General features: G+C 54.8%; 4 protein-coding genes and 1 pseudogene across 6 annotated transcripts; 3 read left to right on the top strand and 2 right to left on the bottom strand.

The window, feature by feature from the left end:
* The first annotated feature begins 14,100 nt into the window (after positions 1-14,100).
* Positions 14,101-15,368, top strand: LOC125078268 (interferon-induced transmembrane protein 1-like; annotated as a pseudogene).
* Positions 15,369-16,983: 1,615 nt separating this feature from the next.
* Positions 16,984-18,219, top strand: LOC125078265 (interferon-induced transmembrane protein 1-like). Its single transcript, XM_047690592.1, has 2 exons — positions 16,984-17,313; positions 17,934-18,219. Exons 1-2 carry the CDS (start codon positions 17,065-17,067, stop codon positions 18,123-18,125), a joined length of 441 nt encoding a protein of 146 aa, XP_047546548.1. The 5' UTR covers positions 16,984-17,064; the 3' UTR covers positions 18,126-18,219.
* A 2,861-nt stretch (positions 18,220-21,080) lies between these two features.
* On the top strand, positions 21,081-22,707 carry IFITM5 (interferon induced transmembrane protein 5). The gene is made up of 2 exons (XM_047690593.1): positions 21,081-21,446; positions 21,991-22,707. The coding sequence occupies exons 1-2, from the start codon at positions 21,255-21,257 to the stop codon at positions 22,201-22,203; spliced, it is 405 nt and encodes a 134-aa protein (XP_047546549.1). The 5' UTR covers positions 21,081-21,254; the 3' UTR covers positions 22,204-22,707.
* A 1,925-nt stretch (positions 22,708-24,632) lies between these two features.
* PGGHG (protein-glucosylgalactosylhydroxylysine glucosidase) lies at positions 24,633-31,338 on the bottom strand. Of its 3 annotated transcripts, XM_047690588.1 has the most exons (15): positions 30,678-31,338; positions 30,091-30,374; positions 29,562-29,772; positions 29,051-29,486; positions 28,067-28,186; positions 27,747-27,878; positions 27,450-27,561; positions 27,137-27,209; positions 26,911-27,047; positions 26,643-26,776; positions 26,420-26,515; positions 26,125-26,222; positions 25,836-26,047; positions 25,685-25,727; positions 24,633-25,378 (listed from the first exon to the last, which is right to left on the bottom strand). In XM_047690588.1, exons 2-15 carry the CDS (start codon positions 30,347-30,349, stop codon positions 25,312-25,314), a joined length of 2,130 nt encoding a protein of 709 aa, XP_047546544.1. In that variant the 5' UTR covers positions 30,350-30,374; positions 30,678-31,338; the 3' UTR covers positions 24,633-25,311. The 3 variants fall into 3 exon arrangements, 2 of the variants coding, with proteins under 2 accessions (XP_047546544.1, XP_047546545.1); XR_007120838.1 differs by having other exon boundaries at positions 24,633-25,727; positions 25,836-25,965; positions 27,450-27,579; XM_047690589.1 differs by having other exon boundaries at positions 24,633-25,727.
* Positions 31,339-33,320: 1,982 nt separating this feature from the next.
* Positions 33,321-49,779, bottom strand: NLRP6 (NLR family pyrin domain containing 6). The gene is made up of 8 exons (XM_047693635.1): positions 49,771-49,779; positions 38,989-39,346; positions 38,718-38,756; positions 36,666-38,421; positions 35,758-35,850; positions 34,467-34,637; positions 34,205-34,372; positions 33,321-33,745 (listed from the first exon to the last, which is right to left on the bottom strand). Exons 1-8 carry the CDS (start codon positions 49,777-49,779, stop codon positions 33,607-33,609), a joined length of 2,733 nt encoding a protein of 910 aa, XP_047549591.1. The 3' UTR covers positions 33,321-33,606.
* Positions 49,780-65,802: the final 16,023 nt, after the last annotated feature.

The raw sequence follows: 65,802 nt of genomic DNA on the forward strand, positions 1-65,802 counted from the left end.
ATGACCTGAGCGGAAGGCAGAGGCTTAACCCACTGAGCCACCCAGGTGCCCCTAAATAAAATCTTTTTTAAAATTCAGTAATATTATCACACATCTGAACAAAACACTAAGAAAATTGACCTACTGGGCTCCACGAGCGCTGCACTCCACGTGTTTGCGTAGGCTGCGGCGTACAAACGAACGATCTGTTGAAATTGTGGAATTGTTCGAGTTCGACAGTTGCCAAGTGTTCAGCAAATATAAAACAACTTCAAATGTTTAAATAATTGATAGTGTGTTCTATGATCAGAGCAGAATTCATCTAGAAACCACTAATGAAAGATAAAATAGTTAAATAGAGAGTACTCAGTACTCAGCCGTCAAATGAGATCGCAGAAAATGAATTAAGAAAACGTGAATTCACGGAGACGAAGTATGAGCAGCGGACGCACATGCAGAAACGAAAGGCACGGAGAAGAGAAGGTGCAGCTGGCCGGTAGCAAGGGGTGAAGTCTTCAAGGCGCTTAGCTGTCGGGAAATACTCCCACCGCTGACAGACACTGGTATTAACAAACCGGGGCTGCGTCCTGGGCTCTGGGAGAAGCATCTGGAGTTCAGGAACAGGGCGCGGACCCTGCGACGGACTGGGGCACGGATCGTCTGGTCAGAGAAAGTAAGAAAGGGGCTGAAGAGAAGCAAGAGCCAAAGAAAGTCCAATAATAACATGCCAGACTGACTTGAATTCACTGACCGCTAGAGTTGATTTAAAATAGAAGCCTTTATTCTTCCAGGGAGACACATATTTTTGAGATAAGAACAGACTGAATTTCGTAAAATGGAAATTGTACGCCAGGGAACATTAACTGCAAATTTATTGGGACACTTTTAGTAACAATACTGGACAACGTAGACATTAAGGGGAAAAACACTACCAACGGGATATTTCATGATATTCAACCCAAGACATATCATATTCAAAGTGCAAAGATATGGAGAAAAGCCAGATTTAAAAACCAAAACCTAAACCAATACACCCTATCTATAGAAAATAAAAGAATTGCACCAAACATCGGCTCTGAAAGCATGCTAGCAAGAAGTGGAGTGAAATATTTACAATGTTGAAAGAAGAAAAAACCCATTTACCTGGAATTCCCCATATACTGAAATTACTCCTTTAAAGTGAGATGAAACGTATTTTCTCAAGCAAAAACAAGGACTTTGTCAGCAGACCTACCTTGTAAGAAATGTTAGAAGAAAATTTTCGGGCGGAAATAAACGATTCAGGGGCGCCTGGGTGCCTCCGTTGGTTAAGCATCTGGAGGCCCGCGACCTTGCGCTCAGGGTGCTGGGATCGAGCTGCTCGGGCTCCTTGCTCAGTGGGGACCCTGCTTCCCCCTCTGCCCCTCCCTCCGCTTGCGGTCTCTCTCTGACAAATAAATACATACAATCTTAAAAAAATAAATAAGGCTAGTGGGTTAGAAGCTGTCATCTAGGAAGTGCATCAGAGAAGAACTAAAGGCAAACGGGTTAAGGTCGCGGCTGCGTCCGCCTAGAGCGCTCGGGGCAGACAGGCCCGGGGCTACCCGAAAGCTCAAGAGGAAAAGCTGGCGGATGAGACGTCCGTAGGGGACTTTGAAAATGTCCAACAGTTTTAAATTGCGCAGAAAGCTTGAACCAACGTTTCTCCGGGAAGATGCACGGAGAGCCCAGGAGCGCGTCGCGGGTCGCTGGGGAAACGCGACCCAAACCGCCGGGGGGGGGGGGGGGGGTCCACGACCTCCCCCGCAGCAAGACCGCGCGCGGCGAGCGCCGGCGAGGCGCGGGGAAGGGAGAGCCTCGGCGCGCGGGGGCGCAGAGTCACCCCGAGGGGCCGCCGCCGTGGGGCCCAGCGCGGCCGGGAGCCCGAGGGCGGGGACCCTGTCGCCCCGGAGCGCACACGCACTGGTGACGGCGGCGCGATTCCCGCCCGCGGAGACGCCCGCCGCCGGGGACAGATGGCGGGGACACAGGGTGCGTCTCCGCGCCGGCCCGGTGCTCGGCGGCAGCGGGACCCCGGCCCGGCCCGACACAGGCCGCGGCTTGCACGGACCCCAGCTGCGCCCCGACCCCGCGGGACAGGCGCACACAGACGGCGGCTACTGCGTGCTCTCGCTCCCCGGAGGTCCCCGGAGCGCGCAGCTGTCCCGTGGGGTCGGGGTATCAGAGGACCCGAGGACAGGGGAGTGGGCGCGGGTTACTCAGCGGGTAGGTGTTTCCCGGAGCTGATGACAGTTTTGAAACTAGAGGGAGTGGCGGTGGCACAACATGGTGAAGGCACTGAACCGTCATCGCCCTTACGTGAACGTCGTCTCAGTTTAAAAACGAAAAAAAATGGACAAAATCCGACATATTCCCGGGATTCCGGAAGCCAAGCGCGCCCGTGGGGCGGTGCTCACGCCCGGAAAGCCCTGGCAGGCCCCAGCACGGCCCAAGACAGAGGATCTCTGCTGTCAGAAGTTTGAGAAATCTCTGTCCAAACATTAGCGCTCCACAGATTTCATCAGGGACGTCTGTGGCCGCAGAGGGCCAAGCAAATAGACTGACCAGAATTACTTCAGAGAAGAGAACCAAGAGCGCGGCCACAGCAGAAGTGGGGAGAACAGTCCCTGCTGGGGAGAGGGTGAATTCAGTTTCCCAAGTTGCTACCTTGTATTATTTTAGAAGTGCAATTTTTGTGAAAAATAAAAAAATAATAAAAGTCTAATTTTCTTTTCCTTATTTATTTAGAAAATTTTATTTTATTTATTTGAAGATTTTATTTATTTATTTGACAGACAGAGATCACAAGCAGGCAGAGGCAGGCAGAGAGACAGAGGGAAGCAGGCTCCCCGCTGAGCAGAGAGCCCGATGCAAGCTGGATCCCAGGACCTTGAGATCATGACCTGAGCTGAAGGCAGAGGCTTAACCCACTGAGCCACCCAGGTGCCCCCAAAGTCCAATTTTCAACAAAGCATCATGATAAACAAATAAACAAGAAAGTACGGCTCATACACAGGAAAAAAAGGGGTCAATAGAAACTGTCTTGGAGGGACCCCAGATATTGTAATGCTAGAGAAAGACTTTAAATCAGCTCTTGAAATCTGTTCAAAGACCTGAAAGGAACCACAAAAACAAAGTAAAGTATGAGAAGGAACTCCCACCAAGTACGAAATATCGGTAAAGAGATACAAGTCCTCTAAGTGGACCAAGTAGAACTTACAGAGTGAAACAGCACCCCCCCCGCCAAAGATCTCACAGAAGAGGTCAGCAGCATCTAGAGGCAGCAGCAGAACAGTCAGTGAGCTAGAAGGTAGGTCAATGGAGGTTATCCAGTCTGAGAAGCAGAATAAAAAAGAAGAAAAATTAAGTCAGCCTCGAAGGCCTGTGGGTTCGTAAAGGGTACGAGCGCATGTGTGCGTCATGGACATCCCGAGCGGAGACAAGTGACAGAGGAGGGGCAGAAATTCGACGTGAAGAATAAGGGCTGAAAACTTGCCAGATGTGGTGAAAGCATGTCCCATGAGTTCAACAGCAGCACAGAAGGTTAATGCAGAGACCCAGCCTGGACACAAGATAACTGAGCCCCTGGAAGTGAAATCAAAGAGCCAATTTTGAAAGCCCCAAGAGAGAAGCAAGTCCTCCTGTAGAAGGACTCCCCAGGAAGATCAGGAGGGGTGTCCCATCAGAACCATGGAGACCAGGAGGCAGGGCCATGACATGTCATGGTCAGTCCAGAATTCTATATCCAGCAGAAGTAGCCACACAAGTGAAGGGGAATTCAGACATTCCCAGATAAACAAACCCAGGAATGATTCTAGGCTAGCAGAACGGGCCTACAAAAATACTGAATGGAGGGGCGCCTGGGTGGCTCAGTCGGTGAAGCATCTGCCTTCAGCTCAGGTCATGATCTCAGGGTCCTGGGATAGAGCCCCATGTCAGGCTCCCTGCTCAACAGGGAGCCTGCTTCTCCCTCTCCCTCTGCCCCTCCTCCCCATTTGCACTCCCTCTCTCTTGCAATAAATAAATAAATAAATAAACTTAAAAAAAATTAAAAATGCTTAAAGGAGTTCTTTAGGCTAAAATTAAAGAACAGTGGACAGTGGCTCAGATTCACAGGAAGAAGTGTAAGATCCACACAAGTAACTATACTGGATAAAAATCGTATAAATGTATTTTTGTTTGTACCTTTTCTTTTTATTTAAAAGGTGCCTGCATTAAGAAACATTATAAATCTGGTATTTATATTGAATATTATTATATACAATGAATAAAGATTTATGTGTGATGAAAATGTCATGAAAGATGAAGGAGTGAATGGAACTAAACATCAGTCAATGTTTTGGCTTTTATTGAAATTAACTTGGGTTATTTAAAGCCGGTTTATGATAAGGCAAAATGCTAGTCTTAAGCCCCACAGCAACCACTTTTTGCAAGAAAGTAACTTGCAAAAAAATATAGTAAAATAGGGGTGCCGGAGGGGCTCAGTTGATAAGCATCCACCTTCTGTTCAGGTCATGATCTAGGGCCCTGGGACTGAGCCCCACATCGGGCTCCCTGCTCAGTGGGAAGCCTGCTTCTCCCTCTCCCACTCCCCCTGTTTGTGTTCTGTCTCTCGCTGTGTCTTTCTCTCCGTCAAATAAATAAAATCTTAAAAAATATATAAATATAGTAAAATAAATGAAAAGGAAATTAAAATACAAATGATCTATTTCATATAGGCAATTATTGAGGAATAGAGAAAACAGAAAATAAGACCTAAGACATTTAGGAAAAATGGCAAATCAAAGTCATTTTACCTTAATAAATATATTAAATGTAAATAGGTAAAACAGTCAATCGAAAGACAGAAAAAAAGAGAAACGTGATCCGAAGAAAGGCAGTCTGCAGGAAGCCTTCTGGTTGGACAACACACACAGGTTGGGAAGATATCTGCTCTGGAAGCAGCCATGGGAAGAGGCCTGCCCTGGGGACACTAAGGGTCAGACTGCACAGACTTGAAGGTAGTTGTCACTGGGTATAAAGGAGGGTATTTTTTTAGAAATTTTACTTAGTATTTATTGGGAGAGAGTGCGGGGTGGGGTGGGGAGGGGCTGAGGGAGAGACTCACCAAGACTCCATGCCGATCTCCGAGACCAACATGGGACTCAGTCCTGAGACCACAACCTGAGCCGAAATCAAGAGTTGGACGCCTAACCGACTGAGCCACCCGGGTGCCCCCGTGGAGGGTGCTTTATAATTAAGGAAGGACCAGTTCATGAGCAGGACACAAAAGCTGTAACCCACATGCGAGTTAGTTCATGCCACAGGGGCCAGGTCGCCACGGTGCTTGGTGGTGCTCAAGGAGGCTGCTGCTTGTTGTCCCCTGACCGGGAGTCCCTGAAAGGATGAGGATGGAGGGAGCAAGCCGTGGTCAGTACTAGAGGCCGTGGTCAGCGCATGGCCCATCGTCCCATTTTATAGACTTAGGGGCAAAGAACTGAATTCTGCCAATCTCTTGTCTCACAGATCTCTCATGTGTCTCTACACATACTACAACCACGGCACAGGCTCCCAGAGACACTCCTCATCCCCTCCAGGGTTCCAGAGATCCCTGACCTCGAAAAGGCACCTGCTTCACTTCTCAGATACCCAGGCCGGGCTCCCCAGTGAGGCGCTCAGTGGGACCTTCACTGCCCCGACCAGCCTCAGCCCGCAGGCCGCACAGAGTGCCATGATGGGTCCCTCAAAGAGGCTCATGTGAAGTGAAATGAAAGAAGGCACAGTTCAGGGCACCTGGGTGGCTCAGTGGGTTAAGCCGCTGCCTTCGGCTCAGGTCACGATCTCAGGGTCCTGGGATCGAGTCCCGCATCGGGTTCTCTGCTCGGCAGAGATCCTGCTTCCCTCTCTCTCTCTCTCTGCCTGCCTCTCCATCTACTTGTGATCTCTCTCTGTCAAATAAATAAATAAAATCTTTAAAAAAAAAAAAGAAGGCACAGTTCAGGCACAGTCGCATATCGGGTGTGAGCTGTGATCAAAAGTCTGATTCCACTTTTTTTTTAAAAAAAGATTTTATTTATTTGACAGACAGAGATCACAAGTAGGCAGAGAGGCAGGCAGAGAGAGAGGAGGAAGCAGGCTTCCTGCTGAGCAGAGAGTCCGATGCGGGACTTGATCCCAGGACCCTGAGATCATGACCTGAGCCGAAGGCGGAGGCTTTAACCCACTGAGCTACCCAGGTGCCCCTGATTCCATTTTTTGATGTTTGTTGATAGCTTCAAGCCTCACCCTTGGCCTCCCTTTCTGCTCTACATCAAGCTGACAAGAATGCCTGGCTGCTGTCTCCTTTGGCGCCGGAGGGGAGTCCAAACCACGCGTGGCAAATCACGTCCCGGCCCCAGTTCCTAAGCCACCTTAAAAGCCTCGAGCAGCCTCCTTGCTCTGCCCCCTCAAGCCATTCATGAATCTGCTGGGATCACCTCGCTCTCCCCATAACGCATCTTCATCATCGTGTGAGAAATACGCCTTACCTCAGCCTCTTGGCGGACGTGAGGCCTCGTCACAGTCAACACTGGGATCAGAAGTTTTGGGGAGGGTGGGGGGACATTCTCGTCCTGTGGGGTGGTCTCACAGCAAGTACAACCCAACTGAACTAACATAGGAATGCACATTCTTATGGGCACATGCTACACTGTCCAGATGGGACACATGTGAGGCCATAAAACAAGTCTCAATAAATGAAAACAGCTCGAAATCATACAAAATGTTTTATCTGACCTCAATGAAATACAGTTAGAATTCTGTAACAGAAGTAAAGCAGTTGGGCCACCTGGGTGGCTCAGTGGGTTAAGCCTCTGCCTTCGGCTCAGGTCATGATCTCAGAGTCCTGGGATGGAGCCCCGCATCGGGCTCTCTGCTTGGAGGGGAAGCCGGCTTCCCCCTCTGTCTCTGCCTGCTTCTCTGCCTACTTATGATCTCTGTCTGTCAAATAATAAATAAAGTCTCTAAAAAAAATCTTTTAAAAAATAAAAAAAAGGGGACACCTGGTGGCTCAGTCGGTTAAGCCACTACCTTCGGCTCAGGTCATGATCTCAGGGTCCTGGGATTGAGTCCCACATCGGGCTCTTTGCTCAGCGGGGAGCCTGCTTCTCTCTCTGCCTCTGACTGCTTGTGCACACTCTCTCTCTCTGACAAATGAATAAATAAATAAAAACTTAAAAAAAAAAGAAGTAAAGCAGGGAAATTCCCTGCATAAGCAGAAAAACAAAGAATAAATCACAAGATAGACAAAAAGAGCTTTGAGATGAGTGAAAATAAACCCAAACGTATGAGCATTTTGGGAAGCAGGGCAAACAGCTCTCGGAGGGAACTCCTTCAGGCAGAGACTCCTACACAAAGAGAAGAAAGAGGACCAGTGCAAGGCCTTTCCCTGTGGGAACCAGAGAAAACAAGGACCAAACTAAAATGAAGGCCAGAGGAAGGAAATGATAACGTTTAGGTGTAACAAAAATTGACGCACCAAAAGTGGGTTCGTTGACAACACCAGCAGAATGGACACCCCTTCAGCTAGATGGATTAAGAAGAAAAAAGACTCCGGTTTCTAAAGTCAGACATGAAAGTGGGGACACTACAACTGACTTCCAGAAATAGCAGGACTATGGGAGTGCCATGGACTGTGGCACACCAACGGGTCGGAAAAGCTGGATGAAAGAGTGCGGCACACACACCATCTCCAGACTGGCTCAAGGGGACACAGAGGACACAAATACAGGAAAAGACAAATGACCCAGTTCAGAATGGCCAAGGGTTGGGTTAGACACTTCTCCAGGGAAAACATTCAAGGGCGGGAGAGCACAGAAGAAGAGGCTGGGCCTCCTAAGTCACGGGCCAACGCCAGCAAACACGACGATGAGATGCCCCTCTCCCCGAGACTGGGTGCCTGAGTTTCTTTGTCTTTGACTTTCGACAGTCCATGACGCCTCTATGTGCACATCTCTTGGACAGTCTGTGACGCTTCTATGTGCACATCTCTTTGGGGTCATTCCTTGAATTTACGGAACTTCTTGGACACGTGGATTAGTGGGGATTTTTTTCATTGATTTTGGTAAGCTTCTGGCCATTCTTTCTTCACATGCTCGTTCTATGCTTTCTCTCGCCTCCGCTCTGGGGCCCCTCTCACCGTGTGGGACCGTGGCTGGCATCCCACAGGCCTCTGAGGCCCGACACATCTGTCCTCCGCACGATGATGCCAGTTAGCGACCTCCGCGATCGCTCACTGACTCCTTCTGACGGTTGGGCGTGTTCTCCACCCCGCAGCGAATTCTCGGTCCATTTGCGCACTGCCCAACCTCAGAATCTCTACTGGATTCTTCTGAAAATGTTTTCGCTCTTTCTTCATAGTCTCCATTTAGCGAAACACTATTCTCGTTTCCTTTTAACTTGTTCGACGTGTCTTTGGGGTTTCCCGATCATATTTTAAATCTTCATCTAGCGTGTTTGTCCCCTCAAAGACAGCTCTGCTGAACGCGTCCCTCTGTGTGTGGACTGTGTGTTTGTGACTCTTGGTCTGGAATTTTACTGGAAAACCAGACATTTTCAATCCCATGACCTGGCCGTGCTAGAAGCCAGGCCTCTGCCTGCCGGGCTTTGTCGCTGTTTGTTTAGGGAGGTTCGCGCGGGGTCTGGGAGGTGCGGTTCTGGGAGGCCTGGGTTCTGTGCTGGGCGTAGACACTGAGTTTCCATTCAGTTACTTTTGTGGTGAGCTCCTGTGTGCCCAGAGATTAAGGCTGGAACCAGCAAATCACCCAGCCTTTGCCAGGGGGTTTTGGGGGCGGGAGACACACCTTCATGACTCTGGTAATTTGCATGCCTGCTCTGGTTTTCACTTCTGCTCACGCAGGGCTTCAAGGTCACCTTGACAGGAGAGATTGTCAAAATATAGATCTAGTCAGAAATACTTTGTTGGTATATGTATGTACACTAAAAAAATGTATAATCCTTAGGGAAGAGGATATTCTGAGAGAGACACTAAGCTGCTATGCAAAAATATTAAATAAATGAATGGCAGTGACTCACGGATGAATGAGTGTAAGGAAAACCCAAGGCCCCAAGAGGAAATACCTCCGACAGCTCCCTCCACACCTGCCCCATGCTCCCGGGGTCCCTAGTGCCGGCTGCGACCCAGGCCCTAACCCTGCAAAGGAGGTCACTGCCTGGGGTCTCTCTGCCTTTCCCTCCCACCTGTCCCTCCCCCAGCTCTGGCATTTGCAGGAATAGCGGGGTCTTGGTCCGTCCCTGAGCTGTGGCTCGGGAAAGCAGCACAGCCTGGACTCCAGAATCACATAATTCACTCACCCACAGCAGCCCCTTCCCCGGGGGCTGACAGACCCCACACCAGCAGGAACCCCTGAGGGAGTCCTGACACAGGAAGGGGGCTGAGGAGGTTCCGTGAGGCTTTCTCCAACCCGGGCCAGTTTCCACCTGTCTCACTTGGGACAGACGAGAAATTAACCGACAGTGAGAGATACCAGTCTCCTCGTGCAAGTCAGCCCTTCTGGAAATATCCGAGACACTCACAGAGAGCCGTGTCCAGCACACAGAAAAAGCTCTTGATTTCCTGGGTGAGGCCCATGACTCCCAGAAATTCTTGCTGGGTTCTGAAATTTAACCCGAAGATGAAGGCAGCGGCTAGAAAGCAGGGAAGGGTCGGGGTAGCCCCTGCCTCGGTCTCAGAATCTGAGGAGAGGAAGCAAGACCCTCTCCAGCGTGGCCCTGCCTGTGCTGAGCCCAGGAGTCTGGAGCTCCGGGTCAGGAAGCTGTCAGCCCACAGGAAAATGCCTCTGAGAAGCTCTGGAGGCAGCCTTCCAGCAGGGAGGCATGAGCCGACCCGGTCCCCAGGCAAACCTGTGGTAATTGCATCGAATGACCCTGCAGAGGCTCTGGAAATGGCCCCAAAGCCAAATAGCCAGTGAAGAGACCTCTACCGGGAATGGCTACGGACACGTAGAAAGAAGGGTCAGAGCTTGCGCCCCAGGAGCCAAGATCACACTCTGCCCCCACCTCGCCCCACCAGGTCCTCAGGGTTGAGTCCTCTCCCGACCGTAGGGCCGGACACAGGGCTCTCTCCCCCAGTGTCAGCCGGAGGGCTCTACCCCGCAGGAGCAGGACCTCATCACTTCTCGTCCTGCCTGGCCGCCTCCGGCTGAGCCCCCGGTGAGCAAAGTCCGAGACTGGGGCTCCCTGCTGCGCAGCTCCCAGTCGTGGAACAGAGGCTCTGCCTGGGGCTCGAAGCACTGGGCATGTAGGGACCTGGATTGTCCTTGCTTTGGGTCATGAGCTGGAGGCTCTCCAAGCCAAGGGAGGCAAGTGGCTTTCCCTCCACTGAGTGCTCAGCCCCTGGAGGGCCGGGGAGGTGCCTCAGAGAGAAGTTCCACCAGCAGCTCCAGAGACCCGGCTCAGAGGTTTTGCTGGGCAAGAGAAGCAGGCCACAAAGCAGATAGTTCCAATCTCTTCCCCCAAAACTAGCTTCCTCTGCAATAGAACGTGACATTCAAGCCCAAGGTCAGTGTCAGAGACAGTGCCTCTGTGGTGGAGGGAGGCGGGAGGACAGGCAGGGACCCATGAAGCTTCAGTCTCAGCTGTAGGTCAGCCCCTTTGCAGGAGCAGACCGTGGAATAAGCGGTCTGAGTCCTCATGTCAGGAAAAACAGAAAACGCTCCTTCAGCACAGCCGGCACTGCACTGGAGCGCGTGCAGAGCACTCCGCACAGGGCGGCCTGGCTGAACTGCTTGAGGGCCAGCGAGCGGTCAGGGGAGTCAGCGGGGTGCGGTCAGGCGGCCCTGCCAACACATGGGTACGGCAGAGTGACTGGGCCGAGGCCGCCACTGTGCCTCCCCGAGCGGGGGCCAGGGGAGAATGAAAGAACCAGACCAGGCGCTCAGTACTGAACCAGCCAACAGCAGCCCCCAGCCTGGAAAGGGGGAGCCAGGACCCGGCATTGCTACAGCATATGGTCTAAACTGTCCAGGTTTCAGCAGAAACGGAAGAGCAGGCCGAGAAACTATGGCCCATTCTTCGGAGAGAAAGCAGCCCACAGGAACTGCACGTCAGAGTCAGATGTGGCCTCTCACAGGAAAAGACGCAGAACAGCCTATGAACACGGTCAGAGAGCTAGAGGAAAGCCAGCTCAAGGACGCGAAGGAGACTGGGAGGCAAAGTTACACAAAGCAGAGGACATCAATAAAGAGATAGACATGGTTCTTTTTGAAAAATTATTTTTATTAACATATAATGTATTCTTTACCCCAGGGGTGCAGGTTTGTGAATCGTCAGTCTTACACACTTCACAGCACTCCCCAGAGCACATTCCCTCCCCAGTGTCCATCCCCCAGCCTCCCTCTCCACACCTCTCCCCCCAGCAACCCTCAGTTTGTTTTGTGAGATTAAGAGTTTCTTACGGTTTGTCTCCCTCCCTATCCCATCTTGTTTCATTTTTTCCTTCCCTACCCACCACGACCCCCCACCCTGCCTCTCAGATTCCTCATATCAGGGAGATCATATGATAGTTGTCTTTCTCCGATTGACTTATTTTGCTCAGCATGATACCCTCTAGTTCCATCCACGTTGTTGCAAATGGCAAGATTTCATTTCTGTTGATGGCTGCATAGTATTCCATTGTGTATATATACCACATCTTCTTTATCCATTCGTCTGTAGATGGGCATCTAGGTTCTTTCCGTAGTTTGGCTATTGTGGATATTGCTGCCATAAACATTCGGGTGCACGTGCCCCTTTGGATCACTACGTTTGTATCTTTAGGGTAAATACCCAGTAGTGCGATTGCTGGGTCATAGGGTAGCTCTATTTTCAACTTTTTGAGGAATCTCCATGCTGTTTTCCAGAGTGGCTGCACCAGCTTGCATTCCCACCAACAGTGTAGGAAGGTTCCCTTTCTCCGCATCCTCGCCAGCATCTGTCATTTCCTGACTTGTTAATTTTAGCCATTCTGACTGGTGTGAGGTGGTATCTCATTGTGGTTTTGATTTGTATTTCCTGATGCTGAGTGATATGGAGCACTTTTGCATGTGTCTGTTGGCCATCTGGATGTCTTCTTTGCAGAAATGTCTGTTCATGTCCTCTGCCCATTTCTTGATTGGATTATTTGTTCTTTGGGTGTTGAGTTTGTTAAGTTCTTTATAGATTTTGGACACTAGCCCTTTATCTGATATGTCGATTGCAAATATCTTCTCCCATTCTGTCAGTTGTCTTTTGGTTTTGACCAAAAGACAACTTTGCTGTGCAAAAGCTTTTGATCTTGATGAAGTCCCAATAGATTCATTTTTGTATAGCTCCCTTGCCCTTGGCGATGTTTCTGGGAAGAAGTTGTTGTGGCTGAGGTTGAAGAGGTTGCTGCCTGTGTTCTCCTCAAGGATTTTTATGGATTCCTTTCTCACACTTAGGTCTTGCATCCAATTTGAGTCTATTTTTGTGTGCGGTGTAAGGAAATGGTCCAGTTTCATTCTTCTGCATGTGGCTGTCCAATTTTCCCAACACCATTTGTTGAAGAGGCTGTCTTTGTTCCATTGGACGTTCTTTCCTGCTTTCTTGAAAATTCGGCGACCATAGAGTTGAGGGTCCATTTCTGGGCTCTCTATTCCATTCCAATGGTCTATGTGTCTGTTTTTGTGCCAGTACCATACTGGAGATAGACATTATTCTTATAAAGAGGGAAAATCAATTGAAGGAAAGGATAGTCACTGAAATCTAACAGTTCAACACAAAAGGTCTGGTCTCCAGCCCTACACCTAAGGAGCCTGGAGATTGTCACTCCCAGCTTGGCAACAGGAGAGCAGGTGCAGAAATTGAAAATCAAGAACTCGTCTTGGCTCCCTCTGAGAAGGCACAGGGTGAACAGCCCCACACCAGAGAAACGGGTGAGAAGAGGGGCTTGCAAACCAGGAGCCCCCGAAGGCACTGAGTCCCTGGAGGAGACTTTAGGGGACCAAGTCCAGGGATAAAACTTCCATAGCTCAAGGGAGACCCACCGTGTTCTCGGAGTGAGGAACAGAGGAAAATTCCCTCCTGCTTCTGGTAGGAAAGGGAACCCCAGTTATTTGAAATACGCCTGGAGCGTTCTGTCCTCCTGAGCAAAGACCCGGCCTTGGGAAGAGCCCAGCCACTGTGGGGGATGAAGAGACCCTGCCCAGTCCTGTTGGCCTTCCCATCCACCCTAAGCCAGGAAAGAAAGGTCGCCAGCCGGGGCAGGGGGGCTCGTGAAGGGCTAAGGCCTCACCCTGGCGTGACAGACCCCCACAGCAGACCATGCGCACAGCGCACCCTGCTGAGACCAGGACACTGGAACGGAGCGAGCGAGGCCCACAGCCTGACGGGGACGTGCCCACATTGGAACCCTGGAGCTGCAGCCATGACACCGAAGGGGCCACGCAGCCTGTGGGGAAAACACCGGGGCTGTTCTGCAGATGGAGAAATTGGTGCCGAGTGGGGGATGGGCACAACGTAACTCAGAGCGGCCAAGTAGTGGAGACAGTTAAGTGTCCAGCAAGTCACTACTGGGTGAGAAAGGTCTTCTACCCACAGCACGGAGTATCATGTGGCCGTAAGATGGAAAGAAGTATGGACAGATGCTAAGACAAAATTAAGCTTCAAAACATTATTCGACGGGAAAGCAGCCTCTCCCAGAGCATGCGACAGAATGAGGGAAATGCAGAGAGATGCCAACATATAAAGGGAATGCCAGACACAGGGGACCGGGAGATGGGGAGCGAGTCAGTGATCCGGATGGGGCTTATTTTTGGTTATAAAAATGATCTGCAACTAAATATTAGTTACGGTTGTTGCACACCAAGTGTGTCTCCACTGACACACTGTGAAATGGATAAAACGGCAAACTCTGTTTTGCACGTTACATGGGTTAAAAAGCCAAGTTCTATAAAATACGACTTCCATCAGTTACAGTAAAAGAAAGTGAAGATTAAGCAGCACACAGCCCTTTGTGCCACCCTGCTCTGGTGGAAACTGATACCCCGTGGTTGGCCCACCTAGTGCCAGCCAAGTCACCAATTACAAAACACCAGGAAAGAGAAACTTCTGAGAAGCCAAAAACCTGCCCTCAGGGGGGAGGGCCCCTGAGCACTGTCCCCGCATCAGACTCACCCACTCGGTCTCTGCATCGGGAGCCCACTTCCCCACTCTGCGTCAGCCGGGACACACCTGCTCCTTTCAGAGATGGAGATGGTCAAGGAGAACAAGGTGGACATCCTGGGGCCTCCCCAGAGCTCGGCTCCCGTGACCACCAAGTGATCAACATCCAGACGGAGACACCGGTGCCCGACCACATCGTCTGGTCCCTGTTCAACACCATCTTCTTGAACTGGTGCTGCCTGGGCTTCATGGCCTTCGCCTACTCTGTGAAGGTACGTGTGCAGGGTTGGGGGGGTTAGGGGGGCTCTCCCGGGAGGTGCAGGAGCAGTGAGCCCGCGGGGGTCCGCCTGGCCAGAGGGCGCACGGGGTGTGGGAAGCCTGAGGGTGTGCGTGTGTGTACGAGTGTGAGTGTGTGCATGTGTGCGTGGGACCGCTCCCAGGGAGAGCCCAGGCTGAGCCTGCACAGGCAGGGAGGACGTGGGGATGGTAGGGTCGGCCCATGTCCCCACCGTCCCCAAGAAGTTCTCCCTCCCAGCCCAAGTGGGGACACTCCAACCTCACACTGTGGATTCAGACCTCAAGTCTGGTGCAAAAGAAGCAAAAGGTACTCAAAGTCTGCTCCCCCGTGATGGGGCGTGAGGCCAGTGAAGGGGCCAAAGCAGAGGGAGGACAAGCCTTGGGGTCTCCTGAGAGGCTGAGAGGCTGAGGAAGGAGAGGGAGGCCCCAGGAGGGAGGGGCCCATGGCGGCAGTTGGGGGGTCCTGCTCAGGCTCTGCGGAATGGGAGGGTTAAGGGCAGGTGGACCCTGCTGCTCTGGGCAGGGACCACCCCGGGGTGGGGGAGGAGGCACCCGAGGACCCTGTCCTGACCCCACCCTCCATCTCTCCCCCATAGTCCAGGGACCGGAAGATGGTGGGTGACATAATTGGGGCCCAGACTTATGCCTCTACCGCCAAGTGCCTGAACACCTGTGCCCTGGTCTTGGGCCTCCTGCTGACCGCTGTATCTGTTGTTCTTCTGGTGATTGCCTATACTACAGCCTACAGTATGATTTTAAAGGTTATGAAGAGTGGTGGCTACCATTAGGAGCTCATGGCCAAGGACCCCATTGTCCACCATGCGCTACTGGCCCTGCTCCGGGGCCTCTGGCCCTGCCCCTTAGCGCCCAGCCCTTTGCACTGTGTTTGCAGACCTGCCGGGCTACAGCTGAGTTCAATAAAGTGCACTTGCGTGTGACGGCGCTGTGACGTCTCCTGGGGGTGGGGGGGCGCTGCCGGAGTCCCTAGCCTGCCCCAAGACTCAGCCCACCTCCCCACACCCTGCCCAGCTGTGGGGCTCTGAGGGGCCAGGGCCTGTCCTCGGGTTGTGCTGGTTTCCGGCCCCCTGCTGGGAACGACCCCAGACCCAAGGACCTCCCGTGTCCAGAACACCCTTGGTCCCAAGGGTGGGGCTCCCTGACGCTCAGGGGTGCGGACACACTGGTGCTGGGGGGAGTGGGCAGCTCAGGGCCTGGGGGGAGGATGCGGGCTCCTGTCTCTGTGGGTGCGGCTGGGGGAGACCCGCACCTCCCAGCCCCTCCGGCGGATCCAGACATGGCTGCCTCGTGCGGCTGCCTCCTCCAGCCCACCAGCTCTGTCCTTGCTCCCCTGGGGTAGGGACAGCCCTCGAGTGGCCTGGGGGAGGGACAGAGCTCTGGGCTGTGGACTGACTGCAGAAGCCAGTCGTCAGACCTGGCGGCTAAGCCCCAGGGACAGAAAGCCTGAGCCGAAGGCCTCACTCCCTCCACCCGACCTGGCTGGGCCCTGCAGCCACCAGGGACCCTTGGGCATTGGCTGGGAGCTTTCGTCGGAGGCTGGGCTGCCCGTGGGGGGGGTGGGGACCATCCTCTGCCCCGTGTAGGAGGAGCTGGCCCCAGGCGGGTGTTCCTGTCTGAGGCCCCACAGGGGGTGGGTGGGGGACCCACTCCCACAGTCACCCTGGAGAGGCTGGAGAAGCCCGGGCGGTCACAGGCGGGTGTCAGCGTGGAAACCCCTTCTCCAGGGGCACCTTGCCCTCTGGGGCAGCCAGGCTTGCCAGGGTCCCAGCAGTGGGGCCGGGCCAGTCCCGGGGCTCCCCTTGAAGTCAGCAGCTCTTCATGCTTCCTTCCTCTCTCCCTCCCTCTCTTCTGTCCCCCCTCCCTCCCTCCCTTCCTCTCCACCCTGCTCCCTCCCCTCCCACCTCCCTTCCTTGTATAGCAAGTGCCTGACTAATCAGAGGCACCCATTTCAGGGACAGCCATCTCAAAGAAGCAGATTGCCAGCCTCATGCCAAGATAAAGTGGACACATGGAAAAAATCTTGGTAGATTTTGTACTGTTTGGGCCCAGATTTCCTGCTGTTCTATTCTGAGCTCCCTGGGGTGTCAGGTGCTCCTTTAGTCCAGCTTCTCTCCCCCTTCCACCCCCTCTCCTCCGTCCAACCCCCTCCTATTTCGTGGCCACAGCTGTGCTGTGTAGTTTCCAGTCTCTGATTTTAAGTTTTTTCAGGTTTGCTGGTCGTTGTAGCTGAAGGGCTTCTTGTGATCATAGTAAGAACCACCAGGGCAGGTCAACCACAACACCAGTTATTAATAAGCTGAGACTGTAGGAAACTCTTAAAGCAGTGGGGACAGTCCCAGGCTGAAAAAGACCCCAGGGCCCACCCATATCCCTAAATAGGGAAGTGGGGTAGCTACCCAGGCCCAGTTAGAGTGTCTGGGCCAGGACGCTCCTCCAGCCGGCCCTGCTATAACTGGACACTCAGGCATCGGTCCGCCCTCCGGGAGCCTGGCCAGTTCCCAACTTTGGAAACAGCAGGAAATAGAAACTTTGGAGAAATCGAAACTACTGGAGAAGGAAAGGCCCAGAGCACAGTATAATACCCGTGTATGCACAACAGGGTCTCTGTGTCCCACCATGAGCCACAACGCCCAGCCCTTCTTCCCTGGCACCCACGCCGGCGTCCCCCCGACCTACGAGATGCTCAAGGAGGAGCACGAGGTGGCTGTGCTCGGGCCCCCCCAGAGCTCGGCTCCCGTGACCACCACCGTGATCAACATCCGTGGTGAGACAGCCGTGCCCGACCACATCGTCTGGTCCCTGTTCAACACCATCTTCTTGAACTGGTGCTGCCTGGGCTTCGTGGCCTTCGCCTACTCTGTGAAGGTGCGTGTGCGGGGTTGGGGGGCTCTCCCGGGAGGTGCAGGTGCCCGCTGGGGTCCGCCTAGCCAGAGGGTGCGCACGTGTGTGTGCGCTGGTGCGTGCGTGTAGAGGACTGTGTGTGTATGTGTGCGTGTGAGTGACTGTGTACGATGTGAGCGAGTGTGTGCACGCGCATGTGTTTGCAGTGAGGCTGCAGGAGGGGGCCTGGGGATGGCCATGAGCAGCCTTTGTCCCCAGGATTCCAAGGACTTCCCCTGCTGACCAGTGCTGGAAGTCACAGCCCTCGGATGCACTGGAGGCTCTAAGGCTCTCCCAAAAAGAACAAAGAACTCACAGGGAACCGCCCCCACCCATGGCCATAGGGTGTGAGGCCAGGGAAGGGGCCAAAGCAGAGGGAGGACAAGCCCTGGGGTCCCCTGAGAGGCTGAGAGGCTGAGGAAGGAGAGGGAGGCCCCAGGAGGGAGGGGCCCACGGTGGTGGGGGTGGTTCCTGCTCAGGCTCCAGGGAATGGGAGGGTGAAGGGCAGGTGGACCCTGCTGCTCTGGGCAGGGACCACCCCCGGGGTGGGGGCAGAGGCACCTGAGGACCCTGTCCTGACCCCACCCTCCATCTCTCCCCCGCAGTCCAGGGACCGGAAGATGGTGGGTGACATGATTGGGGCCCAGACTTACGCCTCCACCGCCAAGTGCCTGAACATCTGGGCCCTGGTCTTGGGCCTCCTGCTGACCATCACGTTCATCACCCTTTTTGTCACTGGATCGCTGATGATTCCGCAGATGATTTCCGAGACGGTCAGACAGTATGGAGGCTACTAGGAGCTGCCCGTGGCCTGAGGCTGTCCCCCGGGACGCAGCCTTTTCTGTCCGCGTCAGTCTACCGTTGCAGTCAATAAAGCGCTTGTGTGTGGGGTGCCGTGTTTTCACAGATTCCCCATCCTGCCTCTGAGAGCACGTGCCCCACTGCCCCCCTGTACTCTGCTCTGTGTTATGTGTGGGGCGGGTGGGCTTGGGCTGAGGCCTGGCCTGTATCTGACTGCCAGCTGCGGCAACACATGGACGTTGGTTTTAGGTCGAGCTCTCTTCCCAGAGATCTGCTGTCCTGTGGACCCACTGGGCCCCAGGAGCGGACCCATCAACCCCGCCCATGTACACATCCGGAGTGTAGCCGCCCCGGGGCCTGCGGGGCCGCCCCGGCGCTCCCGGGCCCAAGTCCTGACCGGCTGCTCTCCGCAGGGTCTGGGGGTGCCCCTCCCACCGCGGCTCATCCCCCGCCACCACGCGATGTCCCTGCTCGCGGAGGGGGCGGCTGTCCCGCGGGCGCCTGAGGAGGTGGGCGCCCCTCCCCCGCGCTGGGACTGGCCGCGGGCTGTTCCTGAGCACGGGTGACTTCGGGCTCCTGCGGTGGACGGGGTCCAGGCTTCTCCGGGCTTCACTCCATCCCGGCCAAGCTCAGCGCGGGTCGCAGAATCCGGGCCGCGGAGCGCCTCTGCGACGGGAGGGGACGGTCTTGGCCTGGACGAGGCGCGCACCCTCGCTCTGTGTGCGGCCTCCCTCCAGCCCCGGATCCCCAGCTCCGCGGCCTGGCCCCCGCCGCCCCTGCAGCGCCCGGAGGCCTTCTCCGGGTCTGGAAACCCAGGGATCCGAGAGGACTGGTGGACCCCGCGCCCAGCCCAGGATGTAAAGCTATTTGTCCTGCACCTGCGGCCCCAAGTCACACGCAGCGGCCGCCAGTCTCCCGCCGCCACCGCCTGCGCGCAGCCTCCGCCTTCGCGGTGGGACTAGGCGGCCGCGTCCGTCCGGGCCGCCCGGCCAATGAGGGCAGAGCCCAGACCAAGGAGGCGAGAGCCCAGCCAGTGATGGAGGGCCGAGCCCAGCCAATGGGAGCACAACTCAGCCCACGCCCATCACGGCTCAGCCAATGGGAGCACCACTCCGCCAAGGACTGCACAGTTCAGCCAATGAGAGCCGAGCCCAACCAAGAAGCGCTGATCACAATTCAAGTAAAGAGAAGCCACTATGCTTGCGGCTTCCAGTTCTCTGCAACGGACTTCTAGTCTGAGCCTCCCAACTCCACCCCTCTACCTATAAAAGAACTTTGCTCTTTTCTGGGGACTTATCTATGGTTCTGCCATAGCTTGCTTTTCCAGAATTGCAATTTTCTGCTTTCCCAGATAAACCCTTCTGCTGGTAAAATAACTGGCAGTTTTATTTTTAGGTCTAACAGCCCAATTCCAGTGCGGGGCTGCCCAGAGAGTACTAAGCAAATGCGGGACACCAGCAGTGTGGTCACTATCTACCCAGGGGTAATGTCAGATCCCACGGGTTAGGGTTCAGCTTTAGGAGACTGTCCCCCTCCCCCCACTTCCGGTGCCACGCACAAGTCGGGGCTGACACCTGGGCTTCTGACCAAGTGGCTATAAATCCGAGGTTCCTGTGACTTCTTGGTGCTAGTCATTCGCCAGAGCAGCTCACAGAACTCAGGGAAACATTTCACTTACTAGATCCCCAGCTGGTTACAAAAGGATCCAAGTCAGGAACAGCCCAACAGACATGCCCAGGGTGAGGTCTTGGGAAACGTTCGAGGTCCTGCCAGGCAAACCCCTCTCCCGGGGTCTCCACGTGTTCCCCATCCCGAAGTTTTTAAAACCTTGTCCTTGGGGCTTTATGGAGGCTTCATTACTTAGCCACGGACTGGCTAACTCATTGGCCTTTGGCGATGGAACCCAGTCTTCAGCCCTGCTGCCAACCCTGGAGGTCACAGGGTGACAATGGGTCCTAGGAATCATGGCAGGCCCAAGTCAAACTCTCTGTGGGGGCCCTGGTTTTTGTCCTCCAATATTTGTATCTTGAAATCTTAATGCCCAAAGTGTTGGTAGCAGGAAGTGGGGGCTTTGGGAGGTAATTGGGTCATGGGGGCGGAGCCCTCATGTTGTTATCAGAGACCCACAGAACTCCCTAGCCCATGAGCACACACTGAGAAGTTATCCGAAGGCAACCAGGAAGAGGGTCTCACCAGAACCTGCCCATGCTGGCCCCCATGGGACTTCCTGCTTCCAGACCTGTGGGAAATAAATTTCTATTGTTTATAAGGCACCCAGTCTGTGGTACTTTTTGTAACAACCACAGCTGAGGAAGACAGGAGGTTGGGGGACAGGAACTGGAGGTCTCTTGTGAGGTGGGGAGCCCTTCTGCCCGTATGTGAGCCGGGGGTCCGCAGTGAGGTCTGGCCCCTTGTTGTAAATGTCAGTGGTGCACGGGTGGCATTGACAGCCGAGGGCTTGCTGGGCCCTCCAGAGGGAGCCCAGAACGGAGCCCTGAGCTCATCCTTCCAAACCTCGGAGGACAGCAGGAACCAGCCACGGAGTCTGAGAAGCAGCTGTCTGGCGGCGGCGAGGGCGGTGGGGCGCACAGCAGAGCTCAGAGAGAGCTGGGGGCAGCACCAGACAGCGGCGGTACCACTGGTGCTGGGGTCCCCCCCCCCCCTAACCCCCTCCATGCCGCAGCCCTGCTTCCCTCCTGCTGGGGCCGGTGAACTCCCACCAGCACAGGGGCAGGGACGTCTGGGATGCCAAGGCTGGACGCTGCTGAGCCGAGGAGATCCCGGGATGACCAAGCCTGGAACTCTGGGTTCTGGGGACAGAGCCCAACCCTGGGGGGTCTGCAGCCTTCCTCCGCAGCTGAGGCGACACGTCCCCACCCGCAGCCCCGAAACGGCCCCTCCGACTCCTATTGGCCACGGGGCAGGGGCTCGGCGGAGGCTCCGGGGCAGGGGACCAGGGCGGCGGGGCGGGGCCGCGCTCTCTGCCGCGCGGGGCTGTAATCTGTCGTTATATTTAGCGGGCGGCGCCGGGCCGGGCTTCGGGAGGGGCCGCGGGGCTATAAGTGGCCCGGGGCGCCCACCCTCGAAGCGGGAGCCGGAGCGAGGAGGAGACGGCGCTGGAACCCATGGACACTTCGTACCCCCGCGAGGACCCCCGGGCCCCCACGGCCCACAAGGCTGACGGCGCCGCCCACACGGCCCTCACCCTGGGGGCGCCCAGACTCACACCTCGAGACCACTTGATCTGGTCGGTGTTCAGCACGCTCTACCTGAACCTGTGCTGCCTCGGCTTCCTGGCGCTGGCCTACTCCATCAAGGTGGGCCTGTGCAGGGGGTTTGGGGGGTGGCTACTCCATTGAGGTGGGGCGGGGGGGGGTGGCTCTGGGGGGGTGGCTACTCCATCCAGGTGGGCAGGCAGGAGTCTCTCCGGAGGGGGGTTGCTTTTCCGGAGGGCCCCAGAGGCTCGCGGCGGGAGGGGCTCTCCAGGGGTGACGCCTGTGAGAAGGCCACTCCCTTAGCCAAGCAGTCGACAAGCTCTTTGCCTCATGAGGGCTTCTCCGTTGAGGCAGGGCTATGGTCCTGAAGGGGGGGGGGGTCTAGTCCATCCAGAAGAGCACAGAGGTGGTGGGGGGCTACCCAAGGGGGTCTCTTTCATCGAACGGCTTTTCGCATGCTGGGGGCTCCTACGACCAAAAGCCCTCCGGCTTCTCCTCAGGGTCCTCCGCATCCCAGGACTCTCCACCCACAGAGGGTCCTTGGAGGCTGAGGCTGGCCCAGGATGGCCTCCAGGTCCACAGGAGGAATGGGAGGAGGCAGGGCCCCTAGGGCACGTAGAGACCTGGCCCTGCCCCTGGTCCACAGGCCCGGGACCAGAAGGTGGCTGGAGACCTGGAGGCAGCCCGGCGTCTGGGGTCCAAAGCCAAGTGCTACAACATCCTGGCCATGATGTGGGCGCTGGTGCCACCGCTGCTGCTCCTGGCGCTGGTGGTGACAGGCGCGCTACACCTGTCCCGGCTGGCCAAGGACTCCGCTGCCTTCTTTAGCACCAAGTTCGATGACTCGGACTATGACTGATAGGCTGGGCCTTGTCCGCATCCTGACTACGGACCCTGACCCCAGGACCAAATCCCAGGGCCCTGCTCCGGGGTCTCTACCCTGACCCCCTGGAACCCTATCTCCACCATCCCACCGTGGGCACCTAATGCTGACCCCAAAGATCCCTTGTTTGGACCCCAGTGGCCTCAACTCCAGCCCTGATGGTCCCCACTCCCCTACCTCCTTATGCCCAGGCTGGACCCTCCCTCCTCATACCAGACTCATTCAGGCTTGGTTTCATAATTAAAAGCACCTGCTTCCAGAAAGTGCCTCTTGGGCTTTTTGCTGGGGTGGGAGAGGGTTTCTTCCTGAGAGGAACCACCCTGGGGACCACGCAAACTAAATCCCCCTGGACTATGCAGCCTGATGCTAGGATGACTGGTTCTGTCTGCTGGGCCCTGCCCCGACTGCTGCCCTCACTTGGCACTGGGAGGCTTGTGGCTTCTGGGGTGGGGACGCCTGCGTATTTTAGAATGAAGTCCAGGAACTCGGGCTTTTGATCTCTGCTGCCCTGCTGGGCACTGTGGTTTAGTGGCCTCTCTTCCAAAACATGTGTGCCCTTCCCTATCTGGGAGTGCACTTGTGTTAAGCCGGAGCCCCGAAGGGGACATCACTTGTCCTCACCCTGCATGTTTTTGTTGGTGGGTCAGGCGAGGGCCAGCCTCCTTCTCTGGGTCATTCTGTCTGTCCCTATGATGCCTGCATTCCTTTAGTTTTCGGTCCCCACCATGGGTTCCCTCCCTCCTGGCACAGGGAGGCTGGACACAAAAACACAGAAGCCCACAATCATGACCCTCGCACACATACCTCACACACACACACGGAGTTGGGCAGGGAGTGAACACGGTGGGGGGCACCTTTGAGTATTCTTGGGGCTGGGCACGTGTCCTTGTACCCCCCACCCCCTTGTGCACTTTCTCCCCCTTCCCGGAAGCCGGCAGAGCCTGGCAAAGATGGGGTGTGCTTGAACACATGCACACACCCTGTGTGGCTGGGACCAAGTCCCTGAGGTCCCTCTGTGGCCGGCCCGATGACAGGGCAGACTAATTGCAGGGGCCTTAACAGTAGGGCGGTCAGGGTTTTGAGTACCCCACCCAGGGAGCCCCCTTTGCCGGCACATCGGCCTGGGCTGGGTGTGGGGGTCTGTCCAGCTGCTACCCTTGGAGCCTCAGAGCACCCTCTGTTCTGTGACAGCCAACAGCTGGCCTAGCTGCGCACATGGTGTGCGAGCAGAGGTGGCATCCTGGCCACGCAGCAGCGGCAGCAGCGTCCCAGCCCCGTACCGGAGTGAGCACCGTTCCAAGCCAGCCCGTGCAGGCAGGGGTGTGCTGCCTAGGGCCTGGGGCCAGAGGTGGTGCACTGGCCCATGCTGGGTGCTGCTCCCACACCGGACCGGGGGTAAGGGCAGTGTGCCAGTGCTGGGACAGGATGGACACAGCACCAATCCTGTGCTCCAGGTTTGGCTCATGAAGGGGACAACCGGGGCATGGGTTGGGAGCAGGGATCAGCTTGTGTGTGACCAGGTACATGTCCCTAAGCATGGGATGGTCTGCTGGTCACCACATCTGGTGTGGGGAACAGAGACAGTCTGGCCTGTGCCCAGTGCCAAGGACACAGAGCGTGTCGGTAGCCCACCCTCTCCCAGACCGTCTCCTGGGCAGGCTGAGGGGCCCTGATCAAGTTGAGGCAGTGGGCTGCCACGGACCCCTGACCGTCCATGCCAGCACTCGTGCCCCACCACCTTGCCACGGTGCCCCAGAGGGTCAGCTCTCTCTGTGCCCAGGTGCAGGCACACATGTGTGGCCTGTGGGCAGTAGTGTCAGGCTGTGTGCACCTTGTGAGGGCGGGGTCCCCCACCAGCCCACCTGTGATGTCTGTGCCCACACCTGCTCCAGGGCTGCGGGAACAAGCCTCTGCTCTACGGGCATGGTCCTGGCTGCCACACCCCGCTCTCGCAGGTGGGCCTCAGCTTTTGCCCCACAGCCGACCGTTGAGGGAGAGCCCTGGGCACCCGGACGAGCCCTGCCAAGGTGCTGGCTTTAGGCTCTGAGGCCACCTGCTCTCGGGGACCAGCACTGACATCTACACGGATCTGCAGTTGGGCCGGCGGAGCTCCCTTGGAGGCCGTCCTTCCTCCCGCGTGCTGCTCCCCATGGTGAACCAGACACGAGCCTCGGGGTCCCTGATGCCTCCACCCTGCTCCTTCCCCCCTCCCACATGGCTCTGTCCGTTACAGCTGGGATGCCCAGTGTCTGCTTCCTGGAGAACTTGGACCAACTCTCCACCAAGAATGGAGGGAGAATAGGGGAGGAAGGCGGGAGGCCCACCATATGAGCATGTGACTGCACTTCCCGACCTGCCCTGTCTACCAGGCAGCCGTCCTGTTCAGAGGGAAGGAGACCACCAGCTCCTGATGGCAGACGCCCTTGTCCCAGCGTGGGATTTTAATTCCTCAGGCAGACTTGGCGCAGGTGGGTGACCTCACCCAAATCCTGGCAGCAGCACCATCTCACCTCCTTCTCCAAGAAACCCCCAAGGACCCCAGGGGGATGTGTCAACCAAGGGGCTGAGGCCCTAGGCGGAGAGGCAGCCTGTTGGACAGATGGGCCCAGGCCGGTGGCCTTCAACCCACGTACCCTCGGCCCCAGTCCTTCTGGCTGGTCAGAGGGAAGATGTGGGGTCCTGTTCTGCACCCCACCCCCCCTCTTCTTAGCTGAGGAAAGGCTCATGGCGGGGACTCACTGAAGTTGCCGCAGGGCTGGAGGAGCCCTGCACTGAGGAGCTGAGCGCACCTGGATTCAGCCATGCCTGACCTTGTCTGTATGAGACATGAAGTTCCTTTCTGGTCTGTAACTGAGAGTCCCAGGGTACCCACGGGGGAGTGCCTCATGCTCCCCGCCCTGGCTACTCTCCCCATTTCTGCCTTCTCCAGAGAGCTGCCTGCCACACCCTGGCCCCACCCTGGGGTGTCCTGGGGAAGGGTACAGGTGCAGGTATCAGACCAGACAGGCAGGTGCAGATGTGGCTGAGTGGGAGGCCACGAGAAAGCTGCAGGCCAAGGAGGGTTAGGCTGGGGAGGGGTTCAGGCTAGAGGCGGACCATCCTCAACTTTGGGCCAATGAATTCAGACTTTCCGTGGAGCCTGTGAGCCTGGCTGCCAGGTGGAGAGTAGGTGGGAGGAAAGGGATCAGCAGGCCATGAGGGTGGGGGCTGGCTGCAGCCAGCTGGGGGTACCCACAGAGGGAGGCCAGATCCGAGGACCCAGGAGACAGCCCCGCAGCCCAGGTTGTTCAGGTGCAGTGCTCACGACCCACGACGGCGCCAGGGTGAGGGCCCTGGTGGGGATGGAGGACCCAGCCGTGTCCCGTGGGGTTCCTGTGGGTTCGGGGCCGGTGCCTAGCATCTTCAAAAATTCTCCTAGGAAACTCTTGGAGCAGAACTTGCTGCCTCTGGGACTGACCTTTGTATCCGTCCAGCTGAGCAGGGAAAGGAGACTTTGTGCCCTGCAGGGAGAGGAGGGCACCTGGAGTGGGGGCACATGCCTGGGGGTTACCCTCACCCTGGTGGTTCACCTGCTCTGCACCCCTGGGGGAGTCTGGGCGGCTGCCTACCTGGGAGCAGGGGGAGGCGAGTGTGTGTTGGCCACAGCTCAGCCTCCAGGGGTGGGGCCCAGGGTCCAGCCTGGGCTTTGACCTCAACTGTCACGCAGCCCTTGGAGAAGGAGAAGTCCAGCTTGTTCCCCTGGTAAGAGAGGCCACGGATGCACACTCCAGACACCCCGGCCAGACATATGGGGTCGAAGGTCACGCCAGCGCTGGTGATCCTGGGGGGAGGGGAGACGTTCATGAGAGCGGGCAGTGGGGAGGGGATGGGACTGCTCTCGACCAGACATGCACTCACCGGAACCCTGTGAATCCAAAGAGTGCGGCTTGCAGGAAGCCCCCCATGCCTGTCAGGAAGTTCACAGCGCCCGACCCGTCTGCATTCTCCGTCCACACCTGCATGTGCCAAGGCAGTTAGTGGCCAGACTCCCGGGAGCTGCTGCCCCTGCTTCCAAGGGTCAGGCACGTGTCCCCAGGGACCTGCCCCTGCTGCACTCCCACTCCTGCCCCCCCAGGGCCACGGCGGGAGGTGGGTGTGTACCTCCCCCCAACCAGGCACACAAGCATGTGAGTTGACATGGAGACCCAGCTACCTTGAAGGGCTCAGCTATGTGGGCAAAGCATCTCTCCAGGAGGTCCCGCGCCCGCCAGGGGTCCTTCAGCTCCATCCAGCCCACGGCAAACATGCTCTGGGGTCAGAGGTCAGAGGACATGCTGGGGCAAAGCCCACCACATGGGGAGGGGAGACTGAGGCTAGTGGGGGAGGGCTGGGGTGGTTGTGAGGACCGCCACCCCACACCCCTGCAGTTTCCTTACCCAGGTCATGGCAGGGCCCCTTGGAGATGTCACAGCCTCATAAATCTCCAGGTTTTTCCTTCGAATGTGAGGACTCAGGTGGAAAGGGACGGGGTAACCCAGAAGCACGACGTCAGCCTGCTTCACCTCCTCTCCTGGGGAGGGACGGTGCTGCTGACTCGGGTGGGAACAGGAAGGGGGCTGCTCCATCAGGTAGGGGATGGCCAGGGCGGACACAGGTCCCGTGGGAGACATAAAGGGGCCCTGAGGTAGCTCCTAGTGCACTCACCAGGCTGGTACCCATCAAACTCAGGGTGGAAGTTCTGCTTCGGGTCAAAGGGCACCTTGATCTTATCAGCCACTACCAGCCATTCGCTGGGGACAGGCTGACCCAGGTCCTGGGCCAGGGCAGCAGCAAAGCGCAGGCTGGGGCAGAGGCAGGGAGAGGGTATGGCCTGAGTCCTCCCAGCTGGGCCTCTGCGTGGTGGAGGTTTGGAAAGGAGTTTTGGTCTGACCTGTTCTGGACCAGCACGTTGGTGTACACAGAGTTGTTGACTCCTGAATGGTATTCGTCGGGGGGCATGACTCCTGGGCACACAAGTGCAGGATGGTGCTTAAGTGAAGAGTCCTAGGGACCTGCCCCTGATGCCAGTAGCCAGTGTGGGCCTGGCCACATCAGGTGCTGGAGATCCCATGCTGAACTGAGGACCACACCTGCCCCACCTACTCTCCCTGCCACAGCTGTTCATGCCTCTCCCTTCTACCACTCGCCCTCCCCTGGGACCAAGCCCCCTCCCCACGACTATCCCGCCCTCCTCAAGCCCTCACCCTTCAGGTGGTACATTCCCTCCTCAGGGCTCCACTCCACTCGGCTGCACCAAAACTCAGCCACAGCCCTGACCACATCCCAGCCACCAGCCTCTCGGAAGAGCTGCACGTCCTGGGGGAACAGGAGAAGCTGGGACAAGGACCACGTCATTGGTTACTAAATTTCTTGCCAGTGCCCACCCTTCTGAGTGCCCAGAAGTGAAGGTCTGGCCCCAGATAACAAGTCATGGTGGGGGTAGTGGAGCACGGCCCTGCTGGATGGGGGGGTCCTACCTGGTGGGCATGGCATTCCCTCACCTGGGTGGCATGGTAGTACAGCTGGAAGGCCAATGCCACAGCTCCATTGATGTGAATCTCCTGCGTCCCATAAATGTCCTCAGGGCAGACCTCCAGACCAGAACCTGCACTCTCCCAGGCAAACTTGGCTCCCTGAGATGTTGGGGGCACGGAGCAGACCTGACTCTTCTAGGGCCTTGGGGCACAGGGACGGCACACCCACTTCCCAGTGCTCTCCCCACCCAGAGAGGAGCCTGAGGTGATGGGTGCAGGCCTAGGAGGGATGTGGGGACATCAGGTCCTTCAGGGACTCCACAGGGTGGGTGCCTGGGCCCCCTCACCTGGTAACCCAGCTTCCGGGCATTGTCTAGGGCCCCGCCCAAGGTCCGGACACGGTACTCCAGGAGCGCCCTGGCGGCCTCTGGGTGGAACATCAGGATGTTTGGGAACATCCAGAGATCCTGACAGCGAGTGAGGAAGGGCCCCATGTTCAGAGCTCTCACACCCTTCTGTCTCTCCCCCTGCCCACATGCTGCCTTGGCCAGAGCCAGCGCTGCTCACGCCGCCTCCCTGAGAGCTCCTGTCTCCGTCCAGCTTCTTCCTGTGCTGCCCACCCTGGGTCCACCCTGGGCCCCCCACACCTGCCCAACCCACGTCCCAGCCTCCAGACTAGGTGCTCTTCGGGTCTGGTCCTCAGCAGGCACCTGGGTCCCCCCGGGAGCTCAGGCCAGAAGCTGCGTGGGTGGCACCACGGTCCACTAGCTGCCTGACCTGGAGTGAGTGACTCAGCCTCACCAGGGTAGGCCACAGCACTGGCCTCTTGAGGCGTCTGATGAGCAGGGGTAGCAGCTCGGACCCTCCCACGCTCACGGACACCGAGCCCCAGGCTCTCCTGGCTCCCACTCCTGTCCAAGTCCCCACCCTCCTCTGCCTATGCTCCCCTCAGCAGCCACGAGGGCCCTCCCAGAGTACACCTTTGGCAGCATCACTCCCCAGTTCAAGTCTCCATGGCTCTCACAGCCCCCTACAATGTCTCTTCCTCCTTCTGCCCCTGCAGATGCCCCACACCTCCTCAGCTCTGCTGTTTGTACCCTGTGACCCCTTTGCCTCTTTTCCACCAAACGCCCATATATTCTTTGGTTGAGATTCCACCTCCTCCAGGAAGCCTTCCCTTCTGCCATGGCCTCTGTGCTCCCTCAGTTCACAGCCCCATCCCAGGGAGGGCAGAGATAGCAGCTTGCCTGTGCCCTTAGCCACGGCACTGTCTGTGCCCGTGTGCCGCCCCGTCTGTGTCTGCTGTGTGCTGGGGGTGGACTGGTGCATACCTGGTCCCAGAAGACGTGGCCCCAGTAGCATTCCTCTCGGCTCCCGTTGGACAGGCCCCCAGGGCTTAGGCCGTGGCAGGTGTATCCTGGGGCCCCGGGCTGGGGCAGTGCACTGAGCAGGTAATAGAGGGCACCACGCAAGGCCTGGCGCAGGGGTAGGGGCCCTAGCACATCCAGGCCACAGCCAGCCCAGAGCTGGGCCCAGGCCTGGGCATGGGTGGGGTACAGAGTGCCTCTTGTCTGCAGCCGCAAGGCCTCGGTAAGGCAGGCTCGGGCCTCAGCCTGGCTGCCGCCAACCACAGTCAGGAACTCCCAGGTCCGGTCTTGCTCTCTCTCCCCAAGCGTCAGGGCTGGGGGCACTGGTGTCCACAGCATGTGTACCTCCTGCTGGGACCCCCCAGGTTGCTCCGGGGTTAGCGTGCGGCCATAAAGATACCTGCAAGAGTGTGGCCATGTCTAAGGGAGCAGCTCCCTCCTTGGTCTACCTGGCCAGGCATGACCCCCTCCTCACCGGGCTCCTTGGAAGTCAGGACCCAGATGCAGGCCCAGGTCTGGGCTTTCTGGGGAGAAGGTGGACCGCAGCAGCACCGTGACGGGGCAGTCCCCCACGGCCACACGGGAGATGGACACACTGAAAGCCATGACGTGAGGCAGCACGCGGTGGGCGTAGATGCGCTGGGAGGCCCGGAAGCTGGGGCCCTCTAGGGTGTGCAGAAAGGAGCCTGGGAATGGGCGGTGGGGGGGGTGTGTGTCAGGGCAACCTGCAGGCCCCACTGAGTGCCAGTGAGGATGGTTACAAAGCTACTCGCCCCTCAGGGAGGTGGGGCCGCCCTCTGAGCGCCAGCCGCCGTGTCTGGAGAGCTCCAGCGGCACAGATGACAGAGGATGCCTAGCTTGCCCGGGTTCAGGAGGTCTCTAGGGCTGAAGCCCTCCTTTTCCCTGTGAGTTGGGCATCCTGAGTTGGAAGGTGGCAGGATGGGGCTGCCATCCCGTCACCTGGAACAATGGCTCAGGTGGGGGAGCAGGGCGGTGCTGGTTACCTGTGTTAGTGTCCAGGACAAAGGTCTCTGTCAGCTGATCTCCTGTGTCTCCAGGGACCTCCAGCTGGACATTGAGGGGACTTGGCAGAACGGCCCGGTGTGTGTCCCCGCTAGCCCCATTGTACACGCCACTCACATGCAGTGTGTCATGATACACACGTGTGCCCAGGTATGTGTTGGTCATGGTGGCCAAGAGCCGGGGGTCACCGGGCAGAGAATGGGCAGTGAATATGGTGGGGTCCTCACTGGCATCCTCCATGGAAAGCCTTGCTCAGCAGAGTGGCCTGTTAAAGGGGGAGTCAGTGGCCCCCACAATTGGCTGGGCCTCCCTCTTTTGACTGTCTATAAAGTCCCAAGCCCCCTTCCTCCCACCCCACCGCTTGGCTGATGCCTGGGACAGCTGGTGGGGAGGGTGTGGGCCTCCTGGGCAGCTCGGATTTCCACAGACTCCACTTTTGAGCCCCCCAGGAAACACTTTCCACCCTAAGAGATGCTCAAACTCCTGACAATGATCTCCAGACACCCAGCTGGGTCCCCAAACTCCCACCTTCCAGCTCTTTCCAAGCCACACCCCCACGAGCCCCGACCTGTCAGTGGGGAGTGAGGAGGCCTCCGTCTTCCACGCTGGTCCTCAGGAAGGCCGGCTTGGGAGAGGGGGCTTATGTGCCGCAGCGTGGTCCGGGGCGGTCAGGGCGGTGGGGGCGGGGGTGGGGTGGGGGCGGAGGCCAGCGCTCTTGGGCCGGGGCGCGGCAGGAGCCGGGGCTCCGGGAGGCAGGCGGGGGAGGGTCTCTGGGGCTCACCGCGGCCCTGTGTGTCCCCAGGCTCCAGCCCGCTCCGCGCGGCCCCTCCACGGCAAAAGGACACTCAGCTCGCCGCCGCCCCGTCGCCGGAAGGCCTTGCGGTCCCGCCCTCAGGGCCGCGCAGGGCGGGACAACCGGGCCCCCACCCCCGGGGCGGGGCAGCTGGCGGGCGACCGGCCGCGGCGGTCGGTGCGCAGACCCAGTGCTGCCGCTGCGCGGGTGGCGCTCGAGGGAAAGTGCGCGGGAGGCACAGTTTGAACTCGCACCCCAAGGAGGTGTCCAGGGACCGGTACGAGAGGGGCAGGGCCTTTGGTAGGCGCTTGCCCCGCTCCGGCGCTGTTTCCTCCGTCTCTCCGCGAGCTTCCGTGTCCCCCCTTCGGAGAGGTGGCGACGCCGTCCTCCAGGAGCAGTCCCTCCCTTGGCTCTGGCCCCAGCCTCTGACTCTCTGGGGCCTCTGCTCTCAGACTTGGTTCCCCACCTGCCCATGCGGTCATTCCAGAGCTGGGTCCTGGGCCCTGGGCCCTGGGTCCCTCTCCTTGCCTCTCTGCCCTGCCTGTGCTCTGACCACCGGGCTCAGCCAGAGACACTCTGAGTCAACATACCCCTTGGAACCAGCTCTACTTGCCACCTCCCCCAGTACAGGTGTTGGAAACTGCGGGGGACCAGTTGCTCAGGCCCCTCCTGGCCCCACACCCACTTCCACACAGCGAGTCCCATGGTTCTGTACTGGCCAAGGCTTGCCAGGCCTCCCCATCCCCACTGCAACCTCTGAGACCAAGTCGTCCTCTTGGATAAACACGGCCCTCACCTTGTGCTTCTCCTCTGCCCTCTGTGGTCCTTGGTAACACTGGGCCACAGCCACCCCGAGACTGACTGGGTGGGACTGTGCCTTCGTCTGAGAAGCCTGCAGTGATGCCCACCTCACGGGGAGGACGGGCCAGCCAGCATCCCTGAACTTGCCCTGACCCCTTGCCCTAGTGTCCCGCGCCCCACTAGCTTCCCTGCTGCTTCTGCAACAGTCCTGCTTCTGCATGGACTGAATGTGTGCCCCACAAATCCATCAGTGGAAATCTAATCCCCAATGTGACCGTATTTGGAAGTGGGGCCTTTGGGAGGTAATTAGGTCAAGAGCTGTCAAGAGTGGGATTAGCGACTTCCCAGAAAAGGCCCAAGAGCTAGCCGGCTCCCTTTCCACCATGTGAAGAGACAGCAAGGGGACAGCCCTCTGCCACCATGAAGAGGGCCCTCATCAGATGCCAGACTGACTGGCACCTTGACCTTGGACGTCCCAGCCTCCAGCACGGTGAGAAATAAACCCTTCCCCAGTCCCCAGTGTATGGTATTTTGTCACGACAGAGGAGGGGCTAAGACACTCCTCTTCACCACTTTTGTACTTGGCTCTTGCTTTCCCTGGAGCAAATTCCTTCAAGATACTCTCAGGGCTTGGTGCCTCATATCCCTCTGTTCTCAAATGCCCTGTCCTCAGTTAGACTTCCCCAGATCCCTGACCTTGTAATCGGAAAGCCTCGACTCCATTGTCTGCCTGCCTTTTGCGCTACTTCATGTTCCCCCAAAGCACTGGTCGGCCCGTCTGTACATGTTTATTGTCTTTCTTCCTGTCAGGCTCGGGGGTTTTTGTCTGTTTTGTGGAGTGAACGGCTGGACTTGAGAGGTGATTATGGAAGGGACGTCCCCCCAAGGAGGGAAGGCGTTGACTCCGTGGTTCTCATCCACCCGGACCGAGGTCTGAGTTGCTGGTCGGGCCCGCCGTGTGGAGCAGAGACCGGAGCACCTGGGGGCTGAGTGCTGTGGCTCGGCTCCAGCATCACTCGGCTTCCTCTCCCGGGGGATGGGGAATAGAGCCCCCCCTATACAGGTGGGTTGGTGGCCAGAGAAAAGAGCGGGAGCCCTTGTGAGGGTGCTCGACTACGTGCAACAGAAGCCAACAGAAGCAAATCCAAAGGGGAACGTGTCACCCATGTGTGGGGTGGGGGTAGGCGGCCTACCAACCCCGCGCCACCACAGCCCGCCCCCCGTCCCGGTGGCTGCTCCAGGCCTCCCCCTGGGCTCCATCCCCGAAGACCTAGCCGTGAACGGACACCTCTGCACTGGGACCACACAGCCTCAGCGACGGCTTTGTTCCCAGTACCAAGACCCGAATCCCTGGGGAGGAATGGCGACCTGCCCACGTTTGGTCAGGGTCAGTCCCTGCATGGCCCCCCCAGGAGCAGGGCCAGAGTTGCACTGTGGGGCCTGCAGTGCGGATGGGGATGGGATCAGTGGTCTGTGCTGAACGCACAGGTAAAGGCCGACCTGTGGCAGGCGCTCCATGACTGGGGGCGCTCAGTGTCATTGTTATTGCTGGAGGCATCGGCGGCGGGGGGGGGGGGGGGGGGGGGGGGGGGGGGGGGGAGGAGAAGGTGGGGGAGGAATGGCTGGAGGCCCCAGGAGAGCCAGGTGGGTGGAGCAGCAGTGGGGGGTTGGGGGAGGAGGGGCCCCTGGTGTGGAGGATAGAGAGATAACATGTGCCCAGGGTGTGGGGGGAGGGGCATGTCCCAGGTAAGGGACCACGTGCGTCCTCACCTCCCATCTGCCTGCCCCCAGCAACTCAGGCTCAAGAGAGCTACCCAGAGCTGACAGCAATGTCCTCTTGCCCTTGGGATGAGGAAGTCCACTCTGTAGGGCTGACTTGAGTCCTCCCCCGGCCTTCAGGAGCTCAGAGGGCACTGCTGCATCCTGCAGGAGGCCTGGGATGACCGTTCAGGGCTGGGTGGGTGATGACCAGGCCTGGCTTTGCTGTCCTCACTGCCTGCAGCTCCTTCAGGGACTGCTCGCTCAGCTCCACGGAGGTCAGACTGTGGCCGCATGCACAGAGCACAAGAGGGGGTAGGGTGGGGAAGCTGAGGCTAGGACTGGGGGGACCGTGACAGTCCAGTGGGGGGGGCAGTGATGGGGCTGTTGGCCCAGGCAGTGCTGAAGGGACACAGTGACAGGTGGTGGTTACTCAGGGGCATCAGAGGCCGGGGGAAGGGGCTTGGGCCCAGAGCCTTTCGGGGAGCAAATGGTGCTGGGATCACTGGCCCAGAGTTGCCATGGGCGCCAGATGACACACGGGCATTTCAGTCTGGTAGAGCGGCTGAGGCCAAGGGCTGGGCAGGGCTTTGGAGCACAGGTCTCCAGGGGCTGGGTTTGAGAGTGGTTGCTGGCGGGGGGGGGGGGTTCCCCTTCAGCATCCGGGAGAAGTCCCCAGGCACCCAGCCCAACCCATGGTTGAGAGGCTGAGTCCCCAGCACCTTTCCCACCCCCGCCTCTACCTGAGGGTCTGTAGGCGGCATCCCGGGTACTGGAGGACCGCACACAGGTAGGTCACTATGGACTCTGATAGCCGGCAGTCACCGAGTTCCAGGGTCGTCAATGCTGGGCTCCGCCTGAGCATGCCGGTGAGGTACTGAAAGGCTTCCTGAAGGCTGGGCTGCCACACCCTTAGGGGAGGAGGAGCCTCAGGACCGCTGCGGACACCCTCCTCCCTGGTCCACAACCTGTCCCTCCCGTGGTCTCTCCCAGGCCAGGTCTCACCGGAGCTTCTGCACCTGGCACTGCGGCCAGGCCAGGCCCTCACTCAGCACCCGCAGGCCTGCCTCGCTGAGCCGGTTGTGGAGGAGGCCCAGCTCCCTCAGGGCAGGGGCCTCCCTCAGGGCCTCGGAGAGGTCTCGGCAGATGGAGTCCGGCAGTCGGCAGCGGCACAGCCTGTGGGCAAGAGGCACATGGGTCTGGCTCAGGCCCCTTGGCTGCTTGGCCATAGCCCACTGGGCAAACTGGCCACTCCTGTGTGTGTGTGTGTGTGTGTGTGTGGGAGGGGGAGGTTCAGTCCGGGGACAGGCTGGCTCGAAAGACACAGAGATCTCTCTGTCCTTTGTCTCCACATGTGTGCCTGGGACACAGGGCCATCGGAGCGAGGGCAGGCCTGCACACTTTTCCCTTATGGCACGATTCTCTCCCAGCATCTGGAGAGCCGGTTTAGATCTTACTGCCGCGTGTTTAGGGGGCGTGGTTTATGCAGTTAGCCCGTCCCCAGCAATCAAGCGGTTGGCTTGTTTCTACTTCGCTGCCTTTAGAAACAATGCTGTGATGAACCTCTTCATGCACTGAGTTTAGAGCCGAGTGGGTGGGCCAAGCTTGCCTTTCACTGCTCTCTGTTTCTTCCCAGGTTGCTGGAGTACCCTCCCACCAGGCCAAGTGACTGTGTCACCATGCCGCACTACAAGTTTCTACAGCTTCTCTTACTTTCTGCTTACTTGGTGACAAGTCCTGTACTTGGCGTGGCCACGTTAATTCTCATGCCAGCCTGCTGAGGCAAGACCTACTGGCTCAGTTTCACATGGAAGGGAATGAGCTCAGACAGAACGACTTGCCCAAGGGCTCCGCGGCAGGCAGCCGGGACTCAAAGCCTGTGGCCCGAGTACTTCCCTCCGCTTCCCTCCGCTGCGTGTGAGAGTTCAGAGGGGCTGCCCAGTAGCCCCTCTTTCCAATAGCTCCTCGCAGCCTTCCTTTCTTTGTTTGTTTCCTTTCTTTGGAAGGAAAATATATTGTGGTCTTCCTTATCCCTCCCCCAGAATGCATAGCTGCGCCACACTTTCTACTCAACCTGCGGCCAAACCCTCCTTCCTAACTAACACCGAAGCTGGTGAGGGAGCCCCGATCCCCATCCCCATCTCCCTCCCCGTCCTGAGTGGGCACAGCCTGTTGACCCCAGCCCGGGACACCAGAATCCCCTTGGCCATTTCCAGCCAGGGCTACATCTCTGTCCCTGCCCAGACTATCCTGCTTTGCATCCCTTCCAAGGGAGGGTGGGGATTCAGTCACTCACGTCAGGCTGTGCAGACCACAGTATTGGTCAGTCATGGCCTCGAAGAGTGTACATAGTGGAGAGGCCTGGGGTTTTCTCGTGGTGGCTTGTGAACTGGTGGGAGAGAGAGCAAGGTGAAGCCTGCCTGTCCCCTTCCAGTCCCTCCCTCCTTCCTGTGGTCCTGAGGTGTCAGAGCTGCTTCTGTCCTCAGCCCCAAACTGAGCCGGGACCCCTCCACCCTCTTCACTCCAAACCCAGAGGGAAACCGCTCATCTGGGGCCTCATGCGCCTCCCCGCTGAAGCGGCCTATGTGAGTCCGGCCTGTGTGTGCAGGGTGTCACCGTCATTCCGAGACGGGTCTGTCCTTGCACCTGCAGTGGGCGTCCTCAGCCCCAGCCCCTGCCAACACCCCGACAGTCATTATGTCAACAGATGCTGAGCTCTGGGTTGAGTGCCGGGTTGGAGCTAAGACGATTTGCCCTGAAGGAGCTGAGGGTCTGGTGAGGGGGATAGACATGGGCAGAGGTCATGGCATACAGTGGTCTATGGGGCACTTCTGGGGACAAAGGGGTCCCAGGCTAGCTGGGGGAGCCTGCCAGAGCACTGACGACAGGCGGCAAACAGTGTTCTGGGTGGAGGGAACAGCAGGTACAAAGCTCAGGGCACAGCTGGCGTAGTGCATTCCAGAACTTACTAGAAAGCTGGGCCACAGCCACATGGCTGTTGCTAAGAGGTTTGTCTTGGAGGGGACCGGCTGGGAGTTGGCATGGCAAGGGCCCCTCCGGAGGGAGATGGACAGATGGACATCGGAGGCTTCCTTGAGAGGGTGCGGGCTCCTCCTTGGGGGGAACAGGCCTCTGGGCGGCGGCCTCCCCCTGCCCAGATGGATGCAGGGTGCACATCCCCCCACCCAGGGCCTGTGGACTCACGAGCTGCCACCAAGGCTGCCATGCAGTCGCTTTATCAGGCTCTTCTTCTTCTTCTCCTGTGGGGGGACCAGCGCACAGCTAACCAGCTGCAGGGCCTGCCCGGCTGGGCAGCTCCTCACGCAGTAGCTCAGGACCACCAGGTCCAGGCCGCTGAAGCGCACTCGCTCCAGCCGGAGCTCCGGCCAGCCGCGCAGCGCCTGGTGCACAAAGGCGCTCTCCTGCATCTCATACAGGCAGTACAGGAGCTCTAGCGGGTAGCTGAGCTCGCCCTCCTCCTCCTCTTCTGGCTCCTCGGAGCCTTCCGGAGCTTCTGTCTCTTCAGTCCCCTCAGAGGCCGCCCTTGGGCGGCCCTGGCCCTGTTCCTGCACCCAGCGCAGGACATCCTGCTTCACGCGCTCGGAAACCACGCTGCGGCCAAAGTGGCGCTCGATGTCACGCATCCGCTCCGCGTTCAGCAGCCCGAAGAGGAAGCGCGTGGTGAGCGTGAGGTGGCCGCGCAGCTCGGCGTCCCCCCGCAGAAGCGCCCCTACGCCCTCAGCCGGTGCCTCGAGAGCCCTCTCGTCCTCCAGCAGGTAGGACAGCGCGGCAAAGAATTCCTGGAAGCTCTGGTCCATGAACTGGTAGGTGACCTCCGTCTCCAGCACTCCTGGCAGCTCTTTCTTGCTGAGAAACAGCGTCTGCACTTTAGAGCCACGAAGTTCCAGTCGTTCCAGATCCTTCTCGGGGAACTGCGCCCTGTGCCGGAGGGTACCTTCGCGGGCCAGGCGGCCCAGTTTCCGCAGCTCTCCCTGCATCTGGGGACCGTCGGCGGCAGGCGCCGAGCTCAGGACGCTGGTGATGAAGAGCAGGTACACGGACGTGGTGGTCTTGGAGGTGCGCGACAGGTCCTGGTGGAGCTCGAGCTGCTGGCGCAGGACGGTGCACACGATCCAGCACACGAAGGGCACGAAGCACAGCGCGAACAAAGTCTCGTTCTCCTTCACGAAGCGGTAGGCGCGCTCTGCCATCCGTTCGTCCGGAAAAAACTTGTGGAAGTACTTCTTCTTGTCCTTGTCAGAGAAGCCGCGCACCTCCGCGCACTGCGGGGAGCACAGGCGGCCCTGCAGCCTCTCCGGGGCGGCGGCGCGCGCGGTCACCAGCAGGCGGGCTCCGGGCAGCAGCGTCTTGCTCATCAGGCCGTCCAGCACGCGCGCGCCGTCCGCCTCCTCGAAGGGGTCTGTGCAGGGCGCGGCGTTGGCGGGTCCCGGGAGCAGCTCGTCCGCGCCGTCCAGGATGAAGAGCAGCCGCTCGGAGCGAGCGAGCATCTGGCGCACGGGCGCGCTGCGGTGGGGGCACTGGTCGAGGACCAGGCGGGCCAGGCTGCACGGGCCCGGTCGCTCCAGCAGCTCGCGGCAGGGCAAGAAGAAGGCGAAGTCTACCTGGTCGTGGTACAGCTTGCCGGCCGCCCAGTCGTACAGGATCTTCTTCGCAGCCATGGTTTTGCCGATGCCCGCCGGGCCCTGCAGCACGACGGTCAGAGGCCGCTGACCCTCTTCGTCGCGGCCGAACAGGCGGTTGAAGGTGTGGGTGTCCGAGCGCCGCGCGCGCTCTGCCTCTGGCTCCTCCGCGAACCCCGGAGCCTCGTCCACCAGCGCGGCGCTCTCGCGCGCGATCAGCAGTTTGGTGAAGCGCTTGTTGATCTTCACCGAGCGGGCGTTCCTCTCCTTTACCTTGGCGTGCTGCCGCAGGACGTGCTCTCTGTACTTCTTCTTGTACTCTGGCGGGGGCGGGAGAGGGGGCCGGGGGGAGTCAAGGGAACTGGGGAGTGGGGGAGGACGAGGACGGGCCGGGCCGCGTCACTGGACCCTCTCGGCCCCTTCCCCAGCCCGCTAGGTTCAGGTCTGTTTCCCCTGCCGCACCCCCAGCCCCTCCGCCCAGCCACCCTCCCGCACGCCCTCCTCCCTCAGCTGCCGAAGGCGCCGGTGCTGCAGACCTGAGGGTCACCGTACCCTCCCCCACCCCACCCCCGCCCCCACGGCTTGGGGCGGGTGCTTGGCACGCAGGTAGACTTACCCGACACGGAGAGCAGTGCGGAGGAGCCGGGGCCGAACCCTGGAAGGGAGACCTGCAGTGAGGCCCAGCCGAACGCGCAGGGGCGGGGCGGGGGCCGCAAAAGGGAGTTGGGGGCCCCCTTGGGAGCGCTCAGGACCCGAGCCCTGAGAATCAGCCCTGGTGGGGCTGTGCATGGGGAAGCGGGAAGGATGGTGGCGCGAGGCCTAGACTCTGTCCGGGCGGAAGGGAACAGAGAGGCAGGGACCCCGGCGACCCCCGAGCCCGCGCTCACACTGCAGCCGCTGCTCCTTGAGTCGCGCAGCCACGTCGCGCACGTCCGCCCTCTTCAGGGTCTTTCGGGCCACGTCCAGGGCAGGCTCCGGCCGGTAGAACTGGATCATCTGCTCCGCGAGGTCCACGGCGTCGGCGCGCTCCAGCCGCCCCCACGGGATGCTGCGGCCGTCCAGGGCCGCGTCCCGCAGCTTGTGGCGGAAGCGCTTCAGCTGGTCCTGGCTCAGGTCCTCGAGCGCGGCCTGGAGCAGGTCTCGCGCCTTGGCCGCGCGGGCCTCCGTGCTGGAGGCAGGCGGGCGGTGGCGGTCAACACGCGTGTGGTTGCCGGGACCCGGCCCTGCCCCGCCTCCTACCCTACCCTACCCGACCCCGGGGTCGGGGCGCGCACGACTGTCAGCGGCTCCCAGGAGGCCCCGTTGCTCCAGGGGACACTCGCGGGGAGGAGAGGCATGGAGTGGGGAGCCGGGCTTTGCTCCCAAGCTTTGCGGCCTGGTGGTGAGTGGGTCCCCCCCCCCCCCCAAGGCCCTGGCCAGCGCTAGGGGGCGCCTTCCCGCTCGGCACATCCCTTGCTGTGTCCCTGCCAAGCGGGGCCAGGCCAGGTCAAAAGCCCAAGATGCCATAGCTACCAGAGCCTGTGCTCTCCCCTTTCCTCCCTTTCCTCCTTCCCTCCCTGGGAGCCTCCAGCAGAGCCAAGCCGGCCTCAGTGGAGAGCCAGACTGTGCCCCACAGGTCCCTGTGACACTCATCTCACTGCATTGCACCCTTTGGTGGGGCCCAGGCTGGGGGCGTCACACCAGAAGCTGAGTCTGAGCCCATGGTAGGAAGAGAGCCCCCGATGCCTTCTGTGCAGATGGAGTCCCTAGAGTCCTGAGCCTGGGGCATGTTGGGGAAAGGGCGTGGATGAGGCTGTGAAGCCCCAGGGAGACAGCAGCCCAACGCCTTAGAGGGCTTTCTGAGTGACCATCCCGAAAGCCAGCACTCACCCGGAGGGGAAGGCCTCTGGTTGGTCCATGGAGTCTGGCACCTAGGAGGAGCGCTTAGGGGCAGACGCAGGGATCAGAAAGGCTTCTCTCCCCAGGTTGACGGAAGCCAAGTTCTAGGGGATTTGCCCAGCTCCATCCATGCCTGAGCCCCAAGGGCTCTAGCTCAGCTGGCACTGAGATGTCCGTCCAGCAGTCACCAGGCTCCCGAACTCAGGCACCTGGGCATGTGCGCACAATCACCCTTTAAGAGTTTTGCTGGGTGACCTTTGATTTTTGTCTAATCTTTTCCCCCCATTACTGTACTCTGAAAACCCACAGGGCGTGGCAGCAAGGGCGAGCCGTGAGCAGGTGGCAGCAGAGCAGGGAGGACAGTGGCTGGCTCTGAACTAGACCTTCAACTTTAGGGCCTCAACATAGGTGACACTCTGAAGGTAGCAGGGAAGAAGGACTTCTTGGGCCGAAGAGACACCAGGGCTCGTACGGTAGTACCAGGGAAAGGAAGCTGTCACGTGGGCCAGGGAAGAGCTCTGTAGCTTCCCAGGGAGCACGGGAACACAGCACTAGAAGCTGGGAATGCAGCTCGAAAAGGCAGGGGGAGGTCATGTCCTCTCTGGCCTCTGGAGGGAATGTGGCTGAGCCAACCCGTGGAACTCAGCTCAGCGAAACGGCTTTTGGACTTTGGACCTCCGGAACCACAAGAGAATAAGCGTGTACTGTCTTAAGCCAGGGTTACAGTAGGGAACGCAGCAGCCCCAGAAGATGAACACAAGATCTCTCTGAGTGTCTCTGGGCGATTGTCTGCAAGAACTGGGGTTCTGGAATTGCCATGCCCTTCTGGCCGTAAGCCGTCCTTGTGTTCAGTCCTGCTTCCAGGAGGAGCCTTGAGAACTGACCCCCCCCGGGAGAGAATCCGAGTTCTGGGAGCCTCTTTTCTGGCGGACCTCTCCACTAGGAGGAGGGGACTTACAGAGATGTCCATTTCTCTCTGATTTTTTTTTTTTTTTTCTGTTTAAGACAAATAGCTCCATGTCTTCCTGAGGTGGGCTGCGGTTCTCAGAGGTTTGGGTCTGCTAGCCACACTCACCCCAGGACAGTGCCTGCCTTTCTCCGACTCCCCAAGTCCCTGACAGGTCCCCGCCCATCCCACTTGACTGCCCTCACTGGGCAGCCTTCTGAACACAGGGCAGGGCTGGGAGCGGAGAGCCTGGAGGGGGTGCTGCTGCCAGCACACATGGGCGGGGGGTCCTTGGTGCTTTGAAAGAACTCCTGTGAACATGAACGCAGCTCACGGTCCCCACAGAGCACTGAAAAGCAGGGCCTGGCACCTGCCCTGTGTGTTGAAGCAGCTTCCGCTGGGGCAGCTCCAGAGCAGCACAAGACCCTTGCTCCAGGCCCCGGTGAGCGTAACAGCCAGCAAAGCAGAGGAGAGGACTGAGTCTCCTCGGAGTCAGGGTCCTGGGGACAAACCCTTAGCAGAGTTGGACCTCAGATGCCAGGGGAGGTTGGGGGTTGGGGTGCTACAGTCGTGAGCTCTATATGGGGTTCCAGCTCCCTTGATCTGCCAGCCCCCGACTCACTTAGCTCCAGTGACATGGCTGGGATTCTGCAGAGGCAAAGCAGCCATCAATGGACCACAAACATAGGCGTGTCAGGGCTCGACTGTGGACAGAATGTGGGCCCTGCTCGGCTCCGGCGGCATTGCAGGGCCCTGGCTCACAGCTCCACTTCCAGAGACCCCAGTGCATCCTTCATGGACCCCTCAGTGAACCCCATTCCAACCCCAAGACATTCCACACACCCTCAGTCCTCCGGGCAGAGACAGATGTACCACCCTGGCTGGTGCTGTGTTTCTCTAAGTGCACGTTCACGTTTCCTCTCCACGGGATGATTTCTTGAAAGCAAATTCTTTACCGCTGCACTGTCTCCCCTTCACTGTCGTTTCAGACAGGAAGTGCCACCATCAGGAACACCGTCTCCTAGCCAGAATGTTGGGCATCAAATCCTGCCTCCACCATCCAATGGCTGGACCACCTTGGACAAGTTACTTAACCTCTCTGTGTCTCTGTTTCCTCCTTGGCAAAACGGCATGGTAATGGCACTCCAGTCTTGAGGGGGGAGAGGAGTGAAGCTGTCACCTGTGTGCCCCGCCCCCTCCAGTCCTGGGAAGCTCTGCTTTCTGGGTCACCGAGAACATCCTGATTCCTAAACTTCAGTTCGATTCCACTCACTCCCCACCCCCAGCACTTTACGCTGCTGACCGTGAATTCTTCCCTGAAACGTGTGCTGTTTCCGTTTTGCCAAAGGGACGGAGAGGGGCGAGTCAGAGAGAGCGTAGGGCTGGAGGAAGGGTGTACATCTGCTCTGGTGTGTTCGGCCAAATTCAGCACCGGAAGGGCTCTGAGGCCTGTGATTTCGGGATGTCAAGGTCATCCCCATCTCCTCAGATGGACCCTCCTTAAGTGGACTCTGTGTCCTACAAACTCTCAGCAGCCCCTGAAAAGGCTCTGCTACCAGGAGCCAGTATCGGGGAGGCCTGCTGTGAGCTCAGCTGCTTTGTGGGAGCATGGGAACGAGAAGAGGTGGGGAGCGGGTGGAGGGGTGCGGGGGGGGGGTAGAGAAGGCCGAGGCTTGCTTTGTCAGAAAGGGGTCAGCAGGGAGGAAAGGACATGGGGGAGTGGTGCGGCAAACGGTGCCTTCCATTCTGGATCCGTGTTCTCCCGCAGGCCCGGCAGCTGAGCAGGGCACTTCCAAGTGCACGATCTTGAAATCTTTACCATGTAATTGAGACCGCCCTGTGAAGTCCCTCACAGGTCCCTCCCACAGGGATTTTGCTCCCCAGGAAAACTTGAGGAAAGCCTTCGAGCCTTTCGTCCTATCTCACACTTTGCCACCGATGAGGGTTCACTGGTGTCCTCAGCATCACCCACTCCTCCTCGGGGGTTTCCCTCCTCCCTGGTCCTCCTCCCTTCGAAAGCCTCATTCTCGGTGCTCACACGCCCAGCAGAAGGCTGCTTTCCCTGTTCTGAGCATTGCGCTTCACATCTTGACTTCAGAGAAAGAACCATTTCTGGAGGAGTGGGAAGGATGAGGAGAAAAATGGAGCTACAGCTGACCCCTCCTCTGTCCGCCAACATGAGATAACTCGACTGACGTGCACGAACTCCTGGAAAGACACAAACTGTCGAAATGGACGCAAAAGAAGGAATCTGAATAGATCTACAAGTAAAGAGGTTGAATTAATAATAAAGAGAAATTCCCACAAAGGAAAGTCCACGTCCAGGTGGCGTCACTGTTGATTCTAGCAAACATTTGAAGCATTACAAACAGTGCTGCACAAACTCTTAGGGAAAGCAGAGACGAGAAGACGACTTTCCCAGCTCAGTCTGTGAGGCCACATTACCCTGATGCCAGATGAGGGAAACACATTACAAGAAAACTAAAGACCAGTATCTCTGAGGAATATAGACAGAGAATCTCCAACAAACTCCTATAAACCAGAATCATCAACATATAAAAAGAACTACAAACCACGGCTAAGTGGAATTTATCCAGTAGTATAAGGCTGGCTTGACATCCCCGAATCAGTTACTGTGACTGAGGAGTCCTTGCCGTGCCCCACCGCCCCCCAGCAGGAGCTGGCCAGGCAGCCTGGGTGGTTCTCCTTCTCCTTTTCTCTGACGAGGGTTTTCATTGCAGTGATTCTGTTCCTCTTACACTCTCCCCACCCCCACCCCGTTCCTTTAATACTCTTGTATACTGGGAGTCTTGGAGGTAATTGTCTTGTCTCTTAGCCTTCAGGAGGTCTAGTGGCTACAAGCTCAAGGTCAAGGCATCAGCAGGGCTGGTTTCTTCTAAGGCGTTTCTCTTAGACTTGTAGACAGTTGTTTTCTTCCAGTTTCTTCACATGGTCTGCGCTCTGCGGATCCAATATGGTTTTTAATACATCCTAACTTACTGAGGGAAGGGAAATATTCAGTCCCAGCCCTCTCCAGCCTTCCTGTTTCACTCAAAGAAGAATTTTGAAAGAAGCCAGAGGGAAAGAAAGCCCACCAAGAGAACAAAGGTACAAATTACATCAGACCTTTCTTGGAAATCATGTATGCAAGAGGAGAGGGAATGAGATATTTAAATCGTTGAAAGGAAAAAATCCACCTACCTAGAATTCTGTATCTAATGACATTATACTAAAGTGAAGGAGAAATAAGAACTTTCTCCTAAAACAAAAATTGTGGAAATTTGTCACCAGAAGATCAGCCCTGCAAGAAATGTTAGTAGGTGTTCCTCAGAGAGAAGAAAAAGAATATTATGTAGATTCAGAGCTATGTAAATGAAGAGGATTATTGTAGGAATAAATGAAGGTAAATAAAATATTTTATTTTTCCTACACTCAACAGATCTATCAGTTTGTTCAAGATAATAATAACCATGTACTGGTTGAATATTAGAAACGTGTGACCGTCATGTCATAAGGAATGGGCGGGAAGGATTGTTATAAAATACCCCATTGCCTGTGCAGTAGTGCAGTACTACATGAGCACAGACAGAGTAATTGTAAAGGTACATTACAAATTCTAGTACAGCCACTACAGCATTTAAGAAAGAAGTATAAATTAGGCACCTGGGTGGCTCAATTGGTTAAGCGTCTGACTCTTGATTTCTGCTCACGTCATGATCTCAGGGTTGTGAGATCGAGCCCTGTGTGGGGGTTCACGCTGGGCCTGGAGCCTGCTTGGGATTCCTCTCTCCCTGTGTGCCTCCCTCCCCACTTATGCTCGCGCTTTCAAAAAAAGTGTACTTGATATGCTAAGGGAAGAGAGAAAACAGAAAAATATCCTCAAAACCAGAGAAAAGGCAGAAAAAGAGTGGAAGGAAAAAAGCACAAGAAAGTGAGACAAAGGAACCAAATAACAAACGGTTACAAATACGATAAACACTAATTCAGCTACATCAATAGTCACTTTAATGGTCGATGACCTAAACACCAATTAAAAGAGAGACTATCAGAGTGGATTAAGAACATGGCCCAGCTGTGTGTTGTTCATAACCCACGTTAAATGTAAAGACACACATAGGGTACAAGTAGAGGGACGGAGAAAGATAACAGGCTAACACTAGTCACAAGAAAACTGGGCGGATGGAGGTGGTCAAACCGTATAAACTTCCAGTTAGAAGATAAATGAGCACTAGGGGTGTGACAGACACCACAGTGACTGTAGCTGACCTTGCCGGATGGCATGCGTGTATGAAAAACGTTAAGAGAGTAAATTCCTGAGAGTTCTCATCACAGAGAAAAAGAAGGACCTTTTCTTTCCTTTTTCTTTTGGTATCTATTTGAGAAGATGGGTATTAACTAAATTTATCTGGGTCTTATTTCACAGTATATGTAAGTCAAATCATTATGCTGTATGTTTTAAACTTACACAGTTTATATGTATGTTAATCATATCTTACTAAAGCAGAGAAAAAAGCTGGAGTAACTAACTTCAGACAATGCAGATTTTAGGGCAAGGAAAATCATCAGAGATAAAGAGGGGCATACATAATGATAAAAGGGCTAATTCTCCAAGTAGATATAACAATCCTTGATGGGTCTGTACCTAACAACAGTGCCAGATACCTGAGGAAGAAACTGATAGAATTTTAAGGAGAAATAGATGAATCCGTTTTTATATTTGGAAACGTCAATATCCCCTCTTAGAAATGGACAGATCCAGCAGGCAGGAGCTCAGTAAGGACACCGCTGAACTCAACACCATCAACCAACTGGGCATAATGGATAGTCATCGACTACTTCAACCAACCCCAATAGAACACACGTTCTTCTCAAGCTCATAAAACATTCACCAAGATAGACCACATTCTGGGCCATAAAACACACCCTAACAACTGGAAAAGAATAGAAGTCATACAATGTCTGTTGAGATCACAGTGCAATTAAACCAGCATTCAATAATAGAAAAATATCTAGAAAATCCCCAAATATTTGGAGATTAGACAGCACACTTCTGAATAACACATGATATAAATATAAATTATAAAATAAAAATGAAAAAACTTATCAAAATTTGCAAGATTCATCTAAATCACTGCTTAGAGGAAAATTATAGCATTCCATGCATATATTAGAAAAGAAAAGTGCTCTAAAATCAGTAATATAAGCTGCTACCCTGAGAAAATAGGGGGAAAAAGGAAAATTAGATCCACAGTAAGCATAAAAAAGGGAATAATAAAAATTACGTCAGAAATCAATGAAACTGAAAGCAGGAAGTTAATAGAAAAAAAAATCAAAGAATGAAAAGCTAATTCTTTGAAAAGATCAATAAAATTCATAAGCCTCTAGCAAGACGCTCCAGGAAAAAAAAGAGATAAGGGGCACCTGGGTGGCACAGTTGGTTAAATGTGCAACTCTTGGTTTCACCTCTGGTCATGATCTCAGGGTCATGGGATCGAGCCCCACATTGGGCTCTGCCCTTAGTGGGGAGTCTGCTTAAGATTCTCTCTCCCTCTCCCTCTACTCCTCCCGCCAGTGCTCTTTCTCCTTCTCTCTCTCAAATGAATGAATAAATCTTAAAAAAAAAACCAGACAAGGTACAAAGTTACAAATTATTAATATCAGAATGAAAAAGGGGCCATCACCATAGATCCCATGTGTAAAAGGATAATAAAGGAAGAACTTTATGCTCACAAATCTGACATTTTAGATAAAGTAGATCAATTCCTTGAAAGACACACTATATCAAAACTTGCACAAGGAGAAGTAGATACTATGAGTATGTCTGTATTTACTAAAAAAATCGGGGGCGCCTGGGTGACTCAGTGGGTTAAAGCCTCTGCCTTTGGCTCAGGTCATGATCCCAGGGTCCTGGGATCGAGCCCCGCATTGAGCTTGCTTCCCCCTCTCTTTCTGCCTGCCTCTCTGCCTACTTGTGATCTCTGTCTGTCAAATAAATAAATAAAAATCTTAAAAAAAAATCAAATCGCAAATTAATAACGTTCCAAAATAGAAAGTACTAGGCACAGATGTATTCACTGGTGAATTCTAAAAAAGAAATAACAGCTCTACTATCTCTTCCAGAAGAGAGAAGCAGAGGAAACACTTCCTAACTCATACTATGAAGCCAGCATTATCTTAACACCAAGACTTTACCAAAAATAAATTGGACAATATCTCTCATGGACATAGATGCAGAAATATTCAACTGAACATTAGCAAATTGAACCCAACGTGCATAAAATTAATTATATACTGCAACAAGGTGAGATTTATCTCCGGTGTGCAAGGCTGGTCTAGTTTTCAAAATCCAATTAATGTAATCTATGACATCAACAGGCTAAGGAAGAAAAACCAATCATTGCATCATTAGACGCAGAAGAGATCTGACGACACCCAACACCCATTCATGAGAAAAACTCTCTGCAAACTAGGAATAGAGGGGAGCTTCCTCAGTTAATAAAAGAGATTGGCTAGAAACCCTCCACTAACATCATACTTAATGGTGAGAAACTAGAAGCTTTCCTTCTAAGATTGGAAACGAGACTAGGAAACTCCCTCTTACCACTTCTAATCAACAACAGGAGTCTTAGCCTATGCAACAAGACCAGAAAACGCAGTAAGGGCCTACAGATTGGGAAGGAAGAAATTTACTTCCCCCCCCATACATGACATGATTGTCTGTGTAGAAAATTCCAAAGAATAAAAACCTCCTGGACTAGTAAGCAGCTATTGTGAGGTTGCAGGATGCAAGGTCAGTGTACAAGATTGCCGGCTTTCCTGTGTACGAGCGACGAACAGCTGGAATTTGAAATCAAACAGAGCTTCATATATATTAGCACCAAAACTGATAAAATACTCAGGTATAAGTCTAACAAAATTTGTACAAGACCTGTACAAGGAAAACTACAAAGCTCTGATGAAAGATTTAAAAAATATGACTCAATGGAAAAATATTCCATGTTTATGGATGGGAAGAGTCAATATTATTAAGCTGTCAATGTTCTCCAGATTGATGTATACATTCAGTATAATCCCAATTAAAATCCCAGCGAGTTATTTTGTGACATTGTCAAACTTCCTGTGAAGTTTATACAGAGAACTCAAAGCCCTGGAAGAGCTCACACAACAGGGCGTTAGAACAAGTGCTTCAAGACACCATAAAGCTGCACAGGTCAGGGCCGCGTGCTGTTGGCGACAGGCTGGAGAAACGCATCAGTGAGGAGGATAGAGAGACCGCACATAGACCCACAAAATAGTCAATTTATCATTGACAAGGAGGAAAAGTAACTCAATGGAGAAAGGGTAGTCTTTTTTTTTTTCTGGTTAAAAAGTTTATATTTACTTAATTTTATTGGTGTGTAATTGACATGCAATATTATGTTAGTTTCAGATATACAACAGTGACTCAGCATTTACACACAAATGCTCACTCCAGTAAGTCTGGTTACCATCTATCACCATACAAAGCTATACGGCACTATTATGCTGTACTTTACATCCTTGGGTGCAGTTTATTTTCTAATTACCTCTTAATCCCCTTCATATATTTTGCCTAGAAAGGGTTGCTTTGTTCAACAAATGGTACAGGAACAACTGGGTGTCTATGAGAAAGAAAAAAATCTCGGCACAGACTTTAACCTTTCACAGAAACTAACTTAAAATGGAACATAGACGCAAATATTAAATGGAGGGGCGCCTGGGTGGCTCAGTGGGTTAAGCCTCTGCCTTCAGCTCAGGTCATGATCTCAGGGTCCTGGGATCAGGCCCCACATCGGGCTCTCCGCTCAGCGGGGAGCCTGCTTCCTCCTCTCTCTCTCTCTCTGCCTGCCTCTCTGCCAACTTGTGATCTCTGTCTGTCAAATAAATAAATAAAATCTTTAAAAAAATATTAAATGGAAAACAGTAATGTTTTTAGAAGAGAACATAGGAAGAAATCTAGGTGATCTTGGGTTTGGCAATGGCATTTTAGATACATCTCCACAGGCATGGTCCATGAAAGAGAAAATGGATACATTTGACCTCATTAAGGTTAAAAATTTCTGTTCTGCACAAGACATTGTAAAGAGAATGAGAAGACAAGCCACAGGCTGGGAGAAAATATTTGCGAAAGACTTATCTGAAAAGGAATGTTATCCAGACCATACAAAGAACTGTCAAGACTCCCAAGTAAGAAGACCGCCTGCTTAAAAGTGGTCAAAAGATTTGGATGCCTCACCAGAGACAGTATTCAGATGGCTGCTGAGCGGAAGCAAAGATGCTGGGCATCCCACGTCTTCAGGGAGATGCAGCTTTCAACAACGGTGCAGCACCGCCCGCCCGGTGCAGTGACTACGACCCAGAGCACCGGCAGCAAATGCCGGGCCACACAAGGGGTGACAGGAGCTCTCACCCGCCGCAAAGTCACGCACCTCTTGGGGAGGGTTGTCTCTTGGGGAGACAGCTGAGTGGTTTCTTACAAACTCCTACTGTACAACCAGCAATCATGCTTCTCGATATTTAAATTTTAATTTAAAGGATTTTAAAATGAGTTGAAAGCTTTTTTTCTTTTAATATTTTTTTATTTATTCACTTGACAGAGATCACAGGTAGGTGGAGAGGCAGGCAGAGAGAGAGAGAGAGAGAGGAGGAAGCAGGCTCCCCACTGAGCTGAGAGCCCGATGTGGGGCTCGATCCCAGGACGCTGGGATCATGACCTGAGCCGAAGGCAGAGGCTTAACCCACTGAGCCACCCAGGCGCCCCTAAATGAGATGAAAGCTTATGTACGCACAACACCTGCACACAGATGTTTACAGCAGCTTTACTCACAATCGCCATACTTGGAAGTAGGTGTTCTTCCATGTGTTAATGGGTGCGCAAACCTTGAGAATCCACACAATGGAGTATTAATCAGTGATAAAAAGAAATGAGCTAGGAAGCCATGAAAAGACGTGGAGGAACCCTCAGTGCATATTGTTAGGGAAGAAGTCAGTCTGAAAATGCTCTGCATTATGTGACTCCAACTCTGTGACATTCCGGAAAAGGCAAAACTCTGGAGACAGTAAGAATATCAATGGTTGCTGGGGTTGGGGGAAGGGCGGTGGATCGTGGAGCTCAGGGGATGTTTATGGCAGTGACACTACTCTGTGTGACACTATTGTGGTAGACACAGGATGTCATGCATTTGTCCAAACCCCGAGAACATACAGCCAAGAAAGAGCCCTGATGTAAACCATGGGCTTTAGTTAATAATAATGTATCAGTCATCAGTTGTAACAAATGTACCACACCGTTACATAGTGTTACTAATAAGGGGAGTCTTATTATGTGTATATTATATATATATGTGTATATATGTGTACAAAAATTATCTATACTTTCTGCCAAGTTTTTCTATAACCCTAAAGTACTCTAACAGATAAAGTCTATTTAGAAAAACCATAATGTGATACCACTTCGCATGTGATGGGTGGTTATAAGTAGAAGGGTGGACAGTAACAAGCGCTGGGAAGACGTTGCTGGCGGGGGTGGAAAGTGGTGCAGCCATTTTGGAAAAATCTTGTCAGCTCCGCAAAACGTTAAACATGGTGTTACCACAGAACCTGGTCAAATACCTCTGAGGTATCTTCCCAAGGGAATTGCAAACAACAACCGCACAAAACTTCCACACAAACGTGCATAAGCTTTACGGTAGCCAAGAAGTGCGAACGACACAACATCGGCTGAAGAGTGGATGCACAAAGTGCGGCCCTTTGCGGGATGGACGGCCCCGAAGAGGGGTGGAGTCCCGACACACGGTACACCGTGGAGGAACCTGGAAAACACTGTGCTCAGTGAGAGAAGTCAGACCCAGAATGACAAGTACTGCATGATTCTACTCATATGAAATGTCCAGAATGGTCAAAGCCACAGAGAAAAAAGGAGATGAGAGGTGGCCAGGGGCCGGGGGAGAATGGGAGCGACTGCTAATGGGCAAGGGGCTCTTTTTTGGAGTGATGGAACATTCTGGAACTGACTGTGGTGACAGTTGTACAAGTCTATGAATGAGAGTTCTCAGGACCCTTGGATCACGCCCTTTAAGTGGGTGAATTTTATGGTATATAAATTATATCTCACTAAAGATGTTTTTTTTTTGTTTTGCTTTTTAAATATTTTATTTATTTATTTATTTGTTTATTTGAGAGAGAGTGAGAGAGAGAGAGAGAGAGAGAGAGAGAGAGAGAGACTGTGGTAGAAGGAGGGGCAGAGGGAGAAGAGGCTCCCTATAGAGCAGAGAGCTGCATGGGGGACTCGATCCCAGGACCCTGAGATCATGACCCGAGCCGAAAGCAGATGCTTAAAATGACTGAGCTGCCCAGGAGCGCCTCATTAAAGATATTTCGGAAATATTAATTCCGGTTTTTGACCTCCTGACGGATCTTCTAAGCAGCCTTGGTTTGGGGAGCACACCCAGTGAGGGTGGGCTTGGCTCTGTCTGGGCTCCGAGGGCTGGAACCCGACAGTGCCCTCAACGAGACAGGAAGAATGAGGCCTGAGCAGTGAGTGGCAATGCAGGGTTTCTGGGGCTGCCCCCTCCACGGTGGCCCCAAGTGACCATGTCACCACTCGCCTGTGGGAAAAGTGAGGCAGCGGGCACACCCCCTCCTGCCAAGGGCAAGACCAGGACGTGCGCACGTCCCTTCTGCTCACTCCCTTGGCCACACTGAGCACTGGGGTGTTTGGGCAGTGCGCCAGGCATAAATCCCATGTCAAAAGACACTCCGTCCTAAGTCCGTTCTCCCAAAAAATTATGATTCCAACCCGCTAATCCTCACGACCTGGAGTGCGCTCCGGGGCCTCCGTGGCTGGTGCCCAGTGATTCGCACCTGGATCCAGCAGCTGGTTAGGGTTACTTTTCCGAGAATCCCCTAAGAGCAGCGACATTAATCTCAGCAGCCTCATGACTCAGGGCTCACACACACTCCAGAAACCCCCCCGTTCAGCCCTGGAGGCCTCGGAAAACACTGTTCTGTGCTTTAGCTTCCCAGAGGGGCAGCACAGGGGCCATCCCCTCACAGAGCAACGTTTCCCTAGAAGAAGCTCTTTGGGAGCCCTCCCTCTGCCCAAAGTTCCATGCTCAGGGCAGTGGCTAAAAATCCCCTCTTGCCCTCTTTCCTTTCCTCCCCTGCTCTCCTGGTCCGCAGCCCCCCCCCCCCCCAACAGCTTCCTTCCCAGCCCACTTCCTCACCCGCCCCTCCCCTTGCAGCACCCAGCACACCGACATCTGCACGCTTCCCTGCGGGCTGGCTGCTTTCTCCTCTCCAGAGGCAAACCCCCACATCACCACACCTTCAACCACGGCTCTCAGCTCTCCTTCCAACACAACCCCCCCGCCCCCCCGGCCTGCAGGGGTCCCGAATGGAGCAGGATGTGGGAGCCCTGCCAGCTGCTGACCCAAGACCCATTCTGCCCTTCCTTCTTACTGATGGAGCCCCACTTGCTGCGGGGTCACTAAGTGCCTTCCTATAAGGCTTGATTTCCCAGAAGGTGACCATGGGGCACGGTCTAGGCCAATGACAGAGAAGAGGAACCCTGCTGGCTGAGCTCAGGAGAGCCCACAGTGTTCCCGCTGAAGAGGACGGACGAAGTGAGCACAGCCTTCTGCTCTTGGCCTCTTTGTCCTGCACAGATGTGGACACAAGGCCTGGGGGTCCAGCAACAGTGAGCATGTGGGGACGGAGACTACTCACTGAGGGGGAGAAGGAGCCGGCCCCCAGGGTGGCACCACGACCCCAGGCCAGCTCTGAGCTCCGTTCTGCCGCCTCGCTGGGTGGTGAAGACTCCTGCCCTGTTCCATGTGCCCAAGATAGTCCTAACTGAAGCCTGTGGACTGCGGACGGAGGCGACTCTGCCCCATCTCTCAGCCCCATTTCCGATGCCTCCTTGCCCAGCACGGCCCTTCCGCTGCTCCGTCTCCCGTAGAAACCAGACCAAGCCCTCCGTGCCTTCGTGTCTGCAGTTCCACAGTTCCTCGGGGAAGCCCTCCCCTTGCCCTCAGGGATCCAGAAAGGAGCTCCTTCCCCAGGAACCCTGCGGCTCAGACCTTGCTTGGTGGGCATCTGGCCGATCAAGAGGTCTGGCAACATAGCCAGAGACAGAAAGGGTTGCATTGTCTTTAAAATAAGACACAGAAATATTACTCAGCCTTAGCAAAGCAGGAAATTCTTGGTACAACATGGATGGAGCTGGGGGACGTGATGCTGAGTGAAACAGGCCAGACACAGAGGGACAAATACTACAGGATCCCCACCCAGATGGGGTCCCTAGAGTCTCCAGATTCGCAGGGACAGAGAGTGGACGATGGGCAACAGGGGAGGGATGGGGGTCAGTCTCAGGGGGACAGAGAGTGGACAGTGGATGCCAGGGCCAGGGAAGGGATGGGGGTTGGAGTCTCAGGGGGACAGAGAGTGGACGGTGAGCCCTGGGGCCAGGGGAGGGATGGGGTCGGTGTCTCAGGGGGATGGAGAGTGGACGGTGGGTGTCAGTGGAGGGATGGGGGTCAGTGTCTCACAGGGACAGAGTCTTGGTTTGGGAAGATGGAAAGTTCTGGAGACGGATGGTGGGGACGGCCACACAACAGTGTGAATGTGCTTCGTGCCCCTGAGCCGTGGGCTTAGAGACGGGGAAGACGGTGCATTTTATGTCCTGTGTATTTTACCACAATTTTAGTAAAACAATGAAAGTCAATGTCACTATAATCTGATTAATTATTAGCTCAAGTATTCTCCCCGAAAGGCCAGGAACCATGGCCTCTGTTTGTTTAGCGAAGGGCTGTTGGCAAGTCCTTGAGAATAGCAATGCTATCTCCCTCCTTGGGAGAACAGGGCCCATAAAATTTTATCAGGTTTTTCATGCTCCGACCCTTACTACCTTCCGAGAGTGGGAGTCCACTGGGTGCCTGCCCTGGGCCTGCCTTCCTCTCAGAGCCTGGGCTGGCCAGAACCCTGAAGTCCTGTCAAGGTTGAATTAATCATCACCTTGCTGGCAGCTAGTGGGGTGCCTTCCACCAGCCTGGGGCTCCAGACCCATGTCCACAGCACCACCTGAGGGGAGAGCAAGGCAGCTTCCCGCTTCCGCCTGGCTCCACAGTTCCCATCCTTGCCCTGGGGACGTTGTGGGCAGAGTTTGGTGGAGGGTGGAATGTGACGGCTGAAGTTCTCTTACGAAAGGTGGCCTGGACCCTCAGCTTCAGGGGACAGAGCCTGCCTTAGTGCCCCGTCAGATGGATGAGGGAGTGCCCACCTTTGCAGGAGGCCCAGGACCAAGAGGACGGAAGGCCTGGCAGGAGCAAAGAGCCCCTGAAACACAGCTGCGTGAAGCCCTTCCTCAGCGGGTGGGTGCGCCGAGGGTCCCTCTTGTCCTGCAGGTTGGGGGCTTTCCTGCCTGTCGAGGCCATGAAGGGGCCCAGACGCAGGGAAGTACCTGGGGCCTGGCTGCTGCGCACAGGGAGCCCCTCCCACAGCCCCCTCCTATCTCAGGTCTGTGAAGGGCTCTTACCTGTCTACCTGTGTCCAGCAGCTCTGCCCCCACCAAGGGCCAGCTCTGCTGGCCGCCTGCCTGCCCGGGCGGGGTGGGGGCTGGCTCAGCCCCTCCCTCCTCTCCCAAGACAGGACACACCACAGGTGCACACAGAGAGCCAAAGCAGTGACAACGCTCCCTACCTCCCCTGCTCAGTTCCCAGAGGGTTCTCATGACCTGCCCGAGACGGAGCAGTCCTCTCCCCCAGCGGCTACTCCCGGCCAGGACCGTCTGGCCCTCCAATGTCGTGGTCAGAACTCTGGGGAGAGAGGACATGAGTAGCGGAGTAAAATGTTAAATTCGCTTCTTCAAACTACTCATGTCCTCTCTCCCCAGAGTTCTACGCCTCACACTTGTGCTTGTGGGGACGAAAGGATAAGTGCTCTCCTGGGAGTTGTCAGGCTCCCCAGGTGACCCCTGCCACGACAGTGGGGCGGGGGTTCTTCTCCCCAGACAGGTCTCCCCACACCCTCAGCACCCACCTCTAGCAAAGCTGGGCCCGTCCGCTGCTCCACGCCCAGGGATCTCCCTGCTCCTCACGCATCTCCCACATGGCCCAGCGCTGCACAGAGGCCTCAGAGCATGGCTCTGGCCGCCTGGTTTCCAGGGCCCACTAACCCTAGCCCCTCCCCTTCGTTTCTTGGACGTTTTAGCTCCTGGTCCCCGTCTTTGCAAATGCACTTCTGTGTAACTTTGTGATTTCCAAGTCCACGCAGACCATCTTTCCAACAACTTTTCCTCCAGCAATTACACCTCTTTCAAAGGCCCTATCTTTGCTCCTCAGCCTTCAGGTCCCTGGTAACCCTCGGACCAAACCCACAACCGCTCCCATGGCCCCTCAGTCCCTCACAGTGCTCCCCTGAGTCCCCAAAGCCCTCAGCGTCTCCCCTAGTTCCCACGGCCCCACAGTAGCCCCCCCAGTCTCCATGGCCCTGACAGTGGCCCCCCCATCCCCATGGCTTCACAGTGGCCCCCCCATCCCTACGGCCTCACAGTGGCCCCCCTATCCCCATGGCCTCACCGTGGCCTGTGTCAGCTCCCTGTGCTTCAGCCACAGTGGTCTTCAGTGGTCTTGTGTAAGCCCAGGTGAGGTCACACCCCTTCTTTGTGTTCCCCCGCTTTGCCCAGAATGGAGCCCATGAGCCCACAGGTCCCTCTGTCCCGTGCTCTCCTCTCTCTCCCGCTGCCCTGCTCCTCCTCCCACTTGCTGGCCGCACCCCTCACCCCCCACCAAGGCGCTCTTGCCCTGTTCCCTTCCTGCCTTCGCTCAGACGCCACCTTCTTGGTGACCAAACCCTGCTTGCCGTCCTGACCCGGTCGCTGGCCCTGTTACCCGACAGGATGCACCACCCCCTAACGCACTAAGCACCTCTGTGTTCCTGGGTTTGGCCATTGATCTACCTGGGCTGACGCGCGAACTTCACAAGTGTGGGGACCGTCTCTTCCCCGTGACTCCTGGGCAGCCGGAGCACACAGTGCTGGACGCACAGGGGCGCAGTCAGTGCCTGTCGGCTGAGTGAGCATGGCAGTGACTTTCGGCCAAGGACGGGGACTGAGGGGACGCAGAGTTTTCGGGTCGGCTTCTCTCCCTTACACATTTCAAGTTCCTCCAGGCCCGTTCATAACCAACAGCCCATTTCTTTGTAGCACTGAGCCGTGTCCCCTTGCGTGGGTTCGCGTTAACCCCACCCTAACCCACAGCCGTCCAGTCACCTGGTGAAGGCGTCTCGGCTGCTTCCAAGCCGTGGCGATGACTAACGGGAGGCTGGAAACATCCACGTGCAGGTTCTCGCACGGACGCCGGCTGCCATGTCATTTGGGTCCCCAGGAGCCGCAGGGCTGCTGGGTCCGGTGTGCGTCCCATGTAGCATTTTTGCCCTCCGGAGGGTCTGCCTTCCCACCAGCAGGGAACGACAGCTCTGCTGTGCCCAGCGCTCCGCATTCTGGCCATCCCAGGAGGCGCGCGACCATCTCTCTGTGCAGCTTCGAGCTGCGACTCTGTAAGGACAGAAGAACATCTCATTCGCTCGTTTGCCTCCCGTACCTCTCCGGTGAGATGGTGAGATGCCGGTCACATCTCGGACCCAGTGTTTTCCTGCCCCTCGTAAGCCTTGTCGTTGTCTCTTGATAGCTGGGCGGGAGGACTGGGAAGTGGGCTGTGGGTGACCTGGCGGGGGGCTGTGTGGCAGGGGGCGGCCCGGGGCAGAGGCCCAGGAGCTGATCGCGCTGGGGCCGGAAGGCTGAGGGGCTGCTCGTTCCCCTTCCCTCTACCAGTGAGGCTCCGAGGAAACCCCTGCGGCCGGGGCTCTCCCTAACCAGTCTGGCTCCCAACCACCCAGAGGCGCTCCTTTCCCCTCCCGCTGCCTGGGACAGGAAGGACGTGTTCTCGAGAGTCACTGTGAGGACGGTCACTGGGTCCGCTGGAGTTCCTTGTCCCCACAGAGCCTCTGGGGTCTCACCAACTCTGGTTCAGGACCTCGTACCCTGGCACTGCCCCCCGCCCCCGAGTTTCTGCTTGTGGTTCTCTGCCTGTGCCTTACTGTCTTTCCAGTCTGGGAATTTGGGGGCCATAATTTGTCCCGTCATCTCACTTGCTTTATGGCTCTAAGAAGAATTGTTGGTTTTTCAGCTTTTTCCTTGTGAGGGTGCAATGGTCATGTTCAAGTTTCTTACGCTGGGCTAAAAACCAAAGTCCATTTCTTATTTTTATGATTTTTTTATGCTTTGTGAAATATCTTTGTTTCGCTTTCTAATTGCTTAATGATAGTATGAAAGTACAATGGACTTTTGACCTCGTATCCAGGGGCCTTGGTAAATACATCTACCAATCAGAAGAGCTTTTTTTTTTTTTTTTAAAGATTTTATTTATTCATTTGACAGAGAGAGATCACAAACAGGCAGAGAGGCAGGCAGAGAGAGAGGAAGAAGCAGGCTTCTGAGCAGAGAGCCCGATGCAGGGCTCGATCCCAGGACCCTGAGATCATGACCTGAGCCGAAGGCAGCGGCTTAACCCGCTGAGCCACCCAGGCGCCCCCAGAAGAGCTTTTTTCCAAGTTTTTTCGGGTGTTTGACATCCACAACCATGTTGTCTTAAATAATTATAGTTTCATTTTTCTTCTTCCCTATCTTTATAACTTTTACTTCTTTTTCTTGTCTCGTGACTTGTGTAGGGCCCACAGTGTAACGTTGGCTTAAATGGTGATGCGGACATTCTTTTTTTAGAAATTTTTCCATTTTTTTAATTAACATAGAATATATTCTTAGCCCCAGGGGTACAGGTCTGTGAATCGCCAGGTTTACACACTACACAGCACTCACCATAGCATATACTTTCCCCAATGTCCATAACCCAACCACCCTCTCCTCTCCCCTCAGAGATAGACATTCTTGTCTCATTCTGGTTCGGAGGTGAAAAGCTCAACACCTCACCCTTAACCAATGATGTTAGGTTGTGGAGGCCTCCTTCAGACAGCAGGCTTGAGCAGGGGATCTGAGGGAGGTAAGGGGGCCCTGTGGCCCCGTGCGGAAGCAAACAGGCTCACAGGCCATCGGCCCCTAACTGACCCGTGACTGCTTACAACCAGGAACGGTCCCTGAGATGACCAGAAAGGGAACATCCCACCCATCCCCGTCCTCCTTCAGGCGGTCACTGCTGCCTCCTGGCAGACAGTCTCCCCTCTGTTGTCCTGCCTGTGCCCCCTACAGTCCATTCTGGAAACTTCCACCTGCTGTGTTCTGTCCTGGGTGAGCCCTCTCACAGCCACGCTGCCAGGCCCCCGCCCAATTGAGCACCCCACATTGGGGCCAGTCTTTTTCTTTCTTTCTTTTTTTTAATTTAAATTTTAGTTAGTTAACACACTCTCTTTTTAAAAGAAAGGTAACACTGGGGCACCTCGGTGTCTCAGTGGGTAAAGCCTCTGCCTTCAGCTCAGGTCATGATCTCAGGGTCCTGGGATCAAGCCCCGCATCAGGCTCTCTGCTCGGCGGGAGCCTATTTCCCCTCTCTCTCCGTCTGCCTGTCTGCCTACTTGAGATCTCTGTCTGTCAAGTTAAAAAATATATATATTTAAAAAGAAAGAATGATGCAGTTAAGTGGATTGTAGGGATGGGACGGGGCTAGGGAAACACTGGGTCATTTTTTAAAAGTTATAATTGACTTAAAACATTACAGTAGTTTCCAGTGTACAACATAATGATTTGTTATTTGTAAATATTGCAAAATGATCATCACCATAAATCTAGTTAATGTCCATCAGACGTATAGTTACAGTTTTTTTTCTTGTGTAAAGAATTTTAAGATCTACTCTCTTAGAAACTTCCAAATACACAGTACATTACTATAGTCACAAAAATAACTGTCACTATAATGCTGCACGTTAAGTCCTCATGACTTACTTCTTTTATCATTGGGGTTTGTGCCCTTCGACCTCCTTCACCCATTTGTCCACCCCTCACCCCCATCTGTGGCTACCACCAACCTGTTCTCTGCGAGCCTGGTTTGGTCTGCCTGTTTAGATCCCACGTAGGAGTGAGACTGTGGCATTTTTCTTCCTCTGTCTGATTTATTTTGCTCAGCATAATGCCCTCAAGGTCCGTCCATGTTGTTGCAAATGGTAAGACTTTCTTCTTTTTTGTCCCTTGTGTGTATTTGCCTCTTCCTCTGTATCCGGTCATCCTCATGGGTCAATTAACACTTACATTGTTTCCAGGTCTTAGCCTTGTGAGCAGCAGCTGCGAGGACCCGGGTATGTGTGTGTGTGTGTATGCAGGGATCTTTCCAAGTTAGTGTTTTCGTTTCCTTTGGGTCAGTACCCAGTAGCAGAATTACTGGATCAGCAGGTAGTTCTGTCTTTAAGTTTTCGAGGAAACTTTGTACCATTTTCACAGTGGTTGCATCAATTTACACTCCCACCAACAGTGCACAAGGTTTTCTTTTCTCTACGTCTTCACCAGCAGTTATGTCTTGTCTTTCTGGTAGCAGCCATTCTGGCAGGAGGGGTGATATCTCATTGAGGTTTGGATGGGCATTTCCCTGATGATGAGTCGCGTTGAGCATCTTTTCGTGTACCGATGGCCGTCTGGATGTCTTTTGGGAATAATGTCTGTTCAGATCCTCTGGACATCTCTTAACCAGACTGTTCGGTTTTTTGCTTTTGAGTTGTGTGAGTTATTTATTTTAGAGAGAGAGAGGAAGGGGTACCTGGGTGGCTCAGTGGGTTAAAGCCTCTGCCTTCGGCTCAGGTCATGATCTCAGGGTGCTGGGATCGAGCCCCATATCGGGCTCTCTGCTCCTTGGAGAGCCTGCTCCTCAGCAGGGAGCCTGCTTCCCCCTCTCTCTCTGCCTGCCTTTCTGCCTACTTGTGATCTCTGTCTGTCAAATAAATAAATAAAAAATCTTAAAAAAAAATAGAGGGAGAGGGAGCACACAAGGTGGGTGTGGAGGGGGCAGAGGGAGAGGGAGAGAGGAAGCCAACTCCACGCACTGCGAGGAGGCCAATGCGGGGCTCCGGGTCCGAGGCTGGAGATCATCAGCTGAGCTGAAACCAAGAGCGGGACACTCAGCTGACTGAGTCACCTGGGTAACCCTGGTTATTTATAGATTTTAAATATTAACTCCTTATTATGTGTATGATGTGCAAATATTTGCTCCCATTCAGTAGGTTTCCTTTTCATTGTCTTGGTGGCTTCCTTGGCTGTGCAGGAGCATCCTCGTTCGGTGCAGTGCCACATGTTCAGCTTCCATCCTCTTGGCTTTTGGTACCAAATCCAGCATTGACTGCCACAGCCCGGGCTGAGAGCTTACCACCTGTTTTCTCCCAGGACTTCTATGGTTTTGGGTCCTGCATTCATGACTGTAGTCCATTTTAAGTTGGTTTTTGTGTGTGGTGTAAGAAAGTGGCCCAGCCCCACCCTCTGCGTCAGCTGTGCCGTGTTCCCAGCACCATCTGTCGAAGAGACTGTCCTTTCCCCTTGTGTGCTGTTTGCTCTTCTGTTGTTAAGTAATTGGCCACATGTGTGTGGGTTTATTATCTGTTCTGTTCCATTGAGCTCTGTTTTATGTCAAAAACCATCCTGTTTGGATTATTACAGCTTTGTGATATGGTTTGGAATTAGGGAGCATGGTGCCTCCAGCTTTGTTTTTCTTTGTCAATATTGCTTTGACTATTCAAGGTCTTTTGTGGTTCCATACAAATTTTAGGATTGTTTGTTCTATTTGTGTGAAAAATGCCGTTGGAGTTTTAAAAGAGATTGCACTGAACCTGTAGACCGCTTTGGGTAGTGTGGACGATTTAAGAGTCCAGGACATGAACACAGAATGCCTTTCCATTTATTTGTGTCATCTGTACTTTCTTTCATCCATGTCTTAGCGTTATCAGGGTACAAGTCTGACTCTTCCTTGGTTAATTTTATTCCTAGGTATTTTATTCTTTTTCATGCAATTGCAAATGGAATTGTTTCTTTAGTTTGTCTTTCTGGTAGTTTGTTATTGGTGTGTATAAGCACGACAGATTTTTTGTACGTTGATTTTGTATCTTGCATCTTCACTGAATTCACTCATTAGTTCTAACAGCTGTGTGGTGGAGTCTTGGGGGTTTTCTATTATAATATCATGTCACTTGCAAATAGTGACAGTTTTGCTTCTTCCTTTTTGATTTGGATGCGTTTTATCTCTTTTTCTTGCCTGATTGCAATGGCTAGGACTTCCAATACTGCGTTGGATAAAAGTAGCAAGAGCGGGCATCCTTGTCTTGTTCCTGATCTTGGAGGAAAAGCCCTCACTGTTGAGTGCGATGTTAGCTGGGGGCTTTTCATATATGGCCTTTCTTACGTAAGGGTGTGTTTCCTTGCTACTCACTGTGTGGAGCGTTTTATCACAAATGGATGTTAACTTTTGTCGAGTGATTTTTCTGCATCTGTCGAGAGGGTCCTATACTTTTTACCCTTCATTTTGTTAGTGTGCTGCGTCCCACTGATGGATCTGTGGTTGTAGAACCACCATGGCATCCCTCGAATAAATCCCGCTTGATTGTGGTGTACGACTCTGTTAATGTACTGTTGTTGAATTTGGTTGGTAATATTTTGTCGAGGATTTTTGCTTCTATGTTCTTCCATTCTCATTGTCGAAATTGGCTATTTGTATCTTCTCTCTTTTTTCTTGAATAGTTATACCTGGAGTATCTCAATTAATTGATTTTTCACTTTTTGGCTTTGTTAATCCTCTCTTATGCATTTATTTTCTCCTTTTATTTATTTCCTTATCCTTTTTACTTTCTTGGAGTTTAGTTTATTGATTTTCTACCTAAATTCTTGAAAGGAATTCTGAGATCGTTGGTTTTCAGTTTTTCTTCTTTTGCATGTATATATTGAAATCCATAGGTTTCCCTTAATTTATTATTATTAATTATTAATTTAGCTGCATCTTGTAAGTTTTCATATGCTGTGTTTTCATTATTCTTCATTTTTAAGTGTATTTTTTCACATAACCATTTAAAAAATGTAAAAAAATGAAAAAGAAAAAGAAAAGGAAATAAACCAAACCCATTCTTTACTCATAAGAGATACCAAAACAAGATGTGAGCTGAATTTTCTCATAGGGAATGCCTTGCCAACTCTTGAGATGGCATGCAGTTTACTGAGGCTGCTCTCTTACTCAGATACGGCATGTGACATTCATTCCTGTGGCAACGTGTCTCTGTGGTCTGTCCCTTTCCCTTGCTGAGTAGCATCCCCTTGTGGGGGCATTATATGCTGCTTCTTAACTTGCTTTGTTCACTTAATGGCAGTATGTTTTGAACATCTGTCCACGTTGGTGTATATAAATGTGTCTCATTCTTTTTACCTTCATCATTGCAGAGATGAACAACCAGTCATTTAACTGGTGCCCTACCAAGGCGAATTGGATCATTCCTGTTTTCCCGCTCCTATAAAGATTGCTCTAGGAAACAACCTGATGCGTGAGAACGTTTATGGTCACATCAGGGATCACTCCTGTCACCGCCACTCAGAATAGTGCGGTCAACCCTCACAGCAGGAACGAGTGGGAAATGTGGTGCAGCCACGCGTCCGGGAAGGCCTTCAGCTGCATTAACCCCTCATGTCCTCTGCCTTAAGAGCTAGAGTGCCGTACTGTTCAGTTTCTTGGCCTTTGTCTGTACAGACTCCACTCATGTCCCCACTGACCGGGACAGCATCTTCCCCACTCCCTCCGGCGAGACTGCTCCCTGTGTGTACAAGGGGACGACTCCCACCCTGGGAGTCCCGACCCCCACGACGTGCTGAAGGTTGCACACATTAGTGTTCACTCCATGTAGTGAGGTTCTCCGTGACAAGAGTATGAAGTCATGCCTCCTCCTACTCCCCAGATCTCGGTTTCTAGTGCTTTCACCAATAAAAGGGACCAGCCTCCTTGGCTGATTTTCGGATTGGGGCAGAAAATATGCTAGGTGAGCCTGGGGCATTTTATCTTGCCAGCAAGTAAGGCAGTGTTCAAAACAAACAAATTAAAGAAACAAACCAAGCCCATGATCATGAAGCTATGTATGCCGATGGGACACAGGAGCCAAGAGAAAGAGCTCTCGAGGCCAAACTGGGGAAAACTCGAACAACAAAGTAAAGCAGTGCTGAATATAACCCAACATATAAAGCAAATTCCACAAGCTCATGCTAATATAAGTAATTGAATAAATAACAAGTGGATAAAAATAGTAATTAATAATAACTGGGAGACAAATACCCTACGCAAAAGAATTCCTAGTAATTGACGCAGAGAAGCCGCCCTCGAGGAGGTGGCACACAACCACACACTCTAAGTGTGGGCTGTGCAGGGGACCTCCACCCAGAGAGCGTGGGGCAGAAGGGGTGAGCTCCGTCCAGAGAGTGCAGGACAGAAGGGGGGGACATCCTTCCAAAGAGCTCGGGATGGAAGGGGGGACCATGAACAACAGCACAGCAGAGACACCTGACAAGCCCACTGCACAGGCAGTCCAGGTCAGCATCACGGTGGCAAGTCCTGTCGGTCACGTGTACCTGACATGACGTGATGACAGTGGCTCTTGGCCTCTGCGCCCATCCCCTCAAAGCCACGACTCCAGCGTAGTCATGAGAAAAATAGCAGATTCCAAGACGGTGACACCCTACAATGTACCCGACTGGCCCTCCTTCAGACTGTGAAGGTCATCACAAACAGAAAGTCTGAGAAGCTGTCACAGCCCAGAGGAGCCCTGGGACACATGAGGACCGAATGTCATGTGGGGTCCTGGGTGAGGTCCTGGAGTAGGAAAAGGACATTAGAAGAAACGGAGGAAATCTGAATACAGTCTGGGCTTCAATCCATAATGATACATCAGTATTGGCTCATGAATTGTGGCAAATGTACCACAGTAATCATATTAGGGTTCTCCAGAAAAACAGAATTAACAGGTTATAGGTGGTTATAGATGTAGATATAGATTTATTATAAGAAATTGGCTCACGGGTGCCTGGGTGGCTCAGTTGGTTAGGCAACTGTCTTCGGCTCCGGTCAAGATCCTGGAGTCCCGGGATCGAGTCCTGCCTCGGGCTCCCAGCTCCACAGGTAGTCTGCTTCTCCCTCTGACCTTCTCCCCTCTCATGCCCTCTCTCACTGTCTCTCTCTCAAATAAATACATGGAATGAAAAAAAAAAAAAAGAAATTGGCTCACATGACTGTGGAGACTGAGAAGTCCTCACATCTGCAGTTGATAGCTGGAGCCTGGGGAGACCTGATGGTGAAGTTCCAGTTTGAGAGCGGCAGGCTTCAAACCCTAAAAGAGCTGAAGTTTCAGTATGTGTCTGAAGGCAGGAAAAGACCCATGTCCCACATGAAACAGGCAGGAGGAGTTCCTTCTTGCTTAGGGAAGGGACAACTTTAAAAACAAAACAAAAAACAAACCCCAACAAAACCATCCCTTCAACTGATTTGACGAGGCCCACCCACACTGAGGAGGGTCATCTCTTTCATTCAGTCGGCTGATACACATGTCAGTCTCATCCAGAAATACCCTCACATACACCCCGGGAAAACTGTTTGAGTTAAAGTCTGGGCAATGTATTGCCCATTCAAGCTGACATACAGATTAACCATCATGTAAGATGTTAATAATAGGGGAATTTGATGTGGGTTGTAGGGGAACTCTGTGCTATCTTCAGAATTTTTCTATATATCTAAAACTGTTCTTAAAAAAACATTTTTTAAAATGCCAGAAAGATCTGAAACAAGAAGGATTCTCTTGCTGGCCTTGAAGTAGCAAACAGCATGTTGTGAACTCCTTACTGAGGGAGCCCTATGGTAAGGGTCTGAGGGTGGCCTCCAGGAGCAGAGGACAGTCCCCCGCTGACAGCCAGCCAGAGCTCACGACTTCAGCCCTACCCCCTCAAGGCTCCAAATTCTGCCAACAAGCAGTGCCCTTGGAGGAGGACCCTGAGCCTCAGGTGGGCCCTGTAGCCCCGTGACCCCCGATGTTGGCGAGTGAGACCTGGGCAAAGGACCAGCAATGCACACCTGGACTGTTGACCCTGGAAACACTGAGGTTACGAGCACACTGTTCTGAGCTGCTGGGTCTGTGACAGCTGGTTACACAGCGAGAGGAACGGATCTGTCAGGTGACAATGGTGTGTGATGTGTTTCTGCTGTTAGGAGCAATGACAGGTCTGGGTTACATTAGGCATCATTTAATATGGTATATATTTAAGAAGAGAAAGTGTAATAAAGTTTTGTTTTCATTGCCGAAGGCAAAAGGCCAAAGCAGCCAAAGGGCTTCTCTTCTGGACTTTGGTGACTGTATTTGTCAGGGTTCTACCAGAGAATCAGGACCAGCAGGATGTGTGTGTGGGGCTAGAGATGGGGAGGGGGTTGGGGGTTCCTCTAAGGAATTGGCTCACGTGATTGTGGAGACCCGGTTGGTCCAAAATGTGCAGGGTGGGCCGGCAGGCTGCGGGCCCAGATAGGAGCCGGTGGGGCTTGAGTCCAAAGGCCATCTGCTGGCAGAATTCCTTCTTGCTTGGGGAAGTCCGTGTTTGCTCTGTTAAGGCCGTGAGCTGATTGAACGAGTCCCACCCGTACAGTGGAGGGTAATCTGCTTTACTCCAAGTCCACCCATTTAAATGTTAATCTCGTCCAAAAATCACCTTCACAGGAACGTCCAGAATGTTTGACCCAGTATCTGGGCATCATGGCCCGGCTGAGCTGACACACAAAATTAGCCACCACACCAGAGAATGGGCGGGGTTGTGAACTGCTGACAGTACAGTGGCACCAGCGTGTCTTGGGCATGTCGCCCATGGGGA

Source organism: Lutra lutra, chromosome 10 (genome assembly GCF_902655055.1).
Source record: "Lutra lutra chromosome 10, mLutLut1.2, whole genome shotgun sequence".
In the NCBI taxonomy this organism is placed as follows: Eukaryota; Metazoa; Chordata; class Mammalia; order Carnivora; family Mustelidae; genus Lutra; species Lutra lutra.

What these genes read in the sequence shown, in the direction of transcription:
- NLRP6 (XM_047693635.1), bottom strand. An exon ending in GGCAGCCTTGGTGGCAGCTC is followed by an intron (nt 35,851 to 36,665) that starts GTGAGTCCACAG and finishes CTCTCCCACCAG; the next exon opens with TTCACAAGCCACCACGAGAA. An exon ending in TGCCGCCTACAGACCCTCAG is followed by an intron (nt 33,746 to 34,204) that starts GTAGAGGCGGGG and finishes ATGCGGCCACAG; the next exon opens with TCTGACCTCCGTGGAGCTGA.
- LOC125078265 (XM_047690592.1), top strand. Translation starts at nt 17,065, where the DNA reads ATGAGCCACAACGCCCAGCCCTTCTTCCCTGGCACCCACGCCGGCGTC. An exon ending in CCTTCGCCTACTCTGTGAAG is followed by an intron (nt 17,314 to 17,933) that starts GTGCGTGTGCGG and finishes TCTCCCCCGCAG; the next exon opens with TCCAGGGACCGGAAGATGGT.
- PGGHG (XM_047690588.1), bottom strand. Translation starts at nt 30,349, where the DNA reads ATGGAGGATGCCAGTGAGGACCCCACCATATTCACTGCCCATTCTCTG. An exon ending in CCTGACTTCCAAGGAGCCCG is followed by an intron (nt 29,487 to 29,561) that starts GTGAGGAGGGGG and finishes ACACTCTTGCAG; the next exon opens with GTATCTTTATGGCCGCACGC. An exon ending in TTTGGATTCACAGGGTTCCG is followed by an intron (nt 26,048 to 26,124) that starts GTGAGTGCATGT and finishes CCCTCCCCCCAG; the next exon opens with GATCACCAGCGCTGGCGTGA.
- IFITM5 (XM_047690593.1), top strand. Translation starts at nt 21,255, where the DNA reads ATGGACACTTCGTACCCCCGCGAGGACCCCCGGGCCCCCACGGCCCAC. An exon ending in CGCTGGCCTACTCCATCAAG is followed by an intron (nt 21,447 to 21,990) that starts GTGGGCCTGTGC and finishes CCTGGTCCACAG; the next exon opens with GCCCGGGACCAGAAGGTGGC.